General features: G+C 46.3%; 1 protein-coding gene and 1 long non-coding RNA gene across 2 annotated transcripts; one reads left to right on the top strand and one right to left on the bottom strand.

Moving 5' to 3' along the window:
- Nucleotides 1–24,285: 24,285 nt before the first annotated feature.
- Nucleotides 24,286–46,679, top strand: BATF (basic leucine zipper ATF-like transcription factor). The gene is made up of 3 exons (XM_049612454.1): nt 24,286–24,634; nt 27,489–27,593; nt 46,099–46,679. Exons 1-3 carry the CDS (start codon nt 24,572–24,574, stop codon nt 46,306–46,308), a joined length of 378 nt encoding a protein of 125 aa, XP_049468411.1. The 5' UTR covers nt 24,286–24,571; the 3' UTR covers nt 46,309–46,679.
- LOC125909331 (uncharacterized) lies at nt 42,588–45,444 on the bottom strand. Its single transcript, XR_007453659.1, has 3 exons — nt 45,222–45,444; nt 44,615–44,653; nt 42,588–44,264 (listed from the first exon to the last, which is right to left on the bottom strand). It is a non-coding gene; the product is annotated as an uncharacterized LOC125909331 (long non-coding RNA).
- Nucleotides 46,680–71,543: the final 24,864 nt, after the last annotated feature.

Genomic DNA, 71,543 nt, shown 5'->3' with positions numbered 1-71,543 from the left:
TTTGAATTGCGTTTCCTGTCTACCTAAGGTCCGCGGGAGAGCAGGCATGTCCAGGAGGCTAATGGGAAAAAGAAAACAATATATCGATATAGACTTTAAGACTCAAGACGGGGCGCCTGGGTGGCTCAGTCGGTTAAGTGTCTGACTTCAGCTCAGGTCACGATCTTGCGGTCCGTGAGTTCGAGCCCCGCGTCGGGCTCTGAGCTGACGGCTCAGAGCCTGGAGCCTGCTTCCGATTCTGTGTCTCCCTCTCTCTCTGCCCCTCCCCCGTTCATGCTCTGTCTCTCTCTGTCTCAAAAAGAAATAAACGTTAAAAAAAAATTAAAAAAAAAAAAAAGACTCAAGACAGTCCACACCGACAAGGCCCGGCTCCTCTCTTGGGCTCAGTTCCCCCATTAGTGCAACGCAGCCTGCAAAACTGACCAGTCGTGGAGTTCTGTCATTCTTGGCTCTGGGGAGGGAACCGGGAGGTCCCTGGACGTTTGCTCTTGGGACGCGTCACATGACATAACTGCTCTTCACCCCCTCAAAGTCTACATCGGAGGCCCTTAAGGGGGGGTGGGCAGTTTGGTCCAGGGCTCCATCCGTTCGGGCCAGCGGGTGGATGCTGTGTGCCAGGACTGTGCCGGGCACTCTCGTGGGTGCCGTGATGACCGTGACAGGGCCCTGCCCTTGGGGCCACCCAGTCAATTCCAGACAAAAGAGACAGGATGTTGCCGGTGGTTCCGTTACCGGTGGCAATAGCTGCCCTGCCCCCGAGTGCACCGAGTGCAAAATCTCACGGAACCCTCCAAACGGCTGCAAGGTGTCTACACTGGTAATATCCTTACTTTCCAGGTGGGCAGGACAAAGGTGCTGAAGCGTGAACTAATTTGCCCAAAGTCACAGAGTTCACGGGTGGCACAGCTGTGATTCCATTCTGTCTGTCTGAATCTACATCCTCCCCCACACCTTGTTTTTTGGGGGGGTTATAGTAAAACGTTCTTGATTTCATTGAACACGATTTCAAATTAAGTCTGTGCAGAGATGGACAGAAGAGATAGCTCAAGGGTATCAGGTAGCACCCCTTTGAGTAGACTTTCAAGGCTCCTCCGGTTTGCTGACGTGTGACATTTCACACCTTGAGATTTTATCTAGGGGCCCAGAAAGCAGCGACATCATCAGTATTCAAGGGCCCAGGTGCGTGAGGTTGCCTTGGTACCGTATTAGAGGCACTGCTCCGTCCAGACGGGTTAGCGATTGCTTTCTTTGTCTCCGACTTCGGTGTCATTTTCTTCTTCGTTCCCACCTCCCTTCTCCCCTATCTCCTATTTCTTCTCCTCCTGTCCCTTCCCCTTCTTCTTCACTTCCCACTTCCCCTCTTCCTCCTTTATTTTTTAGAGTTTATTTCTTTTGAGAGAGGAAGAGAAAGAGAGAGAGAAAGAGAGAGAGGGAGGGGCAGAGAGAGGGAGGGAGAGGGAGAGAATCCCAAGCAGGCCCCGTGCCGCCAGCTCAGAGCCCGATGAGGGGGGCTCGGGCTCACGAACCGCGAGATCACGACCTGAGCTGAAATCAAGAGTCGAACGCTTAACCAACCGAGCCACCCCGGCGCCCCTCTTTCTCTTCAAGATATTTGAAAATACTTAGGACCTCTGTTCTCCTCTTTCTTTGCACATGAAAGTAATGGAAGTTGGAAGATTTCCAGTCCCACGATGGTCCAAACAGACCCGTGTTATCATTATTGGGATTTATTTAACATTAGAATTCCAAGTTTGGCAACCGTCCTGGTACCAGCAATAGAGGCTGCCGCCTCAAATTTTCCAGAACTGTAGAGCCTTGTGCCATAATGCCAGTCAGGGTCCAGATGTAGCTGGGAAAACACGGATGTTACTTGCTTCCTCCAGAGCTGATACACTCCCAGGTGTGGGAAGGACCAAAGGCCGTCTCCTTTTGCAAAGCCTGTGATGCCATAGGAAACAGCCGGTCAGTCCATTCTAGATCATTCTGCAATGAGAAGAGACCTCCGAGCATGGACAAGTTGCAGCCTCAAAGCTCACGCTCTCAACCAATGTACATATTGCATTTTTCAGCTTGAAACAATTCACAACAAGGCGGTGGGGAAAAGAACTGTGTGGCACAAACTTTATATTCTACAGAAATTCCAAGGAGTTGGAGACGAAAACTTTCACAGACTCCAAGTTTTAAGGCTCCACCAACGTTTCCCTGCAGATCAAGCTTCCGCAGCCCATAGATGTAGCTGACGGATGGCACCCTCAAGGTCACACAGCTAGCTGGTGGCAGAGGCAGAACCGGGTCCCCGGTGACTGATTCTAAGTTCTTGGCTCCCTCTGCTACACCACATTGCCAAAGCAGGTGTGGTGAGGGAAGGCCTCCCTGAGGAAGAGGAAGGTGACCGGGGCCTGAAGGGACGGAAGGGGTGTGAGTGGTCTTGAAAGAGGGGCCAGGCTTCCTGATGCCAGTTTAGGCTCCTTTGTGGCTTTCCTAACTGAATCGTTGACTCCCCCATGGTAGGCATGCATTTGTCCCTTCCACTTTCTGCCCCATTTCAGAGCTCCTGGTGTGGGTCCTGCACAAAGGACGGTTGGAGAAGTGGATGAGATTCGGTTCTTCACATCCTCTCTGAGATCTGACTCCTTTGCTTTAAGATATTTGTTGATGAACTTGGTAGCCAACAAACTCAGCCAGTATTTCCTTTCTGCTTCCTTCCTTACTTCCTACGGTTGATACTCTGGAGGCTGTGTGCCACACTCCCTGAGAACTCTCTCTCAGAACACACAGTCTCTGTGTGAGAACTGTCCGGCTCCCGGCAGCCATGTTTGTAAGACCAATCCCTGACCCACCATGAGTGGCTGAGGGGTACAGGGGTGGGTTCCTGACTCAAACTGGACCCATGAAAGCCTCTCTCTCAATTTGGAACTGTGACTTGAGGGGCTCCTCAGTCTCCTCTGATGCTTTACGCCGAGGTGGTGTTAGCTCAGGAACACGGAGCCGTCCATCTGCAGGCACGAAGGAGGCCAGTGCAGGGAAGGAGGGAGACGAAACGTGCTGAGGGAGGGTGGCAAAGAGAAGCCCTGAGACCCCAAGAGAAACCCTGAGAAGCCAACTGCTTCGTGCCTGGGGGCGGGGGCGGGGGGCGCCCTGCCCAGAGGAGGACTTCACCTCTCTCTTGGAGGCCCCTCCTCCAGTCACACGAGGAGAGTCTGTTGCCTGGAACCCTTACCATAGTCTGATGTTATCAAGTTTCTGCAGAAGGAGCCCACTCAGACAGGTCTCTGACAGAGCCATTAGGGGAAGTCCTTGGTTATGCTTTATGCCGGAGGAACCACAGTCCGGAAACGGGGCATGTTGTCGAAGGGGAACTTTCTGCTCTTTCTTGAAGGAGACCCTAGGCCTGCTGGTCACAATTCGACCCAGACTCCAGAAGCAATGGGACTTCAGAGAAGATGTTAATCTCTTTGTTGTCATGGTGGTGAAGATTTTTAGTCAGCCGTCTTCACGATAGCAGCATGAACGGGAGAGGAGAAGCCCCAGTGGTCACTCTGCTACATACTGCAGAACAGAGGTGAGATAAGACCTTCCTGCCTCGCAGGGAGGGAGGGAGACAGACACGGGGACACAATTGCACAGCCCCGAGATGTAGACGTCACGAGAAAGCAGCGCACCAACAAGGGAGGTCCCCAAAGAATATCCCCCCCCCCCCCGGTGGGTCAGAGAAGGTTTCCTAGCCCGGGTGACAACGGAGCGGAGGCCCGCGGGGTGAGCGGGGGTCGGCCAGGCCGGAGAGGGAAAGGGACAATCCGGAGGAAACGGCAAGAATAGAAGAGCAGTGTCGAGAAACACGATGGTGGCTTCTGAGAAGTACAAGCGGCTGAAGCAGCTCGAGCGTGAAGTCTCCAGGTTTGGGCCCGAGAGCTTGCCAGAAAGAAGGCTGAGGTGCAGAGCGGCACTCTCCAAACCGTTCTGTGCGTGCCGTCTGTCACATTTTTTTGGAGCGCGCAAAAAACGCGTGCGTGCGTTCATAACACAGGCGCACAACGTACGCGTCGACAAAGCAGTATGTGTATAGTTATTTACAAAACAGACACTGGCTCTTACACTAATGTGTTAAATAGGATGGTAAGCTTCATTTTCTTATTGTTTTTTGTTTTGGATAAAAATGCACAGGAAACTTCTCCAGTGTTCTCCCCACCCCACAGCGCAGGTGGAGAACTGCCCTGCAGACGTGACCAGGATCGCCTGCAGAGTCTGGGGCACCATTTCCTCCTCAGCATCGGCTAAACGTGTAGCTGCGGCTTGAGCTGTCATAGCCACAGCTGACAGTCCCTGTGCTGGGTGATTCAGACCGGGAAACCTCAGGAGCAACAGGCTCTGTTGTCTCAGCTCAGACTTCTAGAGAGCCCCGGGCCTGGTGATTCCCAGTCTGAATTTCTGGATGTGCGTATACCTCTGTGATGGCTCTTTCTTCTTTTTCCTTTTCTAGAAAGTTAACTGAAACTCGGACCTCATGGCTTGAGGGTGGTCAACAGAAAAGTGTAGAATTCACCAAGTCTGTGGTCTTTCTTTGCCTCTGGCCCAAGACAAAGGACCCGAGCTTCCTTCTGTCCTTGGGGCTGAGCTCCTCCCTGATGAAATGTGTAGCAAGGGCTTGCAGAGGGCATCTTCCTGAGTTTTGAATTGCAGTCCAATGACACCAATACAACTGACATGGGTGGAGTGACCACCGTGTACCTCATGCTAAGTTCTTTATAGCCATCGAAATCCACCAGCAAACCCATTGGGGGGGCGGTGCTGCTCCTAGGATCCCCACTCCATGGACAGGAAATGAGCCTGTCACTTAGGAGTCCCGTCAGTGCAGACCCCAGATACTCAGGATTCCCAACCCCAGACCCCGGCTGCCCACCCCACAGGAGGAAGCTCCAAGGGCCAGGTTTTGGATCCCCAGCCTCTGTCGCCATGCCTTTGTAAGCTGCTGTTCTCTTGGGTTCTGCTCACCAAGCCAGGACTGGAACAAGCCAAATGAAAAGAGAGTGGCCTGATGGCATTTACTCAGGACTGTAGGGCATAAAATGGTTACATAAATGAATATTTTAAATGGTAAAAAAAAAAATTAAAAATTACAGCCTTGTTGAGGTATCGTTGATATACAAAAAATGCATGCAATTAACGTATACATTTTGATGAGTTTGGATATATGCATACACCCATGATATCATCGTCACAATCAAGATAATAAACATATCTAGCACCTCCAAAGAACTCCTTGTGTCCTTTTGCTCTATGTGTGTGTGTGCGCGCGCGCTAAGAACAGTCAACATGAAAAATACCCTCTCAGCAAGTGTTTTTTTTCATAAAGGTTTTATTTTTAAGTAATCTCTACACCCATTGTGAGGCTTGAACCCACAACCCTGGATCAAGAGTCACATGCTCCACTGACTGAGCCAGTCAAGCGCCCCCTCAATAGGTTTTTAAGTGCACAGCACCGTATTGTTAATTATAGGCACTGTGTGGTACAGCATATCTCTAGAACTTATTCATCCTGTACAACGGTTAACTTTATACCCGCTAAACAGCTAACTCCCCTTTCCCCTCTTCCCACACCCTGACAATCACCATCTCATTTTCTGCTCAAATAAAAAGTTAAGTGTAATAGATCCATTTTTAAATGATGCTGTAGGGCACCATAGAAGCCTGGTCACTGTCTGCTTCCCTGGCAGGGTCTTCCAATGAGGTGGGAGAAGCCATGGGATCAGTTCACCTGTTGGATGGAGGTAAAAGGAGAAAGTTCTTCCATGAGATTACTAGAGTTTTATTGTTGTTGCTATTGTTGTTACCTACTATGAAAATGGCTCATGTACGTGGTGCTAAAATTTCAAAGCAGTTATAAAAAAGATAAAGAAAATGTGAAAGTTTTCTGCATCTCCAGGCCTGTACCTCTAGACCTACTCTCTAGAAGTAAATGTTTAAAATCCCTTCTGGTGTTTGTGCTTGTGGTGGTTATACCCAGAATTCTACAATGCATTTGTACCTCTCTTTTTCAACTTATCTCCTTTAGATGTTATTTAAAGACCCCCTCCCACTCTGAAAATTGAGGAATTAAACTCAGTTATATTTCTCCCTCATTTTCTGCCCTCCCAATTGTTACTTATATTTTTATTTTTAGCCTATTGATAATCGTGATCGCTTTAGGTAACAATTTAATTAAATCTGCATTTCTTGGTCTGTCCTTTTTCACAGTATCTCTTGCTCATGGTATGTAAGTCATTTGCAAGTCATTTCAGTGGGATTTTCCTGTCAGGCACAGGTTCTCAATCCATCTTAAGTCAGGGGTCTGATGTAGTTTTAAAGGTAATCTTTAGATAATAATAAAATTGGAAAACCCACTCACACATCTGTTTTCTCAGCCCCTAACCCTAACCCTACCATGTATCTCCATGGATCCAAGGAAGCTACACTGACCAGTAGAAAGAGAGAGGAATAAGAATCTTATATCCTCTTAGATATACTTTGAGAATCTTATATCCTCTTAGATATACTTTGAGGGTGATAGTGGGCACACAGGGGCTGTTATGTACTGTATTCCACCAACTTCCAGAGAAGTAACACAAATCAAACGTCTCCTGAATTAATTCCACCGTTAACTCAGATTCGGTTTATAATATACTCATGAGAGATTTCTCATTATGTGAATTCCTCTCTGTTTAGAGGAAGGACTTACAGGGAAGACGAGTCCTTCCTACCCTGAGTGGCACTTAGTAAGAAGCTACATGGGCCTGGCCATTAATCTTGTCACCTAGGTTCCTGAGGATGATTACCTCCACCGTGGGGGAGACTAGATTACAGGAAAGTTGGAAGATCACAGGGAACATGTATGTCTGAACATGGAGACTCTGTGAGTGAAGACAAATCACACTCTGTTCGCTGAGGAACCAGAGTGATGAGAGAGTTTTATGTGACATGAATTGGGAAACTTGGCAGATGGATACCTGAGGCTCACGAAGAGGAGGGTGGCCAATCTTGGGTGACTTCATCTATTTTGTCGAGCTACACAAACCACCCATCTGCCCAGATATTACCATTGTCCCCACAATAGTAACAGTCTTAGAAATGCGTGGAGATGTTCTAAAATCTCAGGCTCTTGTAGGTATGTAATAGTTGAAAGTCACTTTTATTATCATTATAGGATACATGTTTGCTTGAGAAAATTGTCAGGTGGTCATTGTTAGCGTTGTTAACAGATAGTGTTTTATTATCATTATAGGATACATGTTTGCTTGAGAAAATTGTGAGGTGGTCATTGTTAGCGTTGTTAACAGATAGTGTATGGTCTCCTGATTCAATACGTATATATATTTTCTTACGAACAATAGGAACATGCTAAACATAATGTTTTTCAGCCAGCTTTTGATTTTAAATGTTGCAAACATCTTTGTGTGTCACTAATTTTTTCATTCAACACTCTTTTGTAACATTATTTGTCATGGGGGCATAGTGTTCTGTTAGACCATTGTCTCTCTGGACCGTACCCTTTCATGTACTAAATTGGATTTGTGCTCAGCAGCTACAACATGCCCATTTCCAACTTCTTTTTTTTTTTTTTTTTCAGTCTTCCACAAACACATCAGAGCCTCTGGTCTCCAACGTCCTCTCCTTCCATGATCAGTTTTGCTATGAATCAACTCCTTACTGCACTTTGCTGTCATTTCAATGGGGATCGAGGAAGAAGGGGATATTTGGTGGTTCTCCCAGCCAGAAAGCAGTTCAATCTTAGCGGCCTTGCCTCTTTGTATAGCCTTTTTGTTCAATTATTTAATATTCTATTGAATGTTGCTATAAGGGTTAATTTTCTGTATCAACTTGATTAGGCCATGAGGGGTCCAAATATTTGGTCAAACATTATTCTTACTGTTTTTGTGAGGGTGTTTCTGGATGAGTTTAACATTTACATTAATGGACTTAATAAAGCGGATTGCCCTCCTGTCGAGAGTTTAGCTAAATTACTTCATGGTATTGCTGCTTTGGCATTCATTTTGTTTGGCCAAGCAGGCTGTAGGGGCTTAAAGCCAACACTAGCCTCTCACGCGAGCACATGCCCTAGATAACAGTCCACAGGGTCACAAGCAAACATAAGTTCCTGATGTGATTCCCCCAACAGTGTTTGTCATCAACAGCCCTCCCGCCACCTCCCAGGGTCTTCCCTTTGTGTAATCCTTAGATAAGACCCCCGTGGGTCTTGCCCAAACCCTGCTCTTCTTGGTTTAAATGGACCAATGTGGCTTCCTTAAGGGAACCCTAAAACACTTTACCTACAGACTCTAATAAAGGCATATGCCACAGGCCCTATCACTCTGTCTGCTTACACCCTGTCTTGGCCCCCAATGTGATCCCTTGAGGTATACTGTGTATTTCCTCCAGGACTTGTGAGTAATAAACTTTTCTATTTCAATTTCTCTTGTGGCCATTTGTTGAACCAGGGCTCACCATTCCACACCCCAAGCTTCAGTTAACAAATGTTAATTTTACAAAGTCCTGACACAGCAGTAATGTGGTGGGCTTCATCCAATCAGTTGAAGGCCAGAATAAAACAAAAGGGCCAGAATAAAACAAAAAGGACACTCTCTCAGATATGAGGAGATTCCTTTTATCCACAAGCTAGGACATTGTTTTTTCCTGCCTTCAGACTCAAATTGAACTATCAATCCTTCCTGGGTCTCAAGCTTACTGCCTTTGGACTGGAGTTACACTGTTGGCTCTCCCATTTCTCTGGCCTTCCAACTTGGATTGGATCTATACATGAGCTCTCCTGGGTCTCTAACTTGCTGACTGTCAATCTTGGAACTTGTTGAGTCAATTCCTTATAAAAAATTTATCCCTCTTTCTCCCACTCTCTTTCTCTAAACACACACACACACACACACACACACACACACACGTCCTATTGGTTCTATTTCTCTGGAGAACCCCTACTTTTACATACTACATACCTACAAGAGACATTGACTTTTTTCTTAAAAAACAAAAGTTTTTCTTAAAACACTATTAAAAAATAAAGGAGAATTTAATACATTTCCAGATAGACAAAAATTGAGAAAATTTATTACTAGCAGACTTACCCCACAAGAAATATTAAAGGGAGTCAATCATTCAGGTTGAAATGAAAGAATGTAAAAAAAAAAAAAAAAAAAAGAAATAATGCCAGACAACAACTTGAATCCATATGAAGAAATAAAGAGAACTGGCAATGATAACTCTAGAGGTAAAAAGACAATATAAATGTGTATTTTGTTTATAACACTTTCGTCTCCAATCTTATTTAAAAAAATAGCTGCATAAAGCAATAATTGTAAATCTGTGTTGATAGGCATATAATGTATAAAGTAGTAATTTGTATGACAATATTAGCACAAAGTAGGGAGGAATGGAGTTTATAGGAAAATTTTTATTTGTATATTATTGCAGTTAAGTTTGTAGTAACCCAGGGGCACCTGAGTGGCTCACTTGGTTGAACATCTGACTCTTGGTTTTGGCTCAGGTCACGATCTCATGGTTTTTTGGGTTTGAGCCCCACATCGGGCTCTGTGCTGGCTATGCAGAGCCTGCTTGGGATTCTCTCTCTCTCTCCCTCTCTCTCTCTCTCTGCCCCTCCCCTGCTCACACTGTCTCTGTCTCTCTCAAAAATAAATAAATAAAACTTAAAAAAAAAAAGTTTGTATTAACCCAAACTAGGTTGCTATAAAATGTTAACTGTAATCTTTAGGGCAGCCACTAAGAAAATAACTCAAAAGGCATTATACAAAGAAAATAAGGAAATTAAAATTGTATACTAGGAAATATCTATTTAACACAAAAGCAGGAAGCAATGAAGAAATAGAGACACACACAAAAAGATATCAGGCATGTAGAAAACAAGTAGCAAAATGGCAGACATAAATCCTACCTTATTGGAAATTACATTAAATTTGAATGTGTTAAACATTCCAGTCAAAAGGTAATGATTGGCAACATGGATTTAAAAAATATAGAATCAACCACATGCTTCTCTAAGAAACACACTAGATTCAAAGACAAAAATAAAGTGAATACAATAGGATCAGAAAACATATACTATGAAAACAGTAGCTAAAAGAAAGATGGATGGCTACAGTAATATCAGACAAAATAGACTTGAGGAAAACTATCACTACTGTGGCTAAGGACATTTTATGATAACAAAAGAGTCAATCCATCAAGAAGACATAATTATAAACATTTATGCATTAACAACAAAGCCTTAAAATACAGGAAGCAAAAACTGACAAAATTGAAGGGAGAAATAGTTCAAAAAAATAGCTGAAGACTCCAGTACTATACTTTCATTAATAGATAGAACAATGAGACATAAGATTAAGGAAAAAAATAGAAAACTTGAACACACTAAACTAACAAACCAGACATCACTAGAACATTCCACCCAACAAAATTTTGCAGAATACACATTCTTCTTAGGTGCATGATGGAACATTTTCCAGAATAGACCACTTTTTGAGCCACAAAGAAAGTCTCAGTAAAGTTGTAAAGATAGAAATCATACAAAGTGCGTTCTCCAACCACAATGAAATGAAATTAGAAATCAGTAACAGAAAAAATAATTTTGGAAATTCACAAATATGTGGATACTAAATAACATACTCCTTAATTATCAATGTATCAAAGAAGAAATCACAAGGGAAATTAGAAAATACTTTCAGGTGAATGAAAACAAAAACATAACAACCCAAAACTTATAAGATGCAGCTAAAGCCATACCTAAAGGGAAATTTATAGCTGTACATGCCTATATTAGAAAAGAAGAAAGATCTCAAATCAATAGCCTAAACCTCCATCTTAAGAAACTAGAAAAAGAAGAGCAAAGTTACCTGAAGGAGGCAGAAGGAAAGGAATAAAAATGATTAGAGTAGACCTAAATGAAATAGAGAATAGAAAAAAAAAAATAGAAAAAGTCAATGAAACTGAAAGTTGGTCCTTTGAAAAGATCAACATAGTTGAAAACCCTTTAGCTGGTCTGACTGAGAAAAAGAGAAAGAGAGAGAGAAAGAAGACTCAAATTACTAAAATCAGAAATGAGAGAGGGACATACTTTTGCTCTTATAGAAATAAAAAGGATTAGGATTATAAAAGAATATTATGAACAATTGTATGCAAACAAATTGGATAATCTAGATAAAATGGAAAAATTCCTAGAAATACAAACTTCTGAGACTTAGTCAAGAAGAAAGTGAAAATCTAAATAGACTGAAAAAAAATAAAGAGACTGAATTACTAGTCAAGAACTTGTCACAAAGGAAAGCCTAGGACCAAATGGTTTCACTGGTGAATTCTACCAAATGTTTAAAGAATAATTAACACCACCAATCTTTCTCAAATTCTTGCAGAAAATTAGAAGAGAGGATATTTCTCAACTCATTCTATGAGGTTAATATTACCCTGATACCTAAGCTAGAGAAATAAATCATAGGAAAAGAAAACTAAAGACCACTATCCATATGAAGATAGATGCAAACATCCTCAACAAAATGTTAGCAAATTGGGTCCAACAACATATAAAAAGGATTGTACACCATGAGTAGTGGGAATTTATCTCAGGAATGCAAAATTGGTTCAACGTATAAAAATAAATCAATGTAATACACCACATTAATAGCATAAAGAATGAGGGTGCCTGGGTGTCTCAGTTGGTTAAGCATCTCACCAGCTCAGGTCATGGTCTCGCAGTTTGTGGGTGTGAGCCCAACATCGGGCTCTGTGCTGACAGCTCAGAGCCTGGAGCCTGCTTCGGATTCTGTGTTTCCCTCTCTATCTGCCCTTCCCCCACTTGCCCTCTGTCTCTTTCTCAAAAATAATAAGTAAACATTAAATTTTTTTAAATATTAGGATAAAGAACAAAACCCACATGATCATCTCAATAGGTGGAGAAAAACATTTGATAAACCTAGCAGCTTTTCATGATAACCTCAACAAACCTGAAGTAAAAGAACTTCCCCAACATAATAAAGAATGTCGATGAAAAACCCACAGCTAACATTATGCTTAATAGTGAAAGCCTGACCAGAAGTTTTCCCACTAAGATCAAGAACCAAAAAAAAAAAAAAAAGGATATCCACTCTCAGAACTTCTATTCAACATTGTCCTGGAATTTTTAACCAGAGAAGATAGGCAAGAATAGGAAATAAAAACATCCAGATTAGAAAGAAATAAAGTAAAAGCATCTCTACAGATGACATGATCTTATATAGAGAAAATCCTAAGGAATAAGGAAAACACACACAATTGTTAGAGCTAATACAGAAGTTCAACAAGATTGCAGAACATAAGACCAATATACGAAAATAAATTCTATTGCTATATACTAGCAACGAGTGGTCCAAAAATAAAATGGAGAAAACAATTCTATTTATAGAAGCATCAAAAAAATAAAATACTTTTTTTTAATGCTTATTTATTTTTGAGAGGGAGAGAGGAGACAGAGGATGGGTGGGAGAGGGGCAGAGAGAGAGGAAAACACAGATTCGGAGGCGGACTCCGGGCTCTGAGCTGTTAGCACAGAGCCCGACACGGGGCTCAAACCCACAAACTGTGAGATCATGACCTGAGCCAAAGTTGGGTGCTCAGCTGACTGAGCCACCCAGGCACCCCAAGAATAAAATACTTTCATTTAATTAAATTTAATCAAAAAAGTATAAACCTTATACATTAAAAACTATAAAATATCACCGAAAGAAATCAAAGAAGTCCCAGAAAAGTGAAAAGACATCCCATGTTCATGGATTGGAAGATTTAATATTGTTAAGAGGCCAATGCCTTCCAAATTGATCTGCAGATTTGATGCAATCCATATCATTTTCCAGCTGCATTTTTTACAGAAATTGACAAGCTTGTACTATAATGTATATGGTATTACCAGAGTTCTAGAAAAGCCTAAAAAATCTTGAAAAAAAGGGTGCCTTGGTGGCTCAGTCATTAAACATCTGACTTCAGCTCAGGTCATGATCTCATGGTTCGTGACTGTGAGTCCCACTTTGGGTGAGCTTGAGCCCCACTTCGGGTGAGCATGAGCCCCACATCTCTTGAGCATGACCCTCGCTTTGGGTAAAAACACAAGCCCCACTTTGGGTGAGCTCTCCTCTCTCTCTCTCTCTCTCTCTCTCTCTCTCTCTCCCTTTGCCCCTCCTAGGATTCTCTCTCTGTCCCTCTCTCACTTATGCCTCCTTTCTCTCTCAAAAAAAAAAAAAAAAATCTTGAAAAAAATAATAAAACTGGAGACTCATACTTCTCAGTTTCAAAACTTAATACAAGACAGGGTGGTACTGGCATAAAGATAGACACATAAATCAACAGAAGAGATTTTAGAGTCCAGAAACAAACCCACGTTTACAGTTAATTGATTTTTGGCAAATGTGCCAAAACCATTCAATGAAGTAAGAAAAGTCTTTTCAAAAAATAGCCTTAGAGTAATTGGATATTCATATGCAAAAGAACGTTTGGATCTCTATCACATAACATACAAAAATTAACTCAAGATGGATCAAAAACCTAAATATAAGATTTAAAACTACAAAACTCTTAGAAGAAAATGTAGAAGCAAATCTTTGTGACTTTGGTTTTGGCAATTATTTCTTAGATACAACACCAAAGGCGAAAGCAACCAAGGGAAAAAATACATAACTTAGACTTCATTATAATTAAAAGTGTTTGTGTTTAAAAGAACAATATAAAGAAAGTGAAAGAGATTTCAAGAAAAATGTAAGTCATCAAGCTCAGGTTTAACTAATTTCAGCAAGAGCACAGCAGTAGTTATAATTAAACTTGGAAGAAGAGTCCAATTCATCTCCCTACAGATGTGTGATTAAAACCACTCATTCCAAATTATTCCAAAATCTTGCCCCAGCTATGATAAAATGATTATACCATGCTCAACAATCCCAAAAACCTCACTAAAAAACCAGTCTAGATTACAGTACATCAATCAGGTAAAATACCCTATACCCCAAATTTGTAACAGAATATAGCATAAATTAAAAAAAAAAAAGTGAAAGGCAACCCATAGAAAATATTTATAAATAATATATATAATAAAGATCTAGTATCTGGGGCACCTGGGTGGCTCAGTTGGTTAAGCGTCCAACTTTGGTACAGATCATGATCTCGAGGTTCATGAGTTCGAGCCCCGCATCAGGCTCTGTGCTGACAGCTCAGAGCCTGGCAAATTCTGTGACTCCCTCTCTCTGTGCCCCTCCCCAACTCAAGCTCTGTCTCTGTCAAAAATAAATAAACATTTAAAAAATTAAAAAAAAAAGATCTAGTATTTGGAATATACACACTCACAACTCAACAATAAAAAAATCAATTTTTACAAGAGCAAAGGACTAGGATAGACATTTCTCCCAAGAAGATGTATAAATAGCCGAACATATGAAGAGATGCTCCACATCATTAGTCATAAAAAAATGCAAGTCAAAACCACAGTGAGATGCCACTTCACACCCAGTAGGACAACTGTAATCAAAAAGATGGATAACAAACGTTAATGAAGATGTGGAGAAGTAGATATCTTCATAGAAGGCTGGGGAATGTAAAATGAGGCAGCTGCTAAGGAAACCCATCTGGTAGTTTCTCAAAAGTTAACCATAGAGTGACATGGGACCCAGCAATGCCATTCCTAGTTGTATGCCCAAGAGAATTGAAAATATTTGTCCAGGCCAAAACGTGTGCACAAATGTTTGGAGCGGCATTATGCATAATAGCCAAAATGTAGAAACAGCCCATATGCCCATCAACTGGTAAATGGACAAACAAAATGTAGTATGTCTATACAATCAAATATTGCTGTGTTATCAAAAGGAAAGAAGTTCTGACATGTGCTACGACATAGGAAACGTTATGTCAAGTGAAAGGAGCCAGTCACAAAAGGCCACATATTGTGCAATTCCATTGATTTGAAATGTTCAGGGGCTGGGAGGAGAAGAGAATAGAGAGTACAGAGTTTCTTTTGGGGGCAATAAAAATGTTCTGAAATTAGACAGTGGTGGTAGTTGCACAGCTCTGTGAATGACTAAAACCCACTCTATTGTGCATTTTAAGAACGTAAATTTCTTGGTGCGTGAATTATATCTCAATTAAAAAATATGCTAAGAAGTATGAGCAAGTAGAGGGTTGCATCCTGGGAATGCAAACTTGGTTTAACATTCAAGAATCAATCGATGTCATTCATCCGTTATGGAATAAAGGGGGACTGGAATAAAGGGGGCAACCATGAAATTGTATCCATAAATTTAGAAAAGGTATTTGACAAAATTGAAAACACATTCAAGATGAAGGCTATCGGCAACCTAGAAATAGAAGGGAATTTCCTCAACCTGATAAACCAGAACCTATAAAAATAAACCTATAAAAAGCTTACAGTAGAATTAACGATAGAAGACTGAATGCTTGTCCCTTAAGATCAGAAACAAGGCAAGGATGTTTACTCTCAATGCCTTTATTCCACATTGCACTGTACAAAAAGAGAAATGCAATAAAGCAGGGAGAAAAAGTCAAAGGTGTTGGAAGGGAAAGAGTAAAACCATCTTCATTCCCAGACAATGTAATCATCTGAGAAAATACTGAGGAATCTACGTAAAAGCTACTGGAACTAATAAATGACTACAGGAAGGGTACAGGTATTTTCTTCTAGGTATCCATCCAAGAGAAATGAAAGCATATGGCCCCCCAAATTTTGATACATGAGAACGCGTGGCCATTTTATAATAATCAAAATCTGAAGGCCGCTCAAATGTCCAACGATAGGTGAGTAGAAAACAGGTTGCCCTTTGCTGGACTGGGAGCGGGGAGAGGAAGCCAATGGAAATAAAAGGCAAGCGATACTAACCTGGCCTGGAGATGTCCAGCTGAGGAACAGAGGACACTTGATTGGGAGGTAGAGACCAGGGTTGTCCAGTGGGAGAAGGATGGGTCTGACAGGGGTGTGAGGCCCGGGAAGCAGGAGCAGAGAAAGCCCTCAGAAGAGAAAGGAAAGGCTGGTGCAATAACCACGAGGAGGGTGGCGTTGGGGGAAAAAACGTGTCGAGAGGATTTTCAGAAAAGTCGGTATGGGATGTGATTCCCTCTTCTCAAGGTGTCTTTTGGATGAGACACGGTACTGGGATAGCCCAGGTTTATCTGGGCGAACTGAAAAGAATGGGGGTAATGGCTGCAGGCACTGTATGCTTACGAGGCACAGGTGCTGAGCACTTCAAATACGTCCAATACCATGAGGTGGACACCGTTATCCCCGCTGCAGAGAAGAGGAAATTGGGGCACAAAGTTTTAAGGGCTCTGCCCAAGATCACGTTACTAAGTGGCAGAGCCAGAACATTCGATTTCATATTCAACCCTAAAGCTAATAAGCCATTTCCCTTTTTCTCACCTCCTTCCCTGACCACAGCTCTCTCCACATCCTCTCAGGGGTTGGGTGGGTGAGGGAGACGTGCCCGGAAGTGATTTGGTTCAGGCCTCACATTCCCAGTGAGGTCATATATCCCGTCGGAGACTCTCCGCCAGGCGTGAGAGAAGGGAGGATTCCTTCCCACCCCCAGCGAGCCGCGAATTAATAAACTACATAAATCCCATAACCACCTGGTTCTAACCCAAGTACATTGCTTTTTAAATATACCGTAATTTTTGTTACCTCATTTTGACAGATCTTTGCTTTTCATCTGGTGGAAAACTAAAAAGTGGAGTAGGCTCTCTCAACCTTTGAGAGGGGTTGCTCCCTCCCGTCTGAAGGAAGCAGGGAAGAGGGGAATGTGCCAGAAGCAACCAGAGGCCGTGCTGTCAGCATGGCCGCGCGCACAGGCTAAAGTAAATCGAAAACCTGGGGGACTCACAGGTTGCACGGAGCAAAGCGCCGGGAGGTTTCCTGAGCTTTGAGGAGATTTGTGAAGAAGCTACGAGGTCCAGATTGACCAGGAGAACCATCGCTTTTGGGTGTTTGGTCTTCACATTGGTGGTTTTCATCTGGGGCAAAGTCCTCCCCAGAGGACATCTGGCCAGGTCTGGAAACATTTGTGATATTCACAAGTGTGGGGGGTTTACTGGCATCTACTGGGTAGAGACCAGTGATGCTCTCAAGCACCCCACAATACACAGGACAGCCCCCACCACAAGGGATCATCTGCCCGAAGTGCTGAAGTTGAGAAATCCTGCTTCAACCCTTAGGGGTCACTGGGAGCAGGGGGGCCACACCCTCCTGAAGCTTCTAGGAGTTCTTATCTGAGCTTGAAGCTGGAGAGGTTTGGACTGCAGGCCATGCCCCCGGGGAATTTCCCTGCCTTCACCTGGCCACCCCCTCCGGGCCCTTTGTTGGAGAGCTCTGCCCTCAGGTAAATGTTTTCCCTCCATGTTTGGGAAACTTCAAGAAAAATCCCCTTTTGCCCTCTTGTGAGCAGTAAAGATGTACTGCACAGTGCCAAAAAAACAAAACAAAACAAAATTAAGACAGCTAGGGGATTTTTATTATTTAAGTCAAATAAATAAAAGTGGCAGTCAACCCTTCAGATTTCAAAGGTGACACATCCACCAACTGGCCCTCACGATGGCATCAGATGGAACTGGGGGCGGGAAGAGTGAGTTTAGTATTAATGCATTCATGGTCTAGACCGGTGATAACCTGGGAGCCGTGACCTGGGCAGGGGTGGGGGCAGCCTGAGGGGTGGGCAGCGGCTGACTGACGGGAAAGGCCGCCCACTCCTCCCCCTTGGGGAGCCTGGGGACCTTTGCTTGCACTCTCAGGAGATTCTTTTCTTTTCTTTCTTCTCCTAGGGTCTAGTCTTTACTAACTAGAGAATGTAAGACTGAACACCCTCACAGAGCGAACTGCCTCTCAGTGGAAAAGGCACAGGGACAAAATGCAGCCAGGCCCCCATGGCCAAGTACACTGAGAGGCTGCCAGGACAGGGGAGGGCTGCTAACACTTCCTGACCCGGAGTCTCCCTCAGGGCCCCTTCCACCCCCCCCCACCCCCCCACCCCCCCCCACCCCCGTCTTGCACTGCACGCTTTGGTGGACCGGACTCTGGGAGGTGGCTTAGACAGGTTAAGTACCAGCTCAAGGCAGATGATGAGAACAGATCTGGAACCGGTTAACTTCAGGGCGCTGGAATCCGGGTTGGTGTCTGCGCGTTCCTGGGCAGCTGAGAGAGCGAACAAAGAGGAGGGAGCCAGCGGCGTCTCCTCCTCCTGGGTCTGGAAGCCTACCCGGATTCCTGGAGAAATGCACTCCCAGATTTCCCCGACTCAAAAAGCTGCCTGAGAACGACGTTGGGGAGCTTTTTAAAAATACCCATGCTCAGACCAGTTAGTTCAGAATATCTGAGGGTAGGTCCCAAGCGAGTGTTTCCTTCCTTCTTTTTGGCCTTGGGAGATTTTGCACCCCCTTCCAGGGAGGGAAGCCTGATTTCTGAAATGACTCTCCTGATGGAAAAGTACCTAGTTCTACAGGCAGCCCCCCACCCCACAGGGGGAGGCACACTACAGACACTCAGGAGGTTTCTGCACTGCCTGGGTCCTCCATTTCAACCCATTTCCTTCATGATTTGGTCACAGCATGCCCGCTCTGGTAAAACACAGGCCAATTAGGTCTCAAAGTCTTGGAAATGAGCTGAGTCAGCAGGTATTGGACTGAAGTTGAATTGACCGTTGAATAACTTTGGGGTTAGGGGTGCTGTCTTCCTGCCCAGTCAAAAATCCACATGTAACTTCTGACTCCCCCGAAACTTAACCACTAATAGCATGCTGTTGACCAGAAGCCTTAGAGATAAGCAGTCTATTAACACCCATTTTGATATGCTACTTATATCATATGCTGTATTCTTGCAATAAAGTAAGCTAGAGAAAAGAAAGTGTTATTTAAAAGATCACAAGAAAGGGGCGCCTGGGTGGTTCAATCAGTTAGGCGTTTGATTTCAGCTCAGGTCATGATCTCGTGGGCTGGTGAGTTCGAGCCCCGCGTTGGGCTCTGGGCTGATGGCTCAGAGCCTGGAGCCTGCTTCCGATTCTGTGTCTCCCTCTCTCCCTGACCCTCCCCCGTTCATGCTCTGTCTCTCTCTGTCTCAAAAATAAATAAACATTAAAAAAAAAAAAACCTTTAAAAAAAAAAGAAACACTGACATAGAGATTGGCAAATAGCCTCTGCCCTGAATTCTTAGGGTTCTCCCTCCCCCCACTTCCCCTTTCCCCTCCTCCTCCAGGACCACCCTCTTTCCCACCTCCTGTGATCCAGCCCCTCAAAGGTTATATTTGCTGCTGGGATCTGTTCTGACTGGCGGATGCCCACGCTGTCCAGGTTGTCACTTATGTTATCCTTGGTTAGAAATCATTTGAACGTACTCCTGAAAGCAGCCTGCTCCAAGGCTCTCCGCGTGTCATGTTTAGTTAGAGCAACACAAGTTTGTTTAACTTCACAAAGACTCATATTGGGGCAGCATCCTAAGAACTTTACTGATTTGAATTTATTCCGTTCCTTGTAACAACCCTATGAGATCGGTAATGTTATATTCTCCCATTTCATAGATATGGAAATCGAGGCCCAGACAAGTTAAGTAACTTGACCTCAAGGTCACCAGCTGCTAAGTGGAGAAGCTTGTAGGCCAGCCTGGCCCCAGTCTGCTGCTCTCAACCCCGAGAAAAGACAGTCATGAGCTAATGAGGTGGGTTTTTTTTCCTTTGCCAAACTTAGATTCACAAAGTAGATTCCAGCATTTCCTCCTCTCTTCCATTCCCTTCCACCAACTTTGGTTGGAAGGGGAGAGGGGGAGGGGGAGGGGCCTTCCTAAAGTCATAAAGTGAATTGGAGGCAGGGCTAGGAGCCAAACGCCCCCTTGACTCCCGCCTGGTCTCACAGCGGGCTGCTTGCATCCAGCTAAATGTCCCCTCAAGTATCAGTTCGGGAAGTGTGGTGGTTTTCAGAAATGTCTGCAAGTTCTGGAATATTCCTCCTTTCAACAGATGGAGGCTCTTTTGCCTCCCCTTGTGTGTGGGCTGGACTTAGGGTCTCACCTCCACCCAATATAACAAAGCAGAAGCTTTGGGAGACTGGGTCATAAAAGGCACTGCCACGCCCTCCTCCTCCTCTCTCTCCCCTTCTCTCTCTCTCTCTCTCTCTCTCTCTCTCTCTCTCTCTCTCTCTGTCTCGGATTGATCGTGCTAGGGAAGTCAGCTGCCATGTGTGACCTTGAAAAAGTTACTTAACTTCTCTGTGCCTCAGGATTTCACATCCATAAAATGGGAGGAAATATTGTGAGAATTAAATGAGTCCATTTGTGTGTCTGGGCACATAGTAAGTGAATATAGCAAGGACGGCAGAGCACAGTTGTCCGAACTGTTCACTGTTAAAGAGCCCCAGCATTGCAAGTCAAATAGGGGCTCACCAGTCCATGTCCTTTGGCCTGAGATTGCCTACCAAGAGGTGGCACTGTTTTCTAAATTGTACCACGCATGAGCCACCAACTGTCCTGATATGTGTTAGCTGTCAACATAAGGGATTTAACTGTCTCCTAAATGCTACCTTAGCATTGTCCAGAGGCTTTGGGCTGATATTAACTGAGAGGACACTGGCTGTGGTACAGCTGTTACTTGGTGGCTTTGTGGAGTTCTCCAGAATAATCTCAGGCGGGTGCCTGTATCCCAAGCCTTGCCATGATCTTTCAGATACTGTGTAATAAAACATAAAAATTAAATGTAAAAATATTAACAATATAAAAAGCTTAAAATCATGCACGCAACACTATGTATTGCTTCAGGTGTATGTATAGATATGGTTCAAGTATAGAGAAATGTATGGGAATATTAAGACCATATTCTGAAAAATAGTTAGCTGGGTGGAGAGGGAAGGAGGTTAGGAAGGGATATACAGGGGACTTCAGCTCTATTCAGAACTTATTTCTTAAGCTTAATGGTGGATACACAAGTGTCTATTCTTTGATCTTAAATATGTAAAAATAATTTATAAATCAATACTGTTGAAGAGACTGCCTTTCTACATAAGAACTAATTTTCTATTTTTTCCTTGTATATAGGCTCCATTAAATATTAACTCAGTATATTGGAGCACCTGGGTGGCTCAGTTCGTTGAGTGTCCGACTTCTGCTCAGGTCATGATCTCGAGGTCAGGGAGTTCGAGCCCCACGTTGGGCTCTGTGCTGACAGCTCGGAGCCCAGAGCCTGCTTGGGATTCTGTCCCCCTCTCTCTCTGCCCCTCCCCTGCTCACACTCTGTTCCCTCTGTCTCTTAAAAATGAATAAACGTTAAAAAAATGTTTTTTAAATAAATATTAACTCAGTGTATTGATTTGGAACCACAGAGTCAAGCAATCATTCATTCAGCAAGTATTTACTATTGAACGATAGAATGTTCAAAGAGCAAAGAACTTCATCTGAACATTGTGTGGTTCACTACTTGCCCTTCTTTCTACGAGGGCAGGGCCTCTGTGGTATTCCTATTTATGATTCCTGTTACATACTAGGTGTTTATAAATGTTAAATTAAACAGAATGAAACATGAATATGATGATTTTTATCCTTATAGAGCTTTCTGTACACAAGGGTGAGAAAAGATCTAGGACAATGCAGGTTGTGATAAGTGCCCCAAGTACGAGCAAAGTTCTAAGGGGATTCGTTCATACATTACTTGACGACTATTGATCAGGCACCTACTATCACTGGGTGTGTGATTATAAACAAGAGAGACACAGTCACTGGTTTTTACATGGCTCCCTTCCTATCACCCTCATCACTGCTTCACTGGTCTATGTATGCCACCGACACCTTTTACTTGGATTGTTGCAACAATAACAATAACGAATAATAATAATAGTAATGATAATCCAATACCGGGATCCTCACTGGTCTCCCTCCTTCCGCTTTGCTCCCCGACGGCAAACTCTCAACTGCATCCAGAAAGATCTCGTTCGGTGTGTTAGAGGAAGAGCAAAGATCTCCACCCACGTTAGGGCTCATCACTCCTCTGCTTTGAAACCTCCAATGGTTCCTCACCTGTGGGAGATTGCAGAAATGGCCACAATTCTTTAAATCCTTCTCGTTGAGGGGTGAAGTCTGTTTCTCAACCCGCCGAGTTGGGCCGGCCTTGTGACTTTCTTTGTCCAGTATAATGTGGCGGAAGGAAGGCTGTGCCGGTTCTGAGCCCAGGACTCAGGAGGTTTGAACGCCTCTGCGCTTACTCTTGGAATCCTGCAACAGCTTGATGAACAAGCCTGCTGGGGCCATGAGAGATCATGTGGAGCAGAGCCGGCCCAGGCAAGGCCATCGGATTAGCAGCCAGCCCACCAGCTATCTGAGGACACCGACAGAGCCCAGCTAAGATCAGCCTCGCCCAGCCTCTACCAGAAGAGCCTTCCAGAGGACCCAGAGACTCATGAGCTAAATAGATGGTTGTTGTTTTAAGCCATTGGGTTTTTCTGTGGCTTGCTGGGTAGCAAAAGCAAACCGACTCACCATCTGGTTCAGAGAAAGTATTAACTGTATCTCCGGTACTTAGAACATTTCCTGGCACATGGTAGGTGCTCAATGAACATTTGTTGAATTAACTTCATAAATGGAGCTAACACTCTAATGAGGGAAACAGGGAAACAAAAAACCTAAGTAAACTAGTAAAACGATGACAAAATTTTGTAAGTGCTGCCAAGGACACAAATAGTGGCTACGGGAGAGAATCACAGAGTGGAGGTGGGAAAGTGGTGTTCCTGAGACTCCCCATTTGTTTCCGGATAAAAGCCCCAATCTTCATAGTGGCCTCCAAGGCCCTACATGACCTCACCCCGATACCCGCTGACATCATCTTCTGCCACTCACTGCTTCTTTGCTACTCCTCTAACACACCAAACACTCACACCTCGGGTCCTTGCTGGAATGTTCCCTCCCTTCCTTCCCTTCCTTCAAGTCACTGGTCAGATGCCCCCCCTTTCAGTAAGACCTTTCTTACCACCCTGTAGAAACAGCAACCCACTGACCCCCAGAATTCCCTACCCCCCACCTGCTTTATTTTTCTCCACAGCACCTGTCACCTTCTGATGATGTGTTGTATATTAGCTTCTTCTTCGTTTACCGCCTGCCTCCTCCACTCAGATGTAACTTCCAGGAGGGAGGGAATTTTGTTTTGCTCAGTTTAGCCTGAGGACAATATTGTCTTAGGACAGAAATCCAGCCGGTGGATGCAAAATCCTTCGGGGGGGGGGGGGGGGCATTCTTCCTGTTAATCCTGAGGAGGCAAGGCAAGCATTTGGCTTCCAGCCGTGCGGGGAAGAAAGCAAGGGCTTTTAAAAAAGCCACAATGCCCAGGTGAATGTCAGATTGCTCACCGAGAACTCTGCAAACGTGCTCCCAGCAAGGCTAAGAACACTACAAGTAACACCTGTCTTCACAGCGTATATTTTTACAGTCGGCCAGGGGCATTCTAATCCCTGCTATCATTTGCTTCTGGAAACAGCCCCCCCCAGAGAGGTGGGCAGGGCGGGTTTTACCGCTCTCCGTTTACAGATGGAGATGATGAGGGGCACAGAGTCCAGGGGAGCTACCCCCGGGGCCACAGGCATCCTGCTAACGCCAGAAGGCGACTCCAAGTGCGGTGCTCATTTCAAGATTTCTTACTATTCCTCCATTCTGGGCTTTGACCCGGTGACCTCCTTGGATCCTTAAGAGTCAAAGCCCATCCCGAGCTTGAGTCTTTCAGACTCTGAACACGAGAGGCATCTCTTCCCTTCAGTCAACCGGCTGCTAAGGTGACGCCTAGACATTTGGGACATCAACTCTAGAGCCCGCGCCGGTGGCTTCCGGAGCTCGCCGGGCCTCTTCTGTTGGGCAGTCAGGGAAGGACCAGGCTGCATGGGGGGTGAGGGAGGCCTGTCACAGGACGGATGTGTCGCCGCTTTCGGGTAAAAACCAGAGAGAAATCCCAGTCTCGTTGCTTTATTTTGGTTGAAAAATCAAGTCGGCTGACAATGGAAACTCTTTCCCTCTCCTTTCTGCCCTGTTGACAGGAGACGGACTTGCTAATTCTGGCTGGGGTTTTTCCCTGCCTGGGCTGTTTTTCTCTTTTATCTCCATCAACTGAGGAGAGCTGTTCTGCCTTTCAAACAGTCAGAAGGTATCTGGGGTTTTGTGTATTTTTTTTTTTTTTTTTTTGGTCTTCCTTTCATATAATTCTGTGGGTCTTTTCCCAGATATGTATTTTCTCTCAAATTAACTTCTACCTTGTTTAAGTTTCCGCCCATGTGACTTCCAGTGTGAGTTACCAGAAACCACAAGAGAGAGAGAGCGCGCGCGCACGAGCCCCAAAGCGAGCGACATGTCCCTGTGGGGAGCAGTGCCTCTGCACCCCAGAGCGAGGAGGACGCGGGGGTCAGAGGTGGCTGCAGGGCGGGCAGAGGAGGGACCTGTGCAGGGGGGTGGGCTGGCGGCCCGGGAGCAGCCAGGAAGGGAGGCCAGCTGGTGACAAGAGAGCCCGCGGGCGCGTCGGGGGCTGGGTGGAGAGCCCGGAAGACTGCAGCCATGCCTCACAGCTCGGACAGCAGCGACTCCAGCTTCAGCCGCTCTCCTCCCCCGGGCAAGCAGGTAGGGTCCCCCTTTCCCTGCAACCCACCGTCTGCGTCTCCGAGGGGGCGGGCAGCGGGAGGGCCAGGCCTCCTTGGGCTGCCCAGGGAGCCCCGGGGCGCGAGGAAGTGGCTGGTGGCAGGAACACCCCGTCAGACTTACGACGGTGGTTGCAATTCAGCCGCCTGTCGGCGCGGACCGTCGTCCCGCACCCATTCCACCAGGGCCCCTTCTCCTCTCGGTTCCAGACGGGGCCCACCGCCCCCGCCTCAGCCGAGTCCTCACCCCGCGAAGCTTTCTAGGAAGCCAGGAGGGGCATGTGCATCAGAGAACCCCGGCCTCTCCAAGGAGAGAGGGTCCACCTGTCTGCAAGGCTGGAGAAACCCGAGGGGCACAGCATCACAGAGGCCGCTGGCACCCCCGGCCCCAGCGCGTGGGGTCACCGGGGGGGGGGGGGGCAGCCAGCAGGGCAAGAGAGAGGGAGAGGGAGAGGGAGAGGCAACGGGGAAGAGCGAAGAAGAAAAACGAGCAAGTTAGACGGAGGGGGAAGCGGGCGCAGGAGGACCTACAGGGGCCCTGCCCCTGCCGCCAGCACCGCCAGCAGAGAGCGATGCTGGGGCCCTGTCGCGAAGCCTCGAAGCCTCTTTCTTTCCCCTGTGGCCGCTGGACAGGAGGAAAGGGTCAATCGGAAGGCAGTACTAGAACCTGACAGACGCACTGACTTCTAGCTCAGCTCGGCTCAGTTCCGGGGAAAGCAGAGCGGTCGAGGTAGAGAGTCTGGGGGCGTTTTGGAATCTAGATGGTGACTTCGGAGTCAAAAGTTTTCAGCTTGAGGGGTGCCAACAGGAGGGGCCCCTTGCCAGCCCCGAAGCTTATTTTATTTTATTTTATTTTATTTTATTTTATTTTATTTTATTTTAAATGTTTTAAAAGTTTAACTTATTTTGAGGGAGAGTGACCATGAGCTGGGGAGAGGCAGAGAGAGGGGGAGAGAGAGAATCGGAAGCTGGCTGGGCACAGCGTCAGCGCGGAACCTGACGCGGGTCTCAATCCCACGAACTGCAGGATCACCACCTGAGCCAAAACCGAGAGTCTGCCGTTTAACCAGCTGAGTCCCCCAGGCACCCTGACCCCAAACCTTTGGAGACTTCTCTTCACCACCTTCCTTGACATCCCTCCCTATAGAAAGGCTTCTGCATTCTCACCTAATACATCAAGAGATTAAAATGTCTTCCCCAACTCTGTGGTTTAAAAACCACATTCTTTGCTTAGCATAGACATCCAAGAGGGCTTTCAAGATGCTGCAGCCAAAATAAAAGTATATAAACATATAAGACAGCATCTGTCATGAATACCGCACAGAAGAGCACCAGGTGGGGAGACGTCATAGCAGAGACCTCTAGAGGGCAAACAATCCAGTCCTCTGCTCCAGATGGTATCAGGGTGGCTCGGGCTGCCTGGAAGTCTGTACTCTTCTTAGGAAGGAAATTACTCATGGCTTCCATGGTAATCTGGGTTCCCAGCCCCTTAGAGAAAAGCACTTCCTTCCCATCTGACCCGATGCCCTCCTACTGCGATGGCCTGGAAGTGTTGGGCATGCTTGTGAGACACGCTTGGAGAGCACAGGGTCTTGCCCCAGGAACAGTGCCCCTCTGTCCCGTGTGGACCTGAGAGGGAACAGGGTAGGGGTGGTGGAAGAGTTTTACTCAGGCTCCTACACCTATCCTGCAGTGTTAGGGGGACAGCTGGAGCTAACCTCTCTGCCCACGTAGAGGACACGTCCATCTGTGGGATATACTTAGAGGACACCAGAGGTCCTCTTGTCCTCCTAAGCACCCATCAGCAACCTGCCACAGCCAGGTAATCTCCACCGTTAGAGCTGTTCTTAGTCTCTAGTTTGTATTAGGCATTGTGCTCAGAGCCACGGGGAATGTCAGGGTCACTGAGCATAATGAAGGGAATGCAGGGGGAAAGAGAGACTGATCTGGGATGGGACCTGAGCCCAGCAATGTGGCAGAAGACACATGGGTACAAACCAGTGAGGGGTGGGGAGTGGCTTGGAAAGGCATCAGACTTAGCAGCAGAAGATGTAAGTCCTGGCTTACTGTGAACTCTCGGGCAAGCCCTTTGAGCCTCAGTTTCCTCACATATAAGATAGAAACGATAATATCAACTTCACAGATTTGAGGAATTAAGCAAGAGCACCTCTGGGGTGCCTGGGGGGCTCAGGTCATGATCTCACGGTTTGTGGGTTCGAACCCCGCATTGGGCTCTGGGCTGACAGCTCAGAGCCTGGAGCCTGCTTTGGATCCTGTGTCTCCCTCTCTCTCTGCCTTTCCCTCACTCTCCCACTCTCTCTCTCTCCCACCCTCTCTCTGTCTCTCTCAAAAATAAATAAACATTAAAAAAAATTTTTTTTTAAAAAAGCAAGAGCACCTCTGAAAAAGCATTTTCACAGAAGTCATCACATAGCTGGTGTCAACAAAGTTTTGAAAAAAAAAAAAAAAAAAAAAAAACAGCAAGAAAATTCTAGGCCGAAAAGAGTAAGGGTGGAGCAGCCCTAGAGGGCTGGAGAGGTGATAAAACACACTTCATCGCCTTAACCAATTTTTTCCAAATACAGCCCTATCTAGGCCCCAGGGTCTTTTTCTTCTTCCTGTAGCTTTTGGCCAGCATACCTATATAGATGTAAGAGAGCGTGACAGAGTGTGGGGAAGGTTCTCTTTCGGGCCCAGCCTTTAGGTAAGGAGGGAGTGAATGGGCTAATGAAAAGATGAACAAGGATGGACAGACAGATACCGAACGGCAGGAGAACCTGTTTTAACTCAGAAGGGAGGAGCACACTCACCCCATTCCCATCTTGTCTGCTTCCCAGGACTCATCTGATGATGTGAGAAAAGTTCAGAGAAGGGAGAAAAATCGCATTGCTGCCCAGAAGAGCCGACAGAGGCAGACACAGAAGGCTGACACCTTGCACTTGGTGAGTGTTCAGGACTTCCTTCATTCTCTTGAGCCTTGGGCTTTGCTCCCCACCACTTATGGGTGCTTGGACCACAGCTTTGAGCCTGTCTGCGTGGCCATGTGTATGTGGGGAAGGGCGGGGGAGAGTGGCAGGGTAAGGCTGTGGGGTGCGGTGTGGAGGAGAGGCTCTCCCATGGTTGTATTGAGAAAAATTTGTAGCAGAACATGAGCCATGGGGCTGATAGAGAAGTGAGCCCTTCTTCCTGACCCCCAAGAGGGCATGAAGTATAAATGAGTTGATCACCTGAGGCCCAGAGGAGGGCTGGGTGGAACCGGAACGGCCTGCTTGGAGATGGAGGAGGCAGAGAGAGCTTGTGCCTCTGCAGAAGGAAGGCAGGACTGTCTTTGGGAGGAATTTACACAGTGTGAAGCACTTTGGGGGAACCCAGGAGCCCAGCGTTAGGATCACATACGGTCCCATCCCCTAGGAGGCCAGTTGACAGCCACCCTGGTCCTTGCATCTGGGGCTAGGCCTCCATAGGGGGCCGCACCTTATTACTTCACCTTCCTGAACATCATTGAGTTTTATTTCGAAATATCTTTCATGACATCCCAAGGGATCTGTGAAAGAGGCAGTTTTAAGTACACTTATCTGGGACGGTCACTGTCCTGATTGAGTTGCCTCTAGCCTGGAACTTTCCAGAGAAGGTCCTGACCCCTGGCTTGAGCAAGAGCCTCGGGTGGTGCTGAGCTGCAATGCTACTGGCAGAGCAGGGCTCTGATCAACGTTTCTGGATTCTGGCCGTGTGCCAGAGCAGTGTTTCCTCCTTGTCACCCATACCTGACCGCCTTCCCTCTCTTCATTCTGCCCCTTCCTTGGTCCCTTAGTTTGCCAGCTCTTTCTTCACTGGCTCCTTCCTCTTCCATCCCTTCATCCCTTCCTCTAGCAGCTCAGCCTTCCTCTCCTTCCTCCTGAACCATTCCCGAACCTCGAGCATCCTCGTAATGTCTTTCAATGGTAAAAAGGGCAATTGGTACAAAGGGCAAGAAGTATGCTTTGTGTTTATTTGAAAGATTACCGTGGCAATCAACCAGTTGGAATAGTTGTTTTAATGCTCTCAAGAAAGAGTAAGATGTAGTTTTAGGGGGGAAAACAGATGCTTCTTTTAGCTTGGCAGGGAAGCCGAGAATAGTCTGCACCAACAACTCTGAACGGGTGCTTGTGTTTTATAAGAAGTGTATTCAGGGGCGCCTGGGTGGCTCAGTCGGTTGAGCGTCCAACTTCAGCTCAGGTCACGATCTCACGGTCCGTGAGTTCGAGCCCCGCGTCGGGCTCTGGGCTGATGGCTCAGAGCCTGGAGCCTGCTTCCGATTCTGTGTCTCCCTCTCTCTCTCTGCCCCTCCCCCGTTCATGCTCTGTCTTTCTCTGTCCCAAAAATAAATAAACGTTAAAAAAAAATTTAAAAAAAAAAGAAGTGTATTCAGCATATCTTCTGTTGCATCCCAACATAGTTTTAAGGTCATAAATATTTGTCGAATCGAAAAAAGAATAAATGAATGAACACCAAATTCTTTCTTCTCTTCGATAATGCTGACCAGCCGTCTAAATGTTAAGTTGTTGGTGACCCTGGTACTTCTATATCCTCTGTGATTTCATTATGGCTTAGGCCCTTCCCACACTCCAATTTACTATTTTAAGCTTGAAAATCTATGATCATGCACTTGTCTCTATCAGATTCCGATTCTAATTCAATATTCTTTAGAGCAAGCAAACAAATGAAAATTAAACAGGATAGAGGCGCCTGGGTGGCTCAGTCAGTTGAGCGTCCGACTTCGGCTCAGGTTGTGATCTCATAGTTGGCGAGTTCGAGCCCTGCATTGGGCTCTGTGCTGACAGCTCAGAGCCTCGAGCCCGCTTCGGATTCTGTGTCTCCCTCTTCCTCTGTCCCTCTCACGCTCCGTCTCTCTCTCTTAAAAAAAATAAACATCAAAAAAATGGGAAAGGATAAAGCCTTGCTTTTTGTGTAAGTAGACAATGTCCTGAGACTGTAAAACTGCCATAAGCTTTATAAGTTTGCAAAAGTAAAACAAAAAGAAAAAAAAAAGTGTGAATTAAGTATATCTCAGTGACTGTGCAGTCAGAAGCACAGGGTTTGAATCCCAGCTCTGCCACCTGCTATCTGTGTGATTGACCTTAGAAATGTTGGTAACCTCCCTTAGACTCAATTTTCCTATCTATAGAATGGGAAATGACAGTAACTACCTCATAGAGATAGTGCATCTAAAAAGCTGAACACACTGCTTGGCATATAATAATCAAAAATTTTAAGTATAATAAGAGTAATATTAACAATAGTTATTCTTATAGAAGCAAGCTAAATTATCACAAGATTATATATACATTGCAGAATCTCAGGGCTGAGAGATTTCTTAAGGGCTGGCAAGTTCAGACACACTTTTGATGCTTAAGATTCCTCTACATGCGCCCCCCTCCCCCCCCCCCCACACACACACCCCGCTGAAATGGTCCCCAACGTACGCCTGCTCACTTCTGTCGGAGAACTCCTTCCCTCCTAACCTGAGCAGAAGAGTCCTCCCTATCTTGAGCTGCACCACTGTTTCCCTGTAAATTCAACCCACTGGTCTTCATTCAAGCCCAGAGACACATCAGTGAGGGGGACATATATTTTCTTTGCTATGGCAAAGTTTTCAGTGGACGCAGCTGTCTGTCTGTCTGTCTGTCTCTCTGTCTCTCTGTCTCTCTCTGTAAGACAAGATTCAGAACCAGAAGACTTGGCCCATCTTGATTATACTGGCCATGGCTAGAGTGAGAGAATCTCTGGGTTTGGGATGCATGGAGACCCCAAGTCATGCAGTCACCACGTCCACACCCACACCTCCAACCGCAGTCTCTAGAATGTTCCTTCCTAGCCTCCCCACATCTGGGGACAAACTCCTCCTCGTTCCTTTCCTTTGAGCACCACAGTGGTCAGGTTCACTTTTTGCCCAGTGAGTGGGTCACATACATTTGCGTAGCTAGCCTGGGGGTTACAGCCAGTGCAACTTGTTTCTTGACTTCAGGTAAAAGCTTTTGGCAGCCACATGATATACGTCTGCCACCTTCAAGCAGAGGGTTTGGCTGTGGTCTGAAATGGTCATTTCCTCTTAGAAGTAATCACCTATCTTCTCTATCCATTATCCTCTTAATTATGTTTGTGATCCAGGTAGAAAAATCTTCTGTTTTACCACTAGCATCCTTAAGGTCAAGGGCTTGGTTTACTCTTGAGTTCATGCTTGGCTCCACATGTTGAAGTTCTGGAACCATTCTCTGGCCTTCAGACATAGCCGTAGATCCATCTACCAATATTGTAAAGACCAGCGACTGAGAGTACCGTCAGGCCATGCTTGCATTACTGTGCTAGCCTCATATATTGGGGTAATGTCATTTTCTCAGTTTCAGCTTTGCCACTATTATCTCTCTTAAAATACCAAAAGTGTTACTTCATTTCTGCAGTGAGAGTGTGGGTTACTTATTATTTAGCGTTTTCAGTATCTAGCCTATAAGTGGCTTATACCAACATGCTGTATACTGATTGCTTTTAAAATAGAGTAGGGAAGGAGCCTCTTTCCACAACGGTTTAATCTTATGCTAGTTTTATACCATCCCTGGCATTGAGTACCCCTCATGTAAACTGGATCAGGTGCTTCTTTTCATAATTGTGATATCAACAAACAAAGTTGACATTCCATTTTAATTCTCTTCTGTTGGATGTTCCACACAAGCCCTTACCACACTTATTTCCTTTCCTCCTGCAGACAACCATGGAATCTGTTAGGCATAGTAGATGCATTGGTGAAAAAGGAGAAAGGCACATCTTGACCAGTTCATTTCCTTTTTAATGTTTTTTAATTAATTTTTTTTAAAGTTTTTATTTAAATTCTAGTTCATTTAGGGGCGCCTGGGTGGCTCAGTCGGTTGAGCGTCCGACTTCGGCTCAGGTCATGATCTCACAGTTTGTGAGTTCGAGCCCCGTGTGGGGCCCTGTGCTGACAGCTCAGAGCCTGGAGCCTGCTTCGGATTCTGTGTCTCCCTCTCTCTCTCTGCCCTTCCCCGCTCATGCTCTGTCTCTCTCCGTCTCTCAAAAATGAATAAAACATTAAAAATTTTTTTAAAATTCTAGTTCATTTACATACTGGACCAGTTCATCTCCAAAAGACATCAGTAGCTAATAAGTGGATCCAGTAAGTGGATCAATTTTCAGCTGAAAACTATTAAAAGTGATAAGAAAACCCAGTCAGCTTTTGAAGTTAACACAAAAAAGTAAAAACTTTCCTATATGTAAACCACAACCAATTAGAAAATTTAATGGGAGGAAAGATTCCATTTATAATACCAACAATGAGGGCGCCTGGGTGGCTCAGTTGGTTATGTGTCCAACTCTTGGTTTCAGCTCAGGTCCTGATCTCATAATTTGTAAGACTGAGCCCCGGGTCAGGCTCTGTGCTGTCAGCACAGAGCCTGCTTGGGATTCTTTCTCCCTCTCTCTCTGCCCCTCCCCTGCTCACACTCTCTCTCAAAATAAATAAATGTTAAAAAAATAAACATTAAAAAACATTTATATATATATATATACACACACACACATATATATATATTCACATATATATATATACACATATATATATTTACATATATATATATACACATATATATATTCACATATATATATATATATTTAAAAATATATATACTTTTCCTTATACATATATAATACCAATAATGGCAAATGGAAGGAAGGAATATATTTAACAAAAAATATGCAGGGCTCGATTTTTTAAAACTTTAGAATTATTCTAAGTGATTAAAAAAAAACCCATTCCAATAAGTGGAAAGATATGCCTTATGTAAAGATAGCAATTTTCCTGAAATAAATCTATCAATTTAACCTAATGTGATCCCAATAAAAACCCAATAGGACTTTCTGGCAGTTAGAAGAGACTTAGATTAGCTATTCTAAGTTCTTGGTGAAAAACAACCATGTGATAGCTTTTAGGAAAATTTTAGAGGAGGGTAATTAAAGAAGATTAGCTGAATTATAAATATAGAAATCAAAACAATGTGGAAAAGGCAGAACATTGGGCAGAACAGAATATAGAAAGAGACCCCAAAACAAACTGAAATTTAAGACCCAAATACATATGTCAGTTCCTAAAATCTAGACACCAGAGCAAATGCAAAATGATGATGATAGCTTTTCAAACCAGTGAAAGAAAGCTGCATTATTCAATAAATAGAATTGGGACAACTGGCTAGCCATTTTGGGAGGAAGAAAGCTAGAGTCTTCATTTCTCATACAACATGCACACAGATTAAATGTAAAAAAACAAAAAACAAACCACTAAAGAAACTTGGGGGAAAAAAAAGAACATTGAAAAATTATTTTGGAATGAAGACTTTTCCAGATAAAGTACAAAACCCTGAAACCGTAAAGGCAAAAACTGATATACGTTACCCTTATACATAAAAAATAAAAATTTCTATACAGCTCAAAATATTCTATGCAAAATCAAAGGCAAATCACAGATTGGGGAAAATATCTGTAATACACATGACCAAAAAAGGGCATATTTACTTCACACGAGAGCTCATATGAATAAGAAAATGATTAACAACCCAAAAGAAAAATGAGCGATGATTATAAATGGGCAATTTACAGAAAGAGAGAAAGAGATAGCAAATAAATATGGAAAAGATTCTAGACCTCACGTAGAGAAATGACAATTAAAGCAACCGGAAGGTTCCCTGCCAGACTGGCAAAGACAAAAAATGTTGCTAATATGTGACGTTGCCAAGGCTACGGAGAAGCAGGCACCACCACATACTACTTAGTAGGAATATGTCAGTACAACTCCATTAGAAGTCCATCCAGGGGCACCTGGGTGGCTCAGTCAGTTGGGCGTCCGACTTCGGCTGGGGTCACGATCTCATGGTTTGTGGGTTCGAGCCCCGCATCGGGTTCTGGGCCGACAGCTCAGAGCCTGGAGCCTGCTTCCTATTCTGTATCCCTCTCTCTCTGCCCCTAACCTACTTGTGCTCTGTCTCTATCAAAAATAAATAAATGTAAAAATAAAATAAAATTAAAAAAAAAAAAGCCCATCCAAATTACAAGTGCACATACCCTGTAACTCATTTTACTCAGGTGTAAAATATCAGCAATTTTACATCTGGGAGTCTATTTACAAACATGCTCACAGATTACACAATTATGTGCACGTGAAGACACTCATTGCTGCATTGTTTGTTATAGTGAAGACTGGAAACAAGCTAAATATTCATGGGTGAGGAAGTAATGAAATAAACTATAGTTGTCCATTCAATGGGATACTATGAAGTTGTCAAAATGTTACATCGAATGTGTTAATCTGGAAAGATTATCAAGCTTCTATACGTTTATGTTAAAAAGGGGGTGAATATGGTACCTAGTTTGCTCCCATGTATGTTTTTAATAAAAAGAAAAACATACATGTGCATATGTGTATGAACTTAAAATTTTTCACATGGGTTTTCCCCCAAAGTTAATATTTATTTCTGAAAAGTAGGATGAAAGGTCTAAAGCAAAAGAGAGATACTTTGCCTTTGCCCCTTTTTTTATACAGCTTGGCTGTTTTTATCATGTGCTTTTATGTTTATAATGTACATATTTACATTCTCGACATCAGTCATTACTACATATGCATTAGGATGATTTCTTTTAAAAAAAATTTTTTTAAATGTTTTTATTTATTTTTGAGACAGAGAGAGACAGAGCATGAGCAGAGGAGGGGCAGAGAGAGGGGGATACACAGAATCCGAAGCAGGCTCCAGGCTCTGAGCTGTCAGCACAGAGCCCCACACGGGGCTCGAACCCACAAACTGCGAGATCATGACCTGAGCCGAAGTCAGACGCTCAACCGACTGAGCCACCCAGGCGCCCCAGGATGATTTCTTTTTTAATTTTGATTTCAAACACTGAATAGTCTTCCTCTGTGACATTTTATCTCTTGAGCATCTGACATAAATATCTCAGTCCTTTGGGAGAATCAACTATAAGTTGGGATTTGTCATGAGTGACCCTAACTTCTACAGTACTGGACAAACCACTATAAGGAATGGCAGATCAGTGTCCCTTGTGTGGCCATCCTGGTTGATTGTAGTGGCTTGAAGGATTTTGAGTCAGTGTCCTGGGTCAGTGGAAAAGAAAAGTTGAGATCAATTGAGAAGCTTTGTTCATGAAAAGGCGAAAAGTAGAAGAGATGATGGGGAGACAGTAATATTAGCCCAGAGCTATGCCTTTGACAAGTCAGATCTGGCCTCCAGAATGGAACTGGAAGCAAGGTGGAGGAACAGGGCCAAATCTGAAAGCTGGAACTGTGAGTACTCGCTTAGCTGGGGGTGGGAAAGGTGCTTTCCTGGGGCTGGCTCCTAAAGGAGTCTTATACCAGTCTAAAAAAAGAAAAAGGGTTCCAGGTTCCAGGAGATATCTTTAATGCCACATATAACAAATGTCCTGAGTGTAAATTATGCGTGGAGTGAAGCTTTGAACTGATGCTGCGAGAATTAAGTTACTTACAATCGGAGGAAGATTGAGTAATGGAGGAAAAACAGTTGAGCAAAGATGTCAACCCCCTGGGCCTCCTTAGAATGACACTATTGTTCTTGGTCGTCTGGGGAGGACTGGAAGAGAAAGCTGCTTGTGGTTCTTTTTCACTCCTGGAGTTCTCACTTTTCTCTCTGGAAGACGGTGCCATAAGGCTTATTTGCATAGAGAAGGCATAGGTCAAAAACAAAAACAAAACACAGAAGGAATGTCTGGCTAGTTCTGCCCTTAAAAAATTCCGCGAAAATCAGTGAGCCATTTGTGGAAAATAGTCACTTCTCTTGGTCCTCTATTGCTATGAATTTCCTTTAACTGAAAACATTAATTAAATACATGACTATGTACCAGGCGCTGGGTGTTAATGGCTCTACCTGTAGTATCTCATTTAATCTGCACAAAAGCCTTATTTCATAATTCTTAGGTTAAGTAATTCGTTCAAGATCATACAGCTTGTAACAAGGTCTGCCTGACTTTAGAGCCCATCTCCCTAGCCATGATGCTATACTGCCTGTTTCCTTCGGACTCTCACGAAGTTATATTCACCTTCTCTGATATCCTCCTTCGGTCTCTTCCTAACTTTACTTTTGTGTTCTTTAAGCAACAACCTCCAAAATTCACACTTTTTCCTCCTCCATTATTAGGCCTAGTCAAGAAAGTAAAGTCTCGATGCAATATATCAACGTGTCCATTGAAACCCTTTTTAAAGAAGGCCGTGCAGCAATAAATATTAACATCTCACATAAGAATACTCCGGCACAGCAATTCCACTTACAAATGTTTGAAGAAAAAAATGCACAAAGATGCTTCGTTCATCATGACCAGTAAACACTTTATCAATACTATAAAATTGGACAGATGCCCAACAATAGGGGATTAAGCATATTATGACACATGCAGACACTAGAATTTTATGCTACCACTAAAAATGACTATGTATGTCTGTATCACAGAAAGATACATATGACATAGCAGTGAGGGGAGAACAGCAAGTTACAAACGGTATGCAGAATACAATCCTGTTGATGTAAAATCTGTGGGTTTGGGGCATGTTTGCATACATACAGATATCTGGAAAGATGTTCTCCAAAATGCTAATACAGTTATTCCTGAGTCATGAGTTTTGAGTAGCTTATCTTACCCTAGTATTTTTCTGTATTTTTAAAAAAAAAATTTTTTTTTAACGTTTATTTATTTTTGAGACAGAGAGAGACAGAGCATGAACGGGGGAGGGTCAGAGAGAGGGAGCCACAGAATGTGAAACAGGCTCCAGGCTCTGAGCAGTCAGCACAGAGCCTGACGCGGGGCTCGAACTCACGGACCGCGAGATCGTGACCTGAGCCGAAGTCGGACGCTTAACCGACTGAGCCACCCAGGCGCCCCTGTATTTTTTTTTTTTATTGTGATGAATGTGTACCATGTTAAAAATCAGAACAACAATGTAGACTATTTTCATTTGGGAAAGAAAAGCATGTCAAGGCAATCTACCACCCCTGAATGCTTGTACCACTGATGATGGGTCCGTGTGGTTGAGTTTGGGAGGCATATTTGGAAGGAGGCCAGCTCCATACCAGTCTTGATGTTTATGAAGAATTTCTGTTCAAATGAGATTACAGGTCGCAGGTCACAAATTGATGGTGCCCATTCAAGCAGATGTCTCCATGAAGCTGTCCTCAGCGAGCAGCACCCAAACTTCTCTCTCTTGAAAAGAATGGGAGCATCTCACCAAAAAGTCCTTTCCCAAACTGCTTGGGGATTTTCTTAGTTTCCTCCGTAGTACTCAGTCTGGCACCCTGCTTCCTAGGGGACGTAGAGTGGTTCCGCAGGACAAAGTCCCCTTCAGATTGTGGGATATCATTATGTAGAGAGCATCATTATGGGTCCATGTGTTAGTGTGGTTGGGGGAGGGGGCGGGGGGTATAACAATAATTATGGTCATATTCCCTTGTATATAGAATCACAGAATTAAAAGATAACTCAGAAATGCTGCAAACCATCCTGCCATGTAACCAATGGGGACACTGAGGTCTTTCTCAAGGATGCCCAAAAACCTAAACCTCTTGCCTGCCCACCATTTGCTTTTGATTTGTACCACTTTGTTGAATAGGACTTTATTATTCAGAGGGTGTTGCTCCTACACGTCCTTTTGCAAAGGGTAAGCCAAGAAGTAAACCATTAACCAGAAGGCTTGAATGACCTAGCCAATCTTGAGCAATATAGCCCAAGCATATACAGCAAGTGATGAGAAAGAGAGTCCCGGGTTGAGAGGGCCTGAAGTTTAAACGTTCCTTTATGTTAAAAAGGTCTTAAAATTGCAATACAAAATGAAAAGGACAGTAATACATTGGGGAAAATACTTGCATCAAAAGAAATAAATGCAGGTGTCATATTTATACCATAGAAAGAACGTTCTTTTTAAGAAAAACATCCAGACTCCAATAGGTAAGTGGGCAGAAGCTATGAACAGAAAACTTACGTAACATTTTTCCTACCAAAATGAAAATAACCCAATTTTCTATTCTGATTGTGAAAATGATACACACTAAGGGCTTCTCAGCCTCGGCACCACTAACATTTTGAGTTGCATAATTCTTTGTTGGGGGAGGGGGATCCCGTGCACTGTAAAATGTAAAATCTAACCCCTACATTCCAGTAGCAGCACCTCACCCCTGAGCTGTGATGAGGAAAAATATTTCCAGACCTTGTCCAATGTTCCCTGGGAGGCAAAATTGTCCCTGGTTGAGAATGCTGTTCTAGGCAACAGACCCATAGAAAATTCTTCCTCCTTCGTTGTCAATAACTTGTCACATTACAACGAAATTAAGAAACCCTCAAAAGGCTAATTGGCAAAATAAATTATTTAAAATTATAGTGCCTAAATACCAATGGGGGTTAGAGTGAAATTGACACATGTATTCACTGCTGGTAACATTGTATATTTTACATAACCCTTTTACCGCAATATGGCCCTGAACTGGAAGACTGGTTGTGCCCTTTGCTCTGCTAATCTCACTCCTACAAATTTATCCTAGGACATAACCAAACAAAACCCAGAATGCACCAAGATGTTCACTGTGGTATTACTTACAATAGCAACATTTTGAGAGCAGCCTAAATGTCCAACATTACAAAACCATTTGAGGTAAATTGCGGATCTTCCATTTGATGACAGAGCCAATAAAAATGATAATTATGGTGATTATGGAGAGGTGACAAAGTCAAGACAAAGCGAAATACAAATTGTATTCTGTACAACGATTGAGATTTCATACAAATGAGTGTTTATGTTTCTTAAAAAGGGCAAGAGGGCAACATGTGCAAATGGAAACACTTGTGTTAAGAGTACTAGAATCATGGGTGGGTATGATTTTTTAAAAATATTTTAAAGGTAGTTATACTGCATATTTTTTTATTTACAAACATACGAAAATGGGCAAATAGAGATCTGAGTGAACTCCGGAGAACAGTGAGGACAAGGACAAAGATGATATCACTGAGCTAGAATGTGGGGGTCAAGTTTTAGTAAATCTTACCACTTATCCTCCAAACGGGAACACTTTTGGAAGCAAAAACAGCACTAGTAAGAATTAACACCAGGACAACAAGTATGTACCGGAACTGTCCCAGCACACGACTCATCACTCTTGGTTTCAGGAAACCAAGGAAGGTGACCTGAGCTCTTATCAAAATTCAAAAGGAAGATAAAGTTCAGGGCCACGCAGAGTGGACTGGATTCCTGGGGCCAAAATGCAATTTCCTGCAACGGAGGATCCTCTAACCAAAGTATTTTCTGGGTCCTCGGCTGGTATGAGAACATGCCTTCCTGCTAAAGGGGTAGAGTGATCCAGAAAATTATAAAAGCAAAGGCCATATTCCCAGGACTAGATCCAATGTTAGCAGAAATGATTCATCCGCCCAACAAGTATGTATTAGCCCCCTCGGTGCCAGGTATGGCTTGGCTTGTTCTAGGCATTGAGAGCACAGCAGGGACAAGACAGAGTCCCTGATTTCATGGACCTTGCATTCAACTGGAAGTCACACTAGAAAACAGGCAAGTAGGGGCACCTGGGTGGCTCAGTTGGTTGAGCATCTGACTTCGGCTCAGCTCATGATCTCATCGTGAGTTTGAGCCCCACGTCAGGCTCTGTGCTGACAGCTCAGAGCCTGGAGCCTGCTTTGGATTCTGTGTCTCCTTTTCTCTCTGCCCCTCTCCCACTCATGGTCTCTTTCTCTCAAAAATAAATAAACGTTAAAAAAAATTTTTTTAAAAAAGAAACAAAACAGGCAAATAAATGACAAACAGGCTCAACACATAAAGTGAAGAGTACTTCAGTGAAAATCAAATAGTGCGATGTTGAATGTAACTAATGGACAGACAGGGTGGGGACAGTGAGCAAAGGAAGGTCTGTCTGAAGCCCTGACAGATCGTAGTCGTAGAAGGAGACTGGGAGGACCTGAGGAAAAGGTGTGCTCAGCAGAGCCTTGAGGCCAAACTGTGTGTTGGAAAAGGGCCAAGAGTCGGAAAATATGCCTCGTGGGCCCAGGCCTCTGAGACCAGGAGAAGGAACTCAGGAAGGAGCCTGTGGCAGGGAGCAGGAGCCCGCTGGGGGTGGGGTAGGGGTAGGGGTAGGGGCGGGGAGTAGGGTGGGGAGAGTCAACAAAACTAATTCAGATCTGCCTGGGGAATATATCTGAACCTAACTTCTGATCTACAAAATGGGAAGCAATAGCGCCTCCCTGGGTTGTTCGATAGTTAAATGACAGAGTAAATATAAAAGCAGAACAATATTACATTTGTTCTGTTTTGTTTTGCATTGAGAAGGTTATATTTGTTCATTTGTTTAACGCAGAGCGCTTGGCATGTTCCTACAAATCAATCAGGTGGAGATATCACATGTATTATTATATATGACTTCATATATAATAATACTTTCCAGTTTATAAAAAGTTAAGAGCACGGGCCTGGCTTTTCAAGTCTCCTTCGTGTGGAATGGATGGGGAAAGCCAGGTTCCAGCTAAGGAAATTATATGCAGAGTTCCTAAAATGGTGCTCATTCTGCTACTCCCACGCATAGGTTCAGTTTGCGGAACAAAAGTGTTGCTGAGTAGGGATTTGACCTGGGCCTTTTTAAAAAAGTGAATCTCTTCCACTCATTTGCAACTATCCTTGTTATAAAATAGAAGCTATAAAAGCTAGTAAATGCTTAGTTAAACACTCCCTTGGAAATGTCACGGATATCATAAATTCACTTAGTAGACTCTTCGTAAGCAGGGTTTGGTAAATTATTAGAGAGTTCAAGCTGGCAGTCAAGCAAGATGATTTTATTGAACACTTACTATGTGCCACGCACTGTCCTAATCAATGATGGCAAAGCAGTGAAGGCAGTGATAGACCCTCATGGAGCTCCACAATTTAAAGGGTACCTGGTTTGATCAAGTTATCATTAATGAGATTCGAATAGATGTCCTACCTCTGGCTCTTCTGTCATAAAAATGAACTGTTCTGGGCTACTTGAAATTGTTTTCGCCAAATATAATAGCAATTGGGATAGTAAGGCCTTTGCCTTAAATAGGCATTTACTTTCAGAAAATACTTTTGACTTAGAAACATCCTCCCATCTCTCTAAAGTTATTTGTATTATGCTATTTTTACTATATATTATAAAATAAAAATATTTAATACAAATCTAAATATATAAAATACATTTTAATAAAAGTAAACACTGCCCATATTTATATTCTTACATTTTTAAAAAGAGGAATCAGCTACGAACATGAGTCCCAAGCTAATTGCTCATTAAGCTCACCTGGGAAACAATTTTTTAAGCTTATTTATTTTGAGAGAGACAAAGAGAGTGCAAGTGGGGGGGAGGGATAGAGAGAGAGGGAGAGAGAATCCCAGGCAGGTTTCACGTGGTCAGTGCTCAGAGTCCAACACGGGGCTCGAACCCAAAAAACTGGGAGATCATGACCTGAGCTGAAATCAAGAGTCGGATGCTTAACCGACGGAGCCACCCAGGTGCCCCTGGGGAGCATTTTTAAAAAGTCTTGACGCTTGAGACCCATTCCAGGACAATGGAATCTGTGTTGAGGGAGGGTGGCTTTTGTCCTGGTGAGGCTTTGCTTTTTCAGTTAAAAGGGAAGCCCCACCCCCAGGTACTTCTGCTTACACCTTATTGGTCAGAATCTGTCACATGGTCATGCCTAGCTGCAAGGGAAGCTGAGCATTTTGGTGAATTTGTTTTCTAGCCTCTCTAGAAAGCAAGGGGGAGGAGTTTAGGATGGCAAGAAAGTAAAAATTTCTCCAGAATCAGACTTGTACATTATTCAGTGCAAAGGCCTGTGGTTTAGTGTTTCCTCTTCTCTCTTCATCGGGTGAGGACCAGAAGTTGGGGCTAATTCCCCCAGATTGGTTGGAGGGGTAGGCATACGTCCTACCATGGCTTCGGAAATGTCCTACCTGTCAGTTCGCAGATTTCTCCAGCAATGGCGGGCTCCACTCTGTATCTGCATTTTGTGGACGGGGATTGGTAACTGCAGGAGGCTGAACATAGCTGGGTGCGAGGGATAAGCTTCACACACTACTCTCCTGCTGAAGTGTAGGTGGGGGCTGAAAGGTCACCCAATCGATAAACGAATACATGTTCTCTTGAGGAGGAACACCCGGGACTATTTTCACTCTTCTGGAAATTGTGATTCAAAGAGAAGTAAACCAGAGCTGGCAGGAAGGAGGACCAAGGCCTGCTCAGAATGCCTGGAGAGTCCCTGCCAGAGCCTTGGGCCAGAGCCTGTCCTTGGCCTTGGTCCTCACTGGCTTCCTTGTGGGTAAGGGAACTGCCTGGGGATTCCCCATCATTTGAGAGCTCTTTGAGTGACCCTCTTTCGGCCCCTCCAGTAGGGAATTTCCCAGAATGTTCCCACACCCCCATGAAGCCTCTTCATTAACCACCCCCGAGCAGCTCGTAGTTCATGACAGGGTTGGCATCAGGCAGCTTCACAGGTGAGGGTGAATTGTGAACCTTATCTCCCAGACTTGCAAGAAATGGGAAAAGAGGGAAGATGAAATGGCAAAGCCAACAGGGCCAAGGCCTCACAGGATAATTACCAAACGTCATACGATTTAAACAGATGTCAAAGGCAAGAGAAAATGGTGGGCACAGACTCTGAAGCCAGACTGCCTCATTCTAGTCCTGCTGCTGCAACTTACGAGCCGTGCGACCTTGAGCGAATTACTTAACCTCTCTGTACCTTAGGTCGTCCTCTTCTGTAAAATGTGTCTGATAACATTATCTACCCAATAGGGTTGTGGCAAAGATTAAATATGATGATAACTAAAATACTTTGAAAAGTGATTGATACGTGGCAGCATTCAATAAAAATTATTACGTCAAGCTAGATTATTCTTTTACAAAATCGATTTCCACTCATTTTTCTCATATAAATTGAGTCTACATCCCTCCGCTCCCAACAGCCTTCTCCCTGACACTCACGCACACCCCTTCCCAACAAGTGGGGGTTGGAGGTTAATACGCTCAGTCAGTTCGGACTCTGAGATATTCCAGAGGTGAAGAGGGCTTGGAGAGCTTCTAAGCTAATGGTTCCTTCTCATGGTTGGCAGTGTTCACGGCACATTAGGATCCCCTGGGAGCCTTTAACAACCCAAATGCCCAGGCTGTACCCGAGACTGCTTAAACCAGAATCAGGCACTGGTATTGGTAAGGTTCTCCAGGGATCCCACTGATCTCAATGTGTGGCCAAGGTTGAGAACCACTGTTGAGGTCCAGTCTTCCCGTTCTAACAGGAACTGGGGCTCAGAGAGGGAAAAGAGAGTCATGGGCTCACCCAGCCAGGACCCTGGTCCCCAGTTACTGCGGATGGAGCCCACTGTTGTATGTTCTGGACCTCACTGTGCATGTGGACGAAGGTCTGGCCTTGAGGGAGCCCTCTCAAAGCGTAGCTGGATGGATGATTCCCTCCCAACTCTGGGCAGGAGGCAGATGATCAGCTCTGTGACTGGAAAGTATGACTAACTCAGGCTTCCAGTGCAGTGTCTAAAGATCACCCAAATCAAGACCTTGTTTTCTCTTGGGAGACTGTAGGGCAGTTGAAGACTTCTTAGTGATCTCCAAAGACCTTTGGTCACGTAAGTTACCAGTCTCTTGGGGGAAGCACTGGGTATGCTAGAAGAATGGGGCTGAGGGCGGGGAAGCCTCCAGCCGATCCCTGCTCTGCATAACCCTGTATGGTTATGGGGCTTTGGGTCAATCGCTAAAGTGTCTGAACCTCTGAGAAAATAAGTGTCTTGCGTCAAATTCCAAAGCCTTTCCTCGTAGCGGCTGCTGCCACCAGCCTGTAATCATTTGGAGGGGGTGTTTGGGGTAGGTTTGTCCCAGGGTCTCAGTTGGCCTCATCTGAGAAGTGGGAATAATGGTAGCCAGCTGGCCTCAGCGTGTCCATCTCGGGGTTCCTGTGAGGAGCCTGAGGGCCCCAAGTGAATTCCTAAAAGTGGAAAGCAGCTTCCAGGGAAGCCCAAACTCACTGTGAGCCAGCTCACTGCTCCCTGACTGCAGCAGAAGACATGCATGTGAGAGGCTGACATTTCCTTCCCAAACATTCTGCTCCCGTCCCCCCTCACTGAGTCCTAGATTGCTAGCTGCCACTGGGAAGTTAAGGGAAGTCGGGGGATGTGATCCTTGCTCCTCCGAGTTAACGGCCTTTGCCAGCTGTCCCCGTGTGAGTCCCTTCTGGGGCATGACTGCCCCAGGGAGGGTCAGAGTGGACCAAACGTTGGCAGGTGGGGACATGTTGGGAGGAGGCCCCAGATCAGCCACTTCCTTCTACAAGGGAAGTCAAACTCTTCCTCTTGCCAGTGTCTGGCTGGCTGCGTGGCCCCCGGGCTGGCAGTGAGGCTGCTGGGCTGGCAGTGCTGGTTTCTCTGGGGCCCTAGCAGGAAGCAGTCTTGCTTCCCGAGGTAAAGATGAGTTTCTTGTCACAGGGGGTTGTTTTCTGGTTAGAGGCAGCGGCAGTCGTGAAGCCCCATCCTAGAGCTCTGGGATCTGCAAGGCAGGGAGGGCGGGGGGCGGGGAGAGAAAACTAGAGAGAGCTCAGCAGAGCTTGCTCGGGGAGGAAGAACCTGCTGTCACTTCCCGAAAGCTGGGCCTGCCTCTAGGCGGGGAGAAGGTCAGAGCGCGGTTGGTCCCTGTGGCCCGCCCACCCTACCCCTCCCTTCTGCCTCGGGGTTTGCCCAGGCTCTTCAGAGCACAGAATTTACAGTAAACGTTGTCACCAGTGGAAACTCTCAGAGGGGGCGAGGAAAAGGGCTAGAGGAAGGGGCCAGGACTCCCGGCCCCCAGTTCCCGTCTTACCAACCACCCCCCACCCAGTCTCATGTGTTGCTTTCTCTTACCTTTCGGTAAAGAGGGGATGCCCTGCCTCCGGGATGTGCCTGGAAACAGCCAAGTGGTGAGATTAGCGAGAGCCAGCCGTACCTTGCCGAAGAAGCCAGTGCCTCTGACCCCACCATCGTGGGTCTGAGTATCCCACCCACCCCCACCCCATGTTAGAGATAGGGGTTTCCTTTGTACCGACCTAGCCACATTTTCTAGCTCAACGCCACATACAGGAAATGCCAGGCTGGGGCTGAGCCTGCCTGCATCTGTCCTTCACAGACAGATGGGAGCTGGCTTGATGGGTAAGGCCGGTCGTACACCCCTCCACCACTTAAAAAAGAAACCCTGGGCTCATGGATGAAGGCCGTTAGGAGCAAACCTGGATATCTCATTGCTGCTTATGCTCCTGATGGGTTATGTAAGGTGCCTTTTACGTGGTAGGTTATCTTATATCTGCCCACTGCCCACGGTAGTTTTGAGTCAACTTCTAGGCCAGCAATCAATGTCATCAGCCAGCCAATCAATGGACATTTGAGTTCACGGTCTGTGTTCAGGCACCTAACATTTAGGCACTTCATTAGTGCTTGACTAACTAAAACAAGTCTAAGGTTGCATTTAACTCACGTTTGCAAACTTGCCCGATCATTGGAATGACCTGGAGCACTCAATAAAATTCAGCAAATTCCCAGGGCGTCTGGGTGGCTCAGCGGGTGAAGCGTCCACCTTCGGCTCAGGGCCTGATCTTGACGTTTGCGAGTTCTGAGCCCCGCGTCGGGCTCTGTGCTGACAGCTCAGAGCCTGGAGCCTGCTTCGGATTCTGTGCCTCCCTCTCTTCTTGTGCTCTCTCTCTCTCAAAAAAAAAGAAAAAAGAAAAAGTAAATAAACATTTTTATAAAAATTCCGTGAATTCCCAGAATTCACCCCACATCCCAAACCCATTCAGTTCAAATCTCTAGATTTCACGAAGAGCCTGGAACTGTGTGACAAGCCCTTAAATTCTACTGCTACGGCAAGCTTGGGAAATGCTGACCTGTATCAAACAGAACTAGAAAAACTCTCTGCCGTTTCTTCAGGTTCTAACCTGCCAACCAGCTTCCCCTCACCTACCCTTGCCACTCTCAACCCACGTACACACTCACGGAGACCCATGTACACACGCACCCACACCAAGGAGCGTGCCCACACGCATTCCTGTGCGTGCCTGTTGGGTGGGACCATGGGGAACCGCCATCTTTATAGGTCAAAACAGACAAATTCCAGCAGTTTCATAGGCTCGACCTGGCATCCATGCATACACAGGTGTGCAGAGATGCACCGGCACTCACATATGACACACGCAAACACGTGTGCACACGTGCACCCACGCGTGCAGAAAAATTCACCGACGCCCGTCCCCACGGCTGTGCCGGTGAGAACCTAGTCTGGACTCCTCCGGTCCCCCCTCCCCCGATCCTGTGCTTTCCTTGACGCTAGTCTCAGATGCTAACCTGTCTCCCCACAGGAGAGTGAAGACCTGGAGAAACAGAACGCGGCTCTGCGCAAGGAGATCAAGCAGCTCACGGAAGAGATGAAGTATTTCACGTCGGTGCTAAGCAGCCATGAGCCCCTGTGCTCGGTGCTGGCGGCCAGCACGCCCTCGCCCCCCGACGTGGTATACAGCGCCCATGCCTTCCACCAGCCTCACGTCAGCTCACCTCGCTTCCAGCCCTGAGCTCTGAGAGGCGGTGGGGGGCGGACGGAGCCCCCCGCCCCCAGCTGCCCTGGCCAGCCTCGGGAGGGGCACACAGACTGTGGCCAGGCCGCCCTCGCTCCTCAGGGCCCTCTCTCCCTCCGGAGACCCGGAGGCAGAGGCCCGGACAAGGATCGAGCGCAGGACTGTACCGGCCGAGAGGGTGTGAGGTCACCCAGCGGCGTGGCCGCCTGTCAGCATGTGCTGGGCCCCCGTGCGGAAGGGAGGCCCAATCCAGAGTCAAATCCGACACGATGCCCAAGTCCCATGGCACAGAGGGAGGAGGGCAGGGTAGGGTTATTTTTCTAAATAAATTTCTTAAAAGCAACCGGTCTGGCAAGAGGTTCTCTTCTTTCATGTAGTCCCTTGAAAGCCTAGGTTCTGCGGGGGTGGGGGCCTTCTTTTGCTCTTGTCCTCAGCTCTGGGGACTCTGCTAATCTCTTCTTTTCCATGGTTTGGGTGACCTACTTGGGAAACTGGGTGTTTTTTTATTTTTTATTTTCTTAATGTTTATGTTGGAGACAGACTGTGAACGGGAAGGGGGGCAGAGGGAGAGGGAGACACAGACCCCGAAGCAGGCCCCAGGCTGTCAGCACAGAGCCCGACGCGGGGCTCGAACCCATGAACCATGAGATCGTGACCCGGGCTGAGGTCGGGCACTCAACCCACGGAGCCACCCAGGAGCCCCGAGCTGGGTTTTTTCAAAGCATCTTCAATCCTCCCTGTAGGCATCTTCTTGGTTCCCCCCTCCCCCCTCAGTTACCTCACCATGACCTTCCCACCTTCCATTCCTCACTGCCTCACGCTTCCTGGATTGTCAGCGGGCCATTTTCCAGACAGGGAGAAGGACCAGTGCAAGATGCCATTCAGAGGAATGGTCGTTCAGGTTGATACTCTCACCTTTACAACTATACTTTCTCTGCTCCTCCCAGAAAGCCAACCTTGGGTGATGCTGCATGCCAGGCTCCGTGCAAGGTGTTCTAGGAACACAAGGGCAACACGGGGAAAGTGCTGCCTCGTGCTCTCAAGGGGCAGCATGTGGCTTAGGTCCTTGGGGAGTTTCCTGCCAATGGACCTACACATCCTGTTAAAGACCCCACCTCCCTTGAGAAGCTGCGATAAAGCACACACGGCTTTGCCTGTCTCCATTGGGCGCCACAGGCCGCCATTTTGAGCACAGTTTGAGGGCAGTAAGTGCCTCACTGACACAGGGTTGTCTTCAGGTCTTCAAATTCTCTAGTTTGGGCAGAGCCTGAAACCAGTATGTTCCGGGTCCCCTGCTCTCATAGGTCCCCAGGTCGAGTGCCCACTGGCCTGCACGCCGCAGCCTTATCCAACGGTGGGGACTGCCCCCACACGCAGCTTCTGTTGAGTCAGCTGGGGGCAATAGTGACAGGGATCGCCACAGGATGTGTCTGGTTCAGCCTCTTCCGCAGCCACCTCAAACTCACCCCTTGGTCCTTCAGAGGGACTACCACTGCCCGTGGTCTCCCTGTCAGCACCCATCTTGGGATGGCGAGTCCCTTGAACCCACCATCTTGGGATGGTGACCCCAAGGAAAAGAGAGGAGCAGTGCCTCCTAACCCGCTGGCCCACAGATCTGGCTGGTTTGATGCAAGGCCTCAGCGCTGGGCCTCCCCCTCCCCGTCTCTCCTGCCCCACTGGGATCATGCTGGTGTTGGTTTACGGTGACTGCCGAACTCTGCAGAGGTCTGGAAATGCAGCATCCCGGCACGTGGTCACCTGACCTCCTTGTGGCCTGTCTACGGGGTGGGGGGGTCTAACCCAAGGGCCTCTGAAGCCACATTGCCACTATCGGGCCCCTCAACCCTGAAGCTGTTGCCCGCCGATGCCCAGAGTGGCAGAGTGCCCGCCGATGCCCAGAGTGCTCAGAGCCTGCTGGAGACAGAAGACCTTCCCCAGCTAGTAGCAGAGTCTGACATTTTCACCTTTGGTCGCCTAACAAAACTTGGTAAGTGGGGCTTCTTCTTCCTGGACTCCACGTGGACTAAGGGTTATGTGATGAGGGGCCGCGGCAACGAGGATCCCTCTCATCAGTTTCCTCTCGGCCCGGGCAGGGCGAAGAAGCCAATGGTGACTGCAGACATTACATGCATCGTATAGAATTCATTTTTCTTTCACGTTCTTAGGAAGCAGAACTTTAGGCCCTGCTTTCTTTACGGCCGGCTCCACCAAGTCCCGGCCTCTCATGGGAGGTTGGGGCAGGTTTCCTTCCAATCAGAGATTTTCCTCCCCACTCCTCTCTAGCATTGTGATTTCCCCCCAGAAACCCCCACAGAAAGCACATGACCTGTGCCGAACATCTACTGAGTGACATTCAGGGCCCCAACTAGAAATGCAGAGCTCACGTGCACGGTTCCCATCTCTTGATGAGACCTGCTCTTCCTCTTTCATTCTGTACTTTCTAATGACCCCAGGCAGTTCCGCTTCTCCTTTCTGATCAGTCTGGTCAAGGAAGCATCAGGCTGAGCCTGGGGGAGTTATGAAGTGCTGACTTCATCTCACAGGACCCCTGGAGGAGAGGCTATGAATAAATTTGAACTTGCAGAGCTCTCTGACCATGGATCCCACCCCCCAGCTCTGTCCCAGCCTCCTACCCAACAGGGACCGTTCCCTCCGGCTGGTGGGCCACAGACCCACACTTGGCTCAGGCAGGCAATGCAGATACATGAAGCTCAGCCCATGTAGGGCAGCTGGGAGTAGTGGGGAGTGTGGCAAACTGAGGAGGGAGTGCCTGTCTGCCTAGAGCAAGCAGCTGCCCTTTGGTTCTATCCCACACTGCCCTGTGGGAGTTCAGGCCCAGTGTTGCCATATCTTGCAACGCGTCAAGAAAAGCCCAAATCAGAATTTATACATGAAATCTCCCAATTTTATTTTATTTTATTTTTTTTGCTTATTTATTTTTGAGAGAAAGAGAGCATGAGCAGGGGAAGAGCAGAGAGAGAGGGGGACAGAGACTCCAAAGCAGGCTCCAGGCTCTGAGCTGTCAGCACAGAGCCCCATGCGGGGCTTGAACTCGCAGACTGTGAGATCATGACCTGAGCCGAAGTGGGATGCTCAACCGACGGAGCCACTCAGATGCCCCGAAACCTCTCAATTTTCAAAACGCCCTGCAGCCCGAGTAAAATATGTTTGTGGAACAGGCTGGCCCCTACTATTTGCAGGGCCTGGGGCCAAAGTACAAACAGAGGCCACATAGCGTATGTCTAAGTAGTTACACATTATAAATCAGGCTTACAAAATATATGAAATATGGTAAGCAAAATATGTTCTCTTCTCCTGCATACCAACCTGGAAGGCGAGGTTTGAATTTCGAATTCTTGGGTGCTTCAGAATTTTGTATTAGCACCAGGTGGCCCACGAACAAACGGCCCCCAAGACAGCAGCCTGTCCTCTTCCTGTCCCTCCCCTGGCTCCCCAGCGGCCCCACACTCATGTTGGTGTGCATACCAGCCTGCAAGACTGGGTTCCACCCACACCCCTCTCGCGCAGACAGCCCTCCCTTGGCCATCCCTCGGGTCCAAAGGTGCATATGCCAGTGGTGTGGTCTATCCCGAAGAAGAAGTAGCCGGGAAGAGGGCTGCAACTCCTGGAAGCCAGCTCAGGGCCACTCAGGTGGGGGATTCCGATGTCCTGGTATACGGAGCATGGTTTACTACACTTGATCTCAGCCAAAAGGCCGAGAAGCGATCGGAGCATGGTTTACAAGGGGACAGAGGGCCTTGGGTGGGCATGACCCGTTGGATCTAAGAACTCTTTGCCCCGTGAGAGAGTCTAGCTGGAGGCCCAGAGCCCGTTCCTGGCGGTCCGGAATAGGGACCTCTTCTGCCCGGGTCTGAGGTGGCACTGGAGAGGTTTGCCGTCTCTCTTGGCCAACGATGTCTCCCTGGAAAGCCCAGGCTAAAGGAAGGCTCCGTGCAGCAAGAAATGGACGCGTGACCGCGTCATCGTTATCTGTGATTTTGACGCGAGGCTTCCTGGGGAATGCTGACTTCCCCGCCCGCCACCCTCTGTGTTCGTCTCTTACTAGCAGTGTTATTCCCTGAGTTAGAGTCAATGCAAGTTACAGGAAAGCCAGATTTTTAGTCTTCAGGTTGAGAAGTGTGGGTGGGGAGAGAAAGGGAGGCAAAGTCAACTCAAAGGTCATGGGGTTGCCATCTGCTGGACCCAAACTTACCAGCAGGGTTTATTAATACCTCCAACCAAAGTACCAGTGCGGCTACAGCTTTACAGTAAAGGAGGTGAGCCAGCTGCGTGCCCCCCTCCTTTCCAGGACAGACACGCTGTCCCTCTCTGCCCCCTGCCCCACCCCCAGCCACCTTCCCCCTCGCAGGTTTCAGTGCCCCCAAGTGCCTCCTGGGCAGGAATTCCAAGGGAGGAGGAAAAGGGCTAGTGAGCTCAGACCCACGCTAAGGTGGTGGATTAAATACTCTTTTACCCCTGTCAGAGAGGACTGACATTTTAAGAGGCACCTAAAAGAAGAATGCCTGACCCAAAGGAGGGAGTGCCTAATGGTGGCATCTTAGGCTTTGGAGCAAGTGTGTAGGGCAGACAATTGAATGGAATTGTTGCCATGTGGATGACCCCGTACTGCACTGGCCTCATGTGGGTCCCAGGGAAACAGGAAGTGAGGATAAGAACTAAGACATCCCTCCTAAAAAGCTTGTTTCCCAACTGCTCCCACGTATCATGGAACCAATCTATTTCGAGGAAAAGAGACTAAAAACTTGATCTTGGTTTGAAGACTCTACCAGCAGGCAGAGATAAGAAGCTCCCTTTTGGAGGACTTTTCTAGGGCAATTTTCACAGATGAATTCCATGGCTGCCTGGGAGGTGTGTCCGGCTCCTTCTGGAAGATTACTGGGGAGAGACTGCTGAGCTTGTCTCTCTACATAGAAAGGAAGATTAGGAGCAGTAGCAAGGCCTGCAAATCGACCTCTCAAAGCCATTCCCCCTTCCCTTTTTCCTTTCTCCAGAATTCTCATTTTGCCCAGGATGGTGACGTCCCCAGCTAGAAAGATTGCATTTCCCAGACTCCCTGGCAGCTAGGCATGGTCATGTGACCCAGACCAGTGAGATAGAAGCAGAAGTTGCTGGTTGGGCTTAAGGGAAAGCTCTATAAAAGGTGGGCCTATCTCAGGGCGCCTGGGTGGCTCAGTGGGGCGAGCGTCTAATTCTGTCTCATGTGGGAGCCAAGGAATTTAACAACCAAACAAGGAATTTAAACCGTTCCCCGCCCCCCCCCCCCCCCCCCCCCCCCCGCTCAGTGGTTCTCAACTGGGGGTGATTTTGTCCCTCGGGGGCCATTTGGCAATGTCTGGAGACATGTTTGGCTGTTACAGTTTGGGAGACAGGTGATGAACAGAGGCCAGGGTGCTGCTAAAGTTGCTACGCGCACAGGACAAACTCCACAATGAACAACTGTCCAGCCCCAGGGTCAGCAGCACGGAGGCTGAGAAACCCAGCAGGTAGCCCCAGTTGCTTCCAGACCACTAGACTTTAGCCTGCTCCCCTGTCCCGGCACCCTTATCACCCCCTCCTCTCTTGGGAACAAACCCCATGAAGTGGCCAGGCTGAAAAGTTCATGTTGGGGGCTGTGTCTGGCACTTTCCTTTCGCTACTTTGCTCTTCCTCTGTGCTATTTTTCTCTGCCTAGAATCGCTCTGTCATGTTTTCACGGGTTCTGGAGATGGGGCCCGGGAATCTTCTTGATTTTTAGTAAGATTCGCCGGTGGTTCTGATCTCAGTGGCATGAACGAATGGCTTGATTAAGCCACAGTTGTTTTTCGAAATTCTACCCACTTTCTAAAATCCATCTCAGGGGCGCCTGGGTGGCTCAGTCGGTTAAGCATCCAACTTTAGCTCAGGTCATGATCTCACTGTTCATGGGTTCAAGCCCCGTGTCGGGCTCTGTGCTGATGGCTCAGAGCCTGGAGCCTGTTTCAGATTCTGGGTCTCCCTCTCTCTCTGCTCCTCCCTCACTTGAGCTCTGTCTCTCAAAAATGAATAAACATTAAAAAAACGTTTTTTAATAATAAATAAAATACAATCCATCTTAATTGCCACAGTGCCTGGAATGCAGGGTGACTTTAGGTGACCCTTGGTTAAAACAGATTTTCTTCCATCAGTACATATTTATCCTAACAAATCTGGTGGTTTTCCATTTATCATAATGATATATGTTCCTTTACAGATAAATTTACTTTCGTGAAAAAGTGAATTGGCTAAAAGAAACATGTGCTGAGGTGCCTGGGTGGCTCAGTCGGTTAAGCGGCTGACTTCGGCTCAGGTCATGATCTCACAGTTTGTGGGTTCGAGCCCCACATCGGGCTCTGTGCTGACAGCTTAGAGCCTGGAGCCTGCTTCGGATTCTGTGTCTCCCTCTCTCTCTGCCCTTCCCCCGCTCGCACTTTGTCTCTCTCTCTCAAAAATAAACATTAGAAAAAATTTAAAAAAGAAACATGCTAAAATCTGCTTCATTTAGGAAACATTACTTTTGTTAATGGACACAGTATGTAAATATTTGCTTGGTTTTCTACCTTGTTGCTTTTTAATGTGCATAGAAGACAAGGAAGGAGGGGTGTAAAAAAGATATGAATAAAACCTCCATGCTGGCCAAAATGAGGATCAGTCTTCTTTTGTTTAAAAATACATATACTTAGATTTTTAAAGCCTAACAAATACAGGGTATAAATACTACAGTTTGGAAGCCCAGGAGCATCCCTGAAATTTCCCCCTTTTGTTTTCTCTAGAGAACATCTAGTTCTGAAAAGTGAAAAGCATCATATCTCATTTCCCTATCTTGCGGCATTTTAAGAAACTGACACTAAACTTTCCAAACCATCTTGCAATGTGCAGAGACAAAGGTCCCCATTCCTGGAGATCAGTTCTTCATTGCTGTGACATCCAAGCAGTAAAGTCAGGTTGAAAGTCACATCAGTACCGGTCGGCCTCCCCGCACCGCCCCCCCCCCCCCCCCCCAATCCCCCCCCCCACCTCGCCCGCCATTAGCACATCTTCGCCAAGCTTATCAATGGCCTGCTGGCACGCAGCATGCACGATTTGGGTTTAAGAGTTACTTAAGGTGACTACTGAAGTGAACACCTAAACCCTGGCTGGGACCCCAGAAATCTTACGCCCTCTGCCCCTCAGCTCACCTTATGCAACTCTCATTTCCTCCGTGCTGGCTTCTGTCCCTTCCCTTCATTCTCTGCACTCCCTCGCCCTTCAGAATCTTGTTCATGCATTCAGTCTCAACTGACCTGCTCTTTATCCTGTACTCCCCCCACCCCCATCTAGTTAACTCCCACCTCTTCTTCAAATATCAGTGTAGGGAAGTTTTGTCCGATTCCCAGACTAGATCAGATCCCCACTATCACATGGTTTCAGAACACTAAGTACCCTTCTTTCACAGCCATTAACACACTGAAATTCCACCTTTAACTGTGTGGTTATTTGTTTAATAGAAGAAATATGGTACACGAAGCTCTGAGGGAGCCATAGATAACTTTAACCTGAAACACACAAGCCTTGAGAATATAAGAGAAACTTTATTCATTCCTTCTTTCCTTCCTTCCTTTATCAAACCAACAAATATTAAGAGTCTGCTGTGCTGGGCACCAGGGATATAGAAATAATCAAGACAGAAGCAATCTCTACCTTTGCTCATGGATTAGTGAATGGCCTATTTACTGTCATTTGACTGGCCACCATTAATCACCATTGCTGGTTTTGTCCATGATACGGGTGGATGTCTTGTCTTTATCACTGTCTCTCAATGGTCTTGGGAGAACCCAACATGGTTGTCATAGTTGAAGCTCCAGTTGGAGAGGCTGCTTAGGAATGTGTCTCTTTCCTCTCTGGGTCAGAGGATTGGTTCATGGAGAGAGAGAGAGAGAGAGAGAGAGAGAGAGTAAGCTAGACAGACAGGCAGGCCAACTTCTATTGTACATTATCAGGGAAGCAGGACTTTGAGGAATAGGACAGAGGTTGAGAGGGTAGAGAGAGGCAAATCTCTTTTTCCAGAACCCTGCTCAGGACTCCACCTTGCTTTTACTTTGATTCTGATCCTTGCCTCTGTCTGATTGGTGACATCTAGACACAAGACTAAAACCTAGATGACCGTGTGACTCAAGAGACACAGCTTGCTACCCTAGCCTCCTCTGGCCCCACCTGGAGTCCTGCCCCAATCTCTACCACCTCCATGGGAAAGAGTCCCTTCCCTTGATTCCTGCTTTTAAAAGATCTGATTGATGCTTACTATCTGTATGTTGGGCAAAGTTTTATCTTGTTACTCATATTCCATTGTCAGAATAAGAATTGTCTCGGATTATACATTCCTAGAAGGCAGGCACTGTGTTCCATTCATTCCTTTGTCCATTCATCCGTCTTTCTTTCATGCAGTCAACAAATAGTTACTGAATTCCTGCTGTGTGGCTGGTTCTGTGCTACTGTGCATGGGGCTGAGAATTCAAACGTGAGCAAAACCTCTGTAATCCCTGCACTCAGAGAACCTTATGGGTTGATCCGGTAGCCTCCAAGGAGGCTATATATAGTGCTAGGATGACGGTCTACTTCTGTCTGGGTCTAACCCTTGGAGGCCAGAGACAGGTGTTTCTGAACCGTCACTTGGAACTAGCATGCAGGTGATTAGAGGGATCTTTTTTTTTTTTTGCCACTCAGAATCTATGTCTCCTTCTCTCGGTGAAGCACTCTGATTTCTGTTTCAGTGGGTAGAGCTATCAGACAGGTGCTTTGTCTTATCTGGCCAAGGTGCAATCATGTGACCCGGGCTGGGCCAAACAGCTTCATTCCGGAGAATTTGACGTTTTTTTTTTTTTTTTTTTTAATGGAATTTATAAAAGTTTTTATTTACTCACATTTCTTTTTTTTTTTAATTTTTTAACATTTATTTTTGAGAGAGAAAGACAGACAGACAGAGCACGAGCAGGGGAGGGGCAGGGACAGGGAGGGAGACACAGAATCTGAAGCAGGTTCCAGGCTCCGAGCTGTCAGCATAGAGCCTGATGGTGGGGCTCAAACTCGGGAATGGTGAGATCGTGACCTGAGCTCAAGTCAGACGCTTAACCGCCTGAGCCACCCAGGCACCCCTGTTTACTCACATTTCTAGTTTAATGATGGGATTAGTACAGGTCAAAAGTCATTACAATTACAATAAAATTATATAGTTAAAAGTCATTATCTTTAAGCCAGTACCAAAAATAATGCAAAGCCAAATAATTGAAGTGTTATCACACATTGTTACTAGACTAAACGCAATCCATTTTGCTGTTATCAGGTTGGGAATTTGACTCTTGAACGCAGCAAACGGAAGACCCAAAAGCTTGTGGGAGCCCTCCCCTCCAACTAGGAAGCTCTGGCCAGAGAATTCCTCTGGTGGAAAACTGTCCTAGTTCCTGCCTTATTCCGAGCCTTGTTCTCCAGCCGTTTCTTTGGATTCTGGGAGCCACACAATATTCTCCCAGCAAGTTCGCTTCCTGCTTAAGCCATCCCGGCCAGAGTAAGCTTCTCTATTAAGAAACCCAAAACTCACGGATGATGAATCATACCAGGGTTTCCCAGGAAGTGGGGGGGCACTGGATCCTAATCTCAGGGGACAGCAGGAGTAGACTGTTTTCCAAGAGGGTTCTGGGATGCCCTGTGCTCCATCAGAAGCTGGACATTCAGCCAGGATTGCACCAGCCTCTGGCATGCCTGACCTGGATGTGACCCATTGCTGCTTCTGGCAAGCTCCCCAGGCTGTAACTGGAAAACCATCACAGGGAGTCATAGCTTAGCCTCCAGACGGCACTCTCCACTCCCACTGGTCCTTTGTGTATGGAGCCCAGTCAACCTGCTCAGGGGTGGTATTCAAACTGGCAGGCCGGGTCCTGACCAATCAGAATGGGTGCTGGAGCTGGCACTGAAGCGGGGTCAGGGCGTGCCCGCACTGCAGCACAGAGGGGCACTAGGGCAGAGGCCACTGAGCAGCCGGAACGTAAATATTTTAATATCTTAAAGATCATTTTAGTTACATTTGGGTGCATTCCAGCTGGGTATCAGTTCAGCACCTTCAGGACTGTAAGTACCTCCGAGGGCGGACTCTCTCCTACGTTTGTAACTCTGTTCTCCTCAACCTTTGCCCCCCACTTGTCCCTGCCTGGCCAAGGGCTTCACACAGAGCAGCGGTTACTTCTCACTTTAAACAAGTAAATATCCCCTCCGTCCCCCGCCCTGACGTAAAAATCCCAAGGTAGAAGAAAGAAAATGAACAGGAAGAGAAGAGGTGGAGAAGGGAAGGAAGGGAAAAAGTCTGGTCTGTTCTAGAAAAATCACTCTGTGGACCCTCCCCCTACCTTCCCCCTCCCCACCCTGAAGTGTTTATCTGCGTGCTCACTTTAAAGAAGCATCAGGGGCACCCTTAAAAGAGGAAAAAAGGTGCAGAATAAGGGTGATGCACGAAAGAGTAAGAGGACCATGCTCTTTAATCTCTTGGGAGCAAGGGTGATATTAGCTGCCATTTACCAAACATTTGCCTCATTTTCTGTTCACTCTATTGTTTCAGGAACGATTGTTATCCCCACTTAACAGATAAAGAAACAGACTCAACATAGGTTAAACGGGGGCACCTGGCTGGGTGGAGCATGCCCCTCTTAACCTCAGGGTTGTGGGTTCAAGCCCCGCATTGGGTGTGGAGATTACTTAAAACTAAAATTGTTTTTTGTGTTTAATTTTTGTAATGTTTACTTATGTTTGAGAGGGAGAGACAGAACACAAGCAGGGGAGAGGCAGAGAGAGAGGAAGACACAGCATCCAAAGCAGGCTCCAGGCTGTCAGCACGGAGCCAGACACGGGGCTCGAACTCACGAACCAAACTGGGAGATCATGACCCAAGCCAAAGTCGGGCACTTAACCGACTGAGTCACCCAGGCGCCCCAGAAACCAAAATCTTGAAAAGAAACAAAGGTTAAACGGTTTGTTCAAGGTCGCACAGCCAAGTGTGGAGACGGGGTTCAAACCGGCCTTTGTTGCCTCCAGAGCTGGAGCTGTATACCAAGCTGGAGTGCGCGTAGGGGAGTTTCTGAAGTCCCAAGTTACTGCCAAGAATGTGGGGACAGCAGCCCTAAGTTGGTGCTGCCACCTAGTGGCTAGGCAGAGAGCTGTGGAGACAAACCGCCTCTTTCCTTTCACGTCCTGGCTCTGTCCCAACTTCCCAGTTAGGAGAGAGGCAGGCAGTTTGAGTTCTACCTCCGGCAGCCAGGCATTATGTGTTTGGACAATATCCCAGAGCATAGGTGTGAAGGAACATTTGTTGAATTAGTGAATGACCAGGGGTGCAAATCTCTACAGGTCTGAGGATCTACCCGGTCTCCGTAGATAAGCTTCTGAAGACACCGCCGTACAGATCAGGGTTGACAACAACCTGGTCTACGGCCAGGACTTCTGTTTCGGTGTGGGCCCTGCACGATCCCTTTCACTGAGCACCTCCTAGGTCCTTCGCACCATGTGAAGCAGTTTGACTCGCGTTGTTTAATTTCATCCGAGACCCAAAGGGATCAGTGCAGCACGCCCAAGTTCGTAAGACTCGAACCCAGATCCTCAGCATCCAAGTGCACAGCGCTTCCTGCTCCACCATACTGCCTTGCCACCAATTCAACTCATCCCAAGAAACCTTGTTTTTGTCAGCCTAGTCATCCAGATGTGATGACTCAAGAGTCGATGTGGGGCAGATTGTCATGGGGAGAAGGGCCTGTGTCAGCACAGCGGCTTTCCTGACCTTTAAGGCAGCGAGGAGTTACCTCAATCTGAAACGTGTGGCTGGGGAGTGATTTTAGTCTCAGCCATATTCAGGGGCCCAGGGCAGGCTGCCCCAAAGTGCACACTGATTACTTTGAATAGAAGCTATCTCAGACACAGCCAGTACAAGGACACTCAGACCCTCCTCTGTCCCCCTGAAAGCAGGAAATAAATCTCCCATATGAAAAATACCCTCCCTGTACTAAGAAGTACAAAGATATCCTTATCACCGGAGATAGGTACTTTAAAGGCCAGAAAGCTGCAGAAATAAACCTTGTTACTTTTTTACTAATCTGCTACCTCAGCCCAAATTTTGCTTAGAATTTAATCAAAGCTCCCAAACACCCGTTTTCCTTAGTCTGTAAATTCTTCGCAAATGTATTGTCTCTTTGTCTAAAATGTATTAAAGACTGCCTGCCTTGGTCACATCTTTGGGTCTCAATTTCATTATTGGGTCTCTGGGCGCGCATAAGAAAACTTTGTTCTTTCTTCCTGTTAATCTTTCTCATGTAAATTGAATTCTTAGTCCAGCTGGAAGACCTTGAAGGGTAGAGGAAGAATCCTCCCTCCCCTGCACAGAATAGGACACACTAGGCAGGCAGATGAGCAGAAGCAACCCCCACTCCCTGTGCTCGGCCGCTCTTTACTGGGTTTTCTTCCCAATGTAAGGTCCCCGGCAACATGGAAACCAGAAGCCACATTTTTCCTTTTAGGGCCAGTTCTTGGAATCTCACTGAAAATGGAGAGAGAATAGAGGGTCGCCTTCTAGAAGGCAGGATGTTCTCACCAAACAGGTGCTTCACTTTGCTCAAAGTTAATCCAGAAACTTCTCTGTTTAGTCCTCAAAGGTTGTCTCCAAGGTGCATCATTTGTGTCAGGAAATCCACTTGAGATGATGTGCTACATAAACCGGTTGCCCAGTGATGAAATAAACATAACAGAACACGATGTATCTAGTGAGGGCAGATACTAAGCTAGCGACATCCAACGAAATAGATTGTTTTTACCTGAACTATCTAGATTACCCATCTAAGCCGGTGATCAGACTGCTTTGAGGATCTGATTAAAACCATGGACCGCACCCCCCTTTCCTTTACGAAATATATACATACTCATCAAATTTGGATGATATGATTTCAGGGATTCATGGACTCTTGAAATGCATTCGTAGACCCCCAAGGTAAAAACCTTTCATCAGTCAACACAGCAAGTACCCAAAACTCAAGAAACGCATCTGCCAGTAGAGAGTGTGGTCCATAGCATGCCGCGCTAAATTGGAAGTCAGAAGTTCTCATCAGTTGTCATAATTTAGTGAGCCAGGAGATTTTCATGTTTGCAAGAAGTAAACCCACTTGACATGAAGCAGAATGTTTGACTCAAAGGCCATTCAGATTGGACAACTCTGATACAACGTGTCATCAGTGGTGAGAAGGAGGGGCATGAGGACGGGATAAGGTTCAGGGATGAAATGAGGATGTACGTTAGGAACATTACTCAGTGATTTTTCAATAGTTGGAACTTTAATGGTTTTCGACAATAATACATAAAAATGTCCCTTTGACAAAATGCTCTTCTGCTAAAACAACCATGCACAGTGCCTTCCAAGGGCAGTGAGTGAAAGATCAGAACGTTTGTGAGACAACTGGCTGTCCATGGAACAAAGTCACAAGGGCATAAGAACCCTAAACTTTGTTCCTGTGGCTTAAGGTATCTATTCCAACCAAAGTGCAAAAGCTCTTGGTAAGAGTAATACTTTGTCTTATCAGCCTTTTACACTGTAGACAGAATTTTTGCCTGCTCTTTCTCTGAAGGTCTTCTTTTGATTCATAGAAGGGTGGAAAGGGCATAAGAATGCTAGAGACTGGGAGAAGGGATGTGGAAGAGGACTTGGAGGCTGGGAGCTGGAGGTACTGAAACCAAATTGATCATGTCCTGATTTCCATCAAGATTGATCTGGTTTCGGTTGAGACTCCATTGATTGAGTTGATTGAATCCTTTGCCTCAAGAACAAATCTGGCCATCAGAATATTAGTCCTGGTTTCTGCTCCCACTTCAGTAAGTTTGCTGAGTCGAGATTTTATGTTGTCAACCCATCCTTATCCTTCATAATAGGAGCTACTGCTGTGACCGCCAGGTGTGCGTGCGTGTGTGTGTGTGTGTGTGTGTGTGTGTGTATCTGCATGTGTGGGCCTGTCTACGAGGCTGGGTCTGTCTGCAAGTCCAGGACAGTGTTCTCATGCTTTCCACACTAGGTGTTTGTGAGTCCTTTGACTTTTAAGTTGACACAAACCCTGTCCCTATTTGCATCTCCCCCTTAAGAACCAACTCTCCTCCCTGTCGCGTCTCTGGTACCTGCTCTACTGACCATGCACTTGTTGATTCCTTCATTCATTCAACAAAAGTATATTGAGCACTCGTGTCAGGCAGACAGCTAGAGACTGAGGATGGAGAGATGAATAAAGCAGACCCATCCCTGCCCGCACGGACCCTACAGTCTGGTGGGGGAAATACACACCGAAGAACTGATTGTACTAATTAATGAATGACAGTGCTGATACGTGCTCAGCGCCATAAGCACAGAGGACTAGGAAAGCGTACCCTGAGGACCTGACCTATTCCCTGGAGGGAGGGAGGTCTGGGAAGCCAGCCTGAGAAAGCAATATTTCAACTGAAGACTGGACGGTGAACAATGTCAAGTAGATGAAGAAGGGGAAGTGTGCTGTAGGTAGTAGGAACAGTACGTGCCCAGCGTGTTCTGAGATGATACTGAGAGGCCGTATCTCGGCTTGAGGTGTCCAAGCACTGGAGAGATGGCCCTATCAATTCCTAACTTCCCTGCCTCCAGAAGTACTGGTGCTGAGTTACATTTCCACAGAGGGATCCCCCATCTTTCACAGTTGGGAACAACATGGCCTGACCAGCCCACCTGTCAGCACATTCATGCTTCTCACCCTGGGGTAGACATTTCTGTTCCTCTTCTTTATCCCCCACGGAAGCCACCCTTTTTTTTTTTTTCAAGTTTTTATCTAAATTTTCATTAGTTAACACATATGGTAAAGTTGGTTTCAGGTACAGAATTCAGTGATTCATCACTTACATATAATACCCAGTGCTCATCCCAACAAGTGCCCTCCTTAATGCCCATCACCCACTTTCCCCTCTCCCCCACCCCCCATCAACCCTCAGTTTGTTCTCTGTATTTAAGAGTCTCTTATGGCTTGCCACCCTCCCTCTCCATAACTATTCTTCCCCTCCTCTTCCCTCATGGTCTTCTGTTAAGTTTCTCAAGTTCCACATATTAGTGAAATTATAGGATATCCGTCTTTCTCTGACTGACTTATTTTGCTTGGCATAATACCCTCCAGTTCCATCCACGTTGCTGCAAATGGCAGAATTTCATTCTTTCTCATTGCCAAGTAGTATTCCATTGTATATATAAACCACATCTTCTTTATCCATTCATCAGTTGATGGACATTTAGGCACTTTCCATAATTTGGCTATTGTTGAAAGCTCTGCTATAAACATCGGGGTACATGTGCCCCTTTGGATCAGCACTCCTGTATCCTTTGGATAAATTCCTAGCAGTGTTATTGCTAGATCGTAGGGTAGTTTTATTTTTAATCTTTCGAGGAACCTCCACACTGTTTTCCAGAGCAGCTGCACCAGTTTGCATTCCCACCAACAGTACAAGAGGGTTCTCCTTTCTCCACATCCTCACCAGCATCTGTTGTTTCCTATATTGTGAATTTTAGCCATTCTGACAGGTGGGAGGTGGGATCTCATCATGACTTTCATTTGTATTTCCCTAATGGTGACTGATGCTGAGCATCTGTTCCTATGTCTGTTAACCATCTATGCGTGTTTTTTACAAAAATGTCTATGTCTTCAGCCCATTTCTTAACTGGATTATTTATTTTGGGGGTGTTGAGTTTGATAAGTTCTTTATAGATTTTGGATGCTAACCCTTTATCAGATAGGTCATTCGCAAATATCTTCTCCCATTCCGTAGGCTGCTTTTAGTTTTGTTGATTGTTTCCTTCACTGTGCAGAAGCTCTTTATCTTCATGAGGTCCCAATAGTTCATTTTTGCTTTTGTTTCCCTTGCCTCCAGAGACGTGTTGAGTAAGAAGTTGCTGCGGCCAAGGTCAAAGAGGTTGCTACCTGTGTTCTCCTCTAGGATTTTGATGGTTTCCTGTCTCACATTTAGGCCTTTCATCCATTTCGAATTTATTTTTTTGTATGGTGTAAGGAAGTGGTCCAGTTTCATTCTTCTGGCATGTTGCTGTCTAGTTTTCCCGATACTATTTGTTGAAGAGAATGTCTTGTTTCTATCGGATATTCTTTCCTGCTTTGTCAAAGATCAGTTGACCATATAGTTGTGGGTTTTCTGTTCTATTCCATTGACTCATGTGTCTGTTTTTGTGCCAGTACCATACTGCCTTAATGATTACAGCTTTATAATATAGCTTAAAGTCTGGTATTGTGATGCTTCCAACTTGGCATTTTTTTTCAGGGTTGCTTTGGCTATTTGGGGTCTTTTGTGGTTCCACAGAAATTTTAGGATTTGGGGTCTTTTGTGGTTCCACAGAAATTTTAGGATTTGGGGTCTTTTGTGGTTCCATACAAATTTTAGGATTATTTGTTCTATCTCTGTGAAAACTGCTGGTGGTATTTTGATAGGGGTTGAATTAAAAGTATAGATTGCTTTTGGGTAGTATAGACATTTTAACAATATTTGTTCTTCCTATCCAGGAGCATGGAATGTTCTTCTAGGTCTTTGTGTTCTATAATTTTCAGAGAACAGATCTTTTACCACTTTGATTGGGTTTATTCCTAGGTATCTTAGTGTTTTTGGTGCAGTTGTCAATGGGATCGATTCCTTGATTTCTCTTTCTGCTGCTTCATTGCTGGTGTATAGAAATGCAACTGATTTCTGCACGTGGAGTTTATATCCTGTGACTTTGCTGTTCATGTATTAGTTCTAGCAAGTTTTCCCCACCAAAGTCTCCTAACTGTTCCCCCGCTTCTACCCTCACTCCCGTGTCTGCTCCCCGTATGGCAGTCAGGATGATCCTTTCACAGTGCAAGTCAACTACATCACTCCTCTGCTCCAAACCTTCTTGGAGCTCGGGCACCTTGGTGGCTCAGTCGATTAAGTGTTCAACTTCAGCTCAGGTCATGATCTTGCGGTTTGTGGGTTTGACCCGCATGTTGGGCTCTCTTCTGTCAGCACAGAGCCTGTTTGGATCCTCTGTCCCTCTCTCTCTCTCTCTCTCTCTCTGCCACTCTCCCACTTGTTCTCTTTCTTTCTAAAATAAATAAATAAACTAAAAAAAAAAAAAAGCCTTCTTGGAGCTTCTTACCTCAACCAAAGCTCAAGCCCTCTCCAGAGCCCATCAGACCCCACCGGATCTGGCCCTCATCTACCTATCTGACCTCTTCTCCCCATACTCTCCCTATTGCAACTGCTGTACCTTGAATATACCAAGCATGTTCCTGCCTCAGAGACTTGGCACTTGCCTGGGGCACCCTTGGCTCTACATGTCCATGTGGCCCATTTTGTCACTTACGCTCAAATGTCACCTTAGTGAGACCTTCCCTGAGCACCACCTCACTATCTTGCTATCTCTCATGATATCGTTAGCTATTTATCCATTGACTATCTTCTCCTTGGGATTGTAAACTTTCAAAGGTTCAGGAAATTGTAGCGAGTTCACCATTGTATTTCCTGTGCTTAGAGCAGTGCTGGGCATGTAATCAGGGCTCAACAATGTTTGTTGAATAAATAAATGAGCGAATGGCTACCCTCACCTCCCCACCACCTTTCATCCCTGCTTTGTCCTAACCTCTTACTAACTTTGGCAAAGAGAAAAAAGGGAATACTCAATGTCAAGACCCCATAGATTCCTTCTGATCTCCCAAACTCTCAACACACTGGCCAGAAACATTCTTTTGGTAGCCATGGAGATGGGAGGGATATATGAGCTCCCAAAATGAGTGAGTGTCTGGGATTCAGAGGGTAACAAACTCCTTAAAGGTACCTGGGTCCAGGCACAGAGGGGAGACTAAGTCTTGGCTTATGAGCCACAGAGGCTGTGGAGGATGGAAACAGGTTGTGTCAGTAGTTTTGTATTGTGGTTACCTGATTCACAGACAGAGCGAGCCCGTATCAACAGATAAAATTAGGTGACACACGACCGTTGTCATTGCATGAGTCTGGTAGCTGTTTTTCATCTGAGTTTATTATACCCGTTCTTCTAACTCACTATTTCCCAAACGTGAGTTACCCACATGCAACCACCGCCATTTCTGCTGCATCCACGAGTCACCTGCACTGCTAATGACCTCGTTTTCTAAATCAACTCACTCTTATTACTTGAATACATATATTAAAAAAAAAAAAAAAGCTAGCAGATCAGGGAGACCAAAAGGAAAGATGTGAGCAGCCAGAGAGATCCGGCCCCAAAGGGAGGACTGCTCACAGAGATGGAGGACAGGTGAAGGCAGGAGGGGGCTGGGTGTGTGAGTCAGGTCCCAAGGGGTGAGCAGAGGAAAGAAGAAAGTAGGAGGAGGGGAGCCTGCAGGTCCCTGGGAGTCTCGTGGAGATTGACTCTGAGGTGCCATCGGTGGGGGACATGGGGGAGCAGAGCCTTGAGACTAAGGGCAGGAGGGCAGGACAAGGGGGAAGAGGGACTTCAGGGAGCATAGGTTGAGACAAAAGCAGGGTGTGGTTTAGAGAAGGGGTTGCTGAGGCGTTGGGCACAATGAGGATCGACCTGAAAGAGTTAAGGGGAGGAGGGCCGGGGGTGCAGAGGAGACAGCTGAGATGGAGGGGGTGTGAGGTGGGATCCCAGGGACCTAAGCCAAATGGACTTGAAGGGAGGCTCCTGGTTGTGTGCCCCCACCTCCCAGATAAATCAGGCTGTCGTCCTGGGATGGGATAGTGACTGTGTCATCTCTGCTGGGCAGAGGCCCTTGTGTTGTTCACCTGCCATCTGGAATCGTCTCACATTCACTGGAACAGGGGCCCCTACTCTAAAGGAGCGGCCCCCAGGACTCTGTGGTTCAGAAGGTCAGAAATGTGCTCTCCTGCTGGGCAGACAAAAGAGTTCTTGGGAGCACGGGGGACTAAGGAGAATGTCAAAGAGCAAGAAATAAGATGGGGAAGACCAGAAAGGTAAGTTGTCAGAGATCTGTCATAGCAAGAAATAATCCTGCGAAGACACAAAGCAGTGGCGGATTTGCATTCTAGAATCTTCTGCAGAAGCACACAAATTATTGTGCATGAGAAATTAAATGGACACAGACAGCCCTTGAATGTGACTGTGCTCCCGGGTCATTGCTCTGGCAAACACGACAGGGTCCTTATTAAGAAAATGAAGATCCTTCCCAGCACCAAGACCGTAGGGAGCTAGGTACCTCACTTCTAAAGTCATGTGATTCTCAGCACATATGAGTTAATGGCCATGGAAGGCACTGACCTTTTTTTTTTAATTCCAGTATAATTAACATATAGTGTTATATTAGTTTCAGGTGTACAATATAGTAATTCAACAACTCTGTACATTAGTCAGTGCTCATCACAGCAAGTGTAATCTTAGTCCCCTTCACCTATTTCACCCAATCCCTTGCCACCCCCCTGGTAACCACCAGTTCGTTCTCTATAGTTAAGAGTCTGGTTTTTCGTTTGTATCTTCTTTTTTTTAACGTCCATTTGTTTTATTTCCTAAATTCCACATATGAGTGAAATCATATGCTATGCCTTTCTTTGACTGACTGACTTCACTAATACCCTCTAGATCCATCCATGTCGTTGCAAATGGCAAGACTCCATTCTTTTTTTATGGCTGAGTAATAGTCCATTGCATATATATACATCTTCATCCATTCATCTATCAATGGGCACTTGGGTTGTTTGCATAATTTGGCTACTGTAAATAATGCTGCAGCAACCATAGAGGTGCATATATCTTTTTGAGTTAGTGTTTTCATAGTCTTCAGGTAAATACCCAATAGTGGAGTTGCTGGATCAGCTGATAATTTTATTTCTGATTTTTTGAGGAGCTTCCACAGGGGCCGCACCAGTTCACATTCCTGCCAACAGTGCACAAAGATTCCTTTTTCTCCACATCCCTGCCAACAACTGTTGTTTCTTGTGTTTTTGACTTTAGCCATTCGGAGGTGGCTATCTCATTGTGAAGTGATATCTCATTGTGGTTTTGATGAGCATTTCCCTGGTGATGAGTGACGTTGAGCATCTTTTCATGTGTCTGTTAGCCATCTGTATGTCTTCTTTGGAAAAACGTCTGTTCGTGTCTTCTGCCCATTTTTTAAACGGATTATTTGTGTTTTGGGGGTTGGGTTGTATAGTGCTTTGTATATTTTGCATACTAACCTTTCATCAGATACGTCTTTTGTGAATATTTTCTCTGATTCAGTGGGTTGTCTGGCACTGATCATTTTATCTGCTTGGTTAATGGCCATTCTCTTTCTGGAAACTGCCCCTCCTCCATTCCAATATAGCCCCCTTGGGAGCTGCCCCTATGGTCATGGTTGGTGGGTCTAGGAATAGGCATAGGTGGTTAGGTCAGGTGGGTGGAGCCCTCATGAATGAGATCAGTGACCTTATGAAAAGATTCCAGAGAGTTCCTCACCCCTTCCACCCTATGAAGTCCCAGCAAGAAGATGCCGTCTATGAACCAGGGAGGGGGCCTCCCAGATACCACATCTGCCGATACCCAGACTGTGGGCTCTCCCAGCCTCTAGGATGGTAAGAAATAACATTTCTGTCATTTACAAGGTACTTTCATTATTGCAGCCCAAACGGACTGAGACACAGGCAGAACTAAGAAGGAAGGCGCCCTGAGCACAGTGGTTCTGGCTGATCCCAAGACTTCAGCCACACTCTGCCCTTTCTACCACTTGACTGGTCAACTCCTACACAGGTGAAGTCTGTGAACATGCCCAGTGTTCTTGAAAACACCTTTTTGAGCCTCAGCCCGTTCAAGTTGGGCACCAATGTAGCAATCAATGAAACAATGAAAAGAAAAGGTTATTGAAAAAATTGGGGTACAGTGAGTACTCTTGGTTGCCCCATTAGAGACAGCAGGAAGCACTTTCAAGACTCCTCGGAGTTGGGGTGCCTGGGTGGCTCAGTCGGTTAAGCGTCCAACTTCAGCTCAAGTCACGATCTCGCGGTCCGTGAGTTCGAGCCCCGCGTCGGGCTCTGGGCTGATGGCTCAGAGCCTGGAGCCTGCTTCAGGTTCTGTGTCTCCCTCTCTCTCTGCCCCTCCCCCATTCATGCTCTGTCTCTCTCTGTCTCAAAAATAAATAAACGTTAAAAAAAAAAAAAAAAAAAAAAAGACCACTCGGAGTGCCAGGGAGCTGATGGCATCACCAGCAGGGACTTCACACAGCGGTTACTTTGGAAAACTTAAAGGGAAACCATAAATACTTGGGTTTCGCTTTGGACTTGTTTCTTTCTCGCTATTCTATTTGTTCACAGAATTAAGGGGAATCTGAGCCAAGGGTCCTGCCCTGAAGCCCTGAGGGGCGCGATGCCGAAGAGCGAAAGATGACTGCCCATAAAATTTGATGATTGGATTTTCATGGGCATTTATGCTTGGAATTGAAAGCAGCTTCTCTGGCCTTTTTGCGGTGGCTGAGGTCGGAAGGGGCGGGGGCCCAACAAAGGCAGAAGGACAGAGAACTGAAGGCAGGGGGTGCTGATACTATTTCTCTTCTCTCTCTCTGCAAGGTTTACTTGGCTACAAGGAAGTTATTACCCTCCCTCCGGAGGGCATTATCCTGATTCCTCCCTCGCTCCTCCCCTCTCCCCCACCCCCCAGCCAGTCCTGGCCACCACTCCCTTTCGCCTACAGCTCCTCCCCATCCTCCCACTGCTGCCACTCTCAGTTTCCAAAATCTCTTCTCGCCTGGGTGACCACAATGCCTCCCGAGAGGTCCCTCTGTCCCCATGCTCACCCCCCACCCCAGCTGGGTTTTCCCAGAGCAGCCAGCACTCTCCAAGTGACAAATCTGACAATGTCCCTTCATCTGCTTAAGACCTCTCAATGGCTCCCCTTTGCTCTTAGGACGAAGTAAAAATCCCTTCATGATGCCTGCACCAAATAGCTGCTGCCTTTGTCTCCGGCTGCCCTCACCCTCACTCTGCCTAGCCACACTGATGTTCAACTCCTTCCTGCCTCAGGGCCTTTGCACACACTATTCGCTCTGCCTGGAATGCCCTTCCCCTCTCTTTCACCTAGTTAGGTTTCCCTCTTTCTTAAGAGCTGGCTTGAGATCTAGCTCATCTGTCGTCCTTTACAAATTCTTACAAACAACCATAGGAGCACTTGTAACCATTTTTCTTGTGTGTGTGTGTGTGTGTGTGTGTGTGTGTGAGTTTTGATGGGTGGTTGTCCTCCCAACTAATCATAAGCACCATGAGGGCAGGAAAGGGCTATGTCTGTTTTGCTCACCAGAGGATCCCCAACACCGGTCACAGGTCCTGGCTGAGTCTTACCAGTCACTCTCTGAGGGACATCTCTCTGAGACGCCCTCCCTAGCTTCCTGCTTTGTTAATCCATGAGCCAGCATGGACCTTCACCGTGCATTTACTTTACCACCCGATAATGACTTGCTTATTAATCTCTCTCATTATCACGGAGGGTAAGACCACTGTCTTGGTTGTGTTTGGTTTCCCTGACGCCCAGCACAGTGTTTGGCCTGCCGTAGACCAATGTGGGAATGAAGGAATGACTCTATTAAGAGAGCTCCCTGGGCCTGGGTGTCGTTCCCCATAAACCAAGGGGCTTAACCAGACGATTCTGTCTATCCTTTCTCTAACACTATGGTTTCAATATCACATAACCCTGCTTGCTCAGTGCCCCTCTGGTTTGTTACCCCATGGACCTTTAACTGTTGCCCTGGCAATCAATACATCTCACCTCTTCCACACTTCCTGTATTTCATTATGCAAACAAAGCCTCACACCTCTGAGCTTTCTATAGATTATGCAAAAAAAACACCCCATTTTAATACCTCCTTCCTCTTTGACTCATGTTTAGTTAGGGCTTTCTCATGTTTACGGAGGAACTCCGCTTTCTAATTATTAAGAAGCATTTAACGTTTATAAAAAGGTATGAAGTATGAAGAATAACACAATGAACACCGGGAGCACATCAAAACACGTACAGTCGAGGAAATACAATGTGACCCATGTACACAGCCCTTTTTCAAAAAAAAATTTAATGTTCATTTATTCTTGAGAGACAGAGACAGAGCACGAGTCGGCGGGGGGCAGGGCAGGGAGGGAGGGAGACACAGAATCGGAAGCAGGTTCCAGGCTCTGAGCTGTCAGCACAGAGCCCGACACGGGGCTCGAACTCACGAACTGCGAGATCATGACCTGAGCCGCAGTCGGCCGCTTCACCGACTGAGCCACCCAGGGACCCCCACAGGCCTTTTCTTTGAGAGAATGACTACTATCATTTGAGGCCTCTCCAGCTACAGCCATATATTCCCAGGGAACTGAAAAATTCATTTAAAACCATATGTCCGGGGGCGCCTGGGTGGCGCAGTCGGTTAAGCGTCCGACTTCAGCCAGGTCACGATCTCGCAGTCCGTGAGTTCGAGCCCTGCGTCAGGCTCTGGGCTGATGGCTCGGAGCCTGGAGCCTGTTTCCGACTCTGTGTCTCCCTCTCTCTCTGCCCCTCCCCCGTTCATTCTCTGTCCCAAAAATAAATAAAAAACGTTGGGAAAAAAATAAATAAATAAATAAAAATAAAACCATATGTCCGGACAAAGCCTGGTCTCTACACAGCCAGGCAGGAGGCTTTCATTCTGTACTCTCTCCTAAGGAGTGTGGTCTCCCCGTTCTCTTAGACCTTAGTAGGCCCTGAACACATTCCCTTCAAGGACAGACTCAGAGACTCTCTGAACTGAGAAGTGAGAGGACCCTCGAGGGGAAAGAACCCAGAACCCTATGCCACAGGATCGCTCTCCCGGCTGTCCCGCCCTATGGACTCTGTGAGAGGTGGTGGCGGGACCCCCAATCCCATGGCGGGGGGGACACCTCAGGGGGAAAAAAAAAGACAAATAAAATAAACAACGGAGACATGAGCATTCCGGACAAGCTGGACATATTTTCATTCGTGTTTTTGGGCCACCTGGAGGTGGAACTCGTCTGGGAGTTTTCCCTTCTGTGGGCCAGACATCAGGCTAGAGATGGGGGGGTTGGCTACGAATAGGCCGTGGTAACTTGGGAAACTCAAGGCAAGCGGATGGCTTAAAGAGCCAAGCAAACACGTATGACAGAGTGTGGCAGGAGCTGCCACAACGGTGTGCGTGCAGGGTGTGAAGGAAGCCTCTGAGTCATACTGAGGGCGCTGGGGAATGCGTCCTGGAGGAGGCGGCACTTGCCCTGCATGGTGACGGCTGGCGTGTGCGAGGCGTGATGCGTTCATAACGCTTCGTTCCACCTGCCCGGCGCGCCAGGCAGAGTGGTCGTGGTCAGGGATGTGGCCGGAGCGGTCTCACAAAGGCCTCATGTGCTAAGCGGAGGAGTGGGACCCTTCTGCAATGTAGGGGTGGCTGCTGGAGGGCTCAAGGCAGGGGAGAGGCCCAAAGAGCATTGGAACTCTGTGAGGCAGCCCGGTGGTGAACTGAGAGCGTCAGCCCAATAGGGAAGGGGTCACAGGATCAAGGTAAAGAGCCACAAGAGGCTGAACTAAGGTGGCGCCAAAGAGATAGGAGGGAAGGGAAGGTGGTAAGGAGATGGGCAGCCAGGGGACACCGAGCGTGAGGGAAAAGGGTGTTCTGGGTAATTCTCAAGGTACTTCTCTGGTTGACCGGGAGCTGCCAGTGCCATTCACCGACAGACAGAATTCCAGAGGAGAAGCAGACCTTGGTGCGGTCTTTTTGGATGATGGGACAGAAGTTGAATCGTAAGCAGGAGTCATAAGTAGATAAGATCCGCCACAGAATCCACAAGCGTAAAAGTCACCGGGAGCTGTAAGGTGATCAGGGAAGGGTCAAGCAAGACTAGGGTGTGGGCAATGAGGCCTCTGACCATACGCTCCATTGTCTGAGCTGACACCCTGGCCCATCTTGGGAGGATGCAACTCAGCTAAGGAGGCATCCCTGAGGTTCCCGGGTTAGAGTCTTGGGTGTCCAGTTTAGCACCAACATTATAAAATCCGTGGTGGGACTGACCACGCCCACATCACTGTGGGCCTCAGTGAAGAACTTCAATCTCCATTCAGTTTGATGCAATTCTTAAAGTTTAGGGTTTATTTTTTAAGCCAGAATTATACAAAGTTTAACAAATCAAATAGTCACATATCAAAAATATCAGTTGCTTGGGGCGAGTGGGTGGCTCAGTCGGTGGAGCGTCCG

Source organism: Panthera uncia (assembly GCF_023721935.1).
Source record: "Panthera uncia isolate 11264 chromosome B3 unlocalized genomic scaffold, Puncia_PCG_1.0 HiC_scaffold_1, whole genome shotgun sequence".
NCBI classification, from domain to species: domain Eukaryota; kingdom Metazoa; phylum Chordata; class Mammalia; order Carnivora; family Felidae; genus Panthera; species Panthera uncia.
This window is presented reverse-complemented; position numbering and strand designations above follow the sequence as displayed.

Bases quoted from the DNA above. Each gene is read 5' to 3' on its own strand.
- BATF (XM_049612454.1), top strand. From the start codon at position 24,572: ATGCCTCACAGCTCGGACAGCAGCGACTCCAGCTTCAGCCGCTCTCCT. The intron at 24,635-27,488 runs GTAGGGTCCCCC...TCTGCTTCCCAG, and splicing joins CTCCTCCCCCGGGCAAGCAG to GACTCATCTGATGATGTGAG. The intron at 27,594-46,098 runs GTGAGTGTTCAG...GTCTCCCCACAG, and splicing joins AGGCTGACACCTTGCACTTG to GAGAGTGAAGACCTGGAGAA.